General features: G+C 38.5%; 2 protein-coding genes and 1 pseudogene across 4 annotated transcripts; 1 reads left to right on the forward strand and 2 right to left on the reverse strand.

The window, feature by feature from the left end:
- Positions 1-3109: 3109 nt before the first annotated feature.
- Positions 3110-3871, reverse strand: LOC122011394. The gene has a single exon (XM_042567784.1). It carries the CDS (start codon positions 3725-3727, stop codon positions 3218-3220), a length of 510 nt encoding a protein of 169 aa, XP_042423718.1. The 5' UTR covers positions 3728-3871; the 3' UTR covers positions 3110-3217.
- Positions 3872-7761: 3890 nt separating this feature from the next.
- Positions 7762-11496, forward strand: LOC122010650 (annotated as a pseudogene).
- LOC122008242 (cytochrome b-c1 complex subunit 9, mitochondrial-like) lies at positions 10405-15323 on the reverse strand. 3 transcript variants are annotated; one of them, XR_006119237.1, is made up of 5 exons: positions 15150-15323; positions 14805-14852; positions 12915-13000; positions 10797-11063; positions 10405-10714 (listed from the first exon to the last, which is right to left on the reverse strand). XR_006119237.1 is itself a non-coding variant. In XM_042563904.1 (3 exons), the coding sequence occupies exons 1-3, from the start codon at positions 15282-15284 to the stop codon at positions 12953-12955; spliced, it is 231 nt and encodes a 76-aa protein (XP_042419838.1). In that variant the 5' UTR covers positions 15285-15323; the 3' UTR covers positions 12719-12952. The 3 variants fall into 3 exon arrangements, 1 of the variants encoding a protein (XP_042419838.1); XR_006119236.1 differs by having other exon boundaries at positions 10797-11066; XM_042563904.1 differs by lacking the exons at positions 10405-10714; positions 10797-11063 and having other exon boundaries at positions 12719-13000.
- Between the last annotated feature and the right edge of the window lie 56766 nt (positions 15324-72089).

The following is a 72089-nucleotide window of genomic DNA, read 5'->3' on the forward strand; positions in this document are numbered from 1 at the left end:
TACTGTATGTAAAATTTTATTTACTTTAACTCTCTTAAGCAAATATTATTACCTAATTATTCCTCAGATTTTTTTTATGTACAAAAAGTCCAAAAATGAGTATAATTATTCTTAAAATCAACATTTTATATTAGAATTGAGTATATTTTCTATTAAATTGAGTATGACTTTTTTCCTGTTTAATATAATTTCTCTTAAATTTAGCATCATTTAAAGAAAATATAATATATTTTCCATCCAATTGAGTATAATTTAAAGAAAATCATAATTGAGGTGGAAAAAGAATCGTGCTCAATTTAATAAAAAATATACTAAAACGAGCTCTTAAAGTCAGCACTTTATACTAGAATCAAATATATTTTCTATCAAAATGTCCCTCATATTTTTTAGGTACAAATAATCTAAAAACGAGTATAATTCCGGTTAAATTTAGCACTTTAAACTAGAATTTAGTATTTTTTTTTATTAAATTGAGCACGACTTTTTTTCTACTTAATATAATTCCTCCTAAATTCAGCACAATTTAAAGAAAATCTAATATATTTTTTTAGTCAATTGAGTATCATTTAAAGAAAATTTATTATATTTTCCATCCAATTGAGGTGGAAAAAAATCGTACTCAATTTGATAGAAAATATACTATATTCTAGTTTAATGTATTGAATTTAAGAGGAATTATACTCATTTTAAAAAATTTTATACATAAAAATATAAGAGACAATTAGATAAATATGTTTTACTAGGGAGTGGAAATAAAAATTTTTATCAATGGAAACTACATATAAATTTTTATTTACTAATGAGGATTGCATGCAATTTTTTTCTAAAAATAATAAAACTATTATTTTCTTTTAGGTACTTAAATCATCAACAATAAAAAATAATTCACTATTATTATTTTTACTAGATATTCATATCTTGCCATCTAAGTAATTTTGAGATAGACATGTCTAACATTATATTCCATCTATCAGATATTTTCAAGAAGTACTATAGCTCCTAACATAGTATTTTTCACTAGTAATTTAATTGTCACAAGTGTGTTATGCTTAGAAATTGAAACCTAATTATTTGAAAATGTATCTTGTCTCTTACCATCACCTCGAGGGTAAAAAAATCTCACTTTTTTAATTGATGTCAGGTATCAAAATTTTCAAACTGAATAATTACGGAGACTATCGATCCAGCCCACTAAAGTATCTCACTATTATTAAAAAAAATTAGGAGGCACTCTTGATAATATATGATCCGTTTTCTTAGATCCGCTACTAATTGAAAGGAAAATCTTATGTAGTAGTCCGGGTAAAAGAAATAATTATTAATCTATATATTATGCGATAGATTAAACAAATCGATCAACACTAAAAACTTTATTGACATAATTGAGTTACACAAACTATCTGACATAAAATGTGCTTCCTTTGTGGTACTTAGATGCAAGTTTATAGTCATACTTGGCGACCAAGCTACAAGACAAGATAGTTTATAAATTATTAAATTTTATAAATAATTATTTTTTTCAATGATTTTAACTCCATTGACGAATGAGTAATGGTTACTCCTAAATTCAGATAAAAGAAGAAGATTACGTTAGATTATTAGTCAGTCTTAAAATTATAATAAATATTTAATTAATGAATTCAATAAATTATTGTGTTAATGTTAGATTATTCCTTAAAAAAAATGCATATATTGCAGGGTATAATTGTAATGTCTCGACAAGGAATACTACATCTCCAAAACTCGGATGTAGTATTAAATATGCAAGAATTCGCGTTGTAGGGTCTCATTGTAATGTATCGACAAAAACCACTACATCTCTATATGAATTTGAGTATAGTGTTAAATAGGCAAAAGCGTTTACAACATAGGTTGGATAAAAAAAAATATGATAGAAAAACTAATAGTCTAAGATTTGGAACATAGGAGCTCTCACTGTAAATCAATGGAGGTAGTGAGATATAATGATTAGGAGAAAATTAATATTTTATGTATACAAAAGATAAAGTGGATAGGCAAGAAGGCAAAGATAATAAAAAACTTAGGTTTTAAGTTATGACATATAAGAAAGAGTAAAGCAATAAATGGAGTGAGTATTGTTGTAAATAATTTGTTAAAAGATGAAATTGTAGTAGTTAGAAAAGGAAATCGAATATAGCCCTTAAGATAATAGTGATGAAAAAAACTATGAACATAATTAACGTATATGCACCGCAAATAGGATTAGATGAAACTACGAAATCAATGTTTGGGAATGACTTAGATGAGGTGATTATAATATGAAATGATTTTAATATGAGGTGATCTAAATGGGCATGTCGGGGTGAAAATGAGAAATATGAAAGGGTACATAGGAGTTATGAGTTTGAAACAAAAAATGAAGAAAGGAAAACTATATTATATTTTACGATAGCATATGATCTTATATTAGTTAAAAAAGAGAAGAATACTTAATTATGTTTAAAATAGGAATAATAAATCATAAATTGCTTTCTTATAGTTAGGAATAAGGATAGAAAGATTTGTAAAAATGGTAAGATTATCTTTGAAAAAAGTTTAACGAGGTTAGTATAACATATATTAAATTAATTAAGGATATATACGAAAAAGTTCTATAAAATCGCAGTTAGACTTGCTATGTTATATGGAACTGAGTGTTGAACTATAACTTGAGCAGGTAAGTAAAAGATAAGAATTGAAAAAATGAAGATGTTAAAATGGATATGCGAACGTATGAGGATGGATAAAATAAAAAATAAAAATATTAGGGATACCTTAGAAGGGGATGATATAGTATTTTTCGATGATGTCTAAAGTTTCTTCCTTATTACATAGGTGTCGAGCTCTCGGTGGACAAGGCCTCGAGATGCCTCCTTGGTCGAAAGAGGCGCTTTTGTACATCCTTCTACGGCAAAAAAACTTAAACCTTAAGATTGTTGAAATTATAGTTGTCTATGAACTTATAAGAAAGAGCCTTCCTTCCTTCTCCAGCTAAAAAGGATATCTACTCATAGCAATGGATGATCCTGAAACGTTTCGTCGTTTCTTTAAAATTTAACATATCAAAAAAAAAAAAAAAAAAAAGGGAATTCATGATCTAAAATAGAACTTATCAAAAGATCAATTGATATGGATTAATCCTAGAATATAATTCAAAAAATAATGGTTCATAAAGAAAGTTCCAAGCTTTGCAGTAGAAGTAAACAACTGAGGAATACTAATAAACAGAAACTAAAACATCGTCGGCGGCGGTGGCGGCGCAATCGTGTCCGCAGCGGCAGGTAGGGCACTGCTCGAAGTTGGAAGAGGCGAAGGAAGCCGAGAGGGGGCCGACGTAGAAAAGGAGTTCATCTCCGCTGCTCACCACCTCGTTGATCCCCAACCAGAAGAAGAGAATCTTGACGCTGACCCCTCCGAGGCCTGTCAACGCCCCTGCGCGGACCGTGCCGGAGATCTTCTTGTTGTAATGCAACAGGTAGCCGCCGGAGACCTTGAACTCGCAGTCGCCGCTGAGGTAGACCTCAAAGCGCCCGTCTTGGTTCAAGGAGTAGCCCTGCGCGCCGCGGGGGAGGATCCCTGGCGGGAAGCCGTATTTCTCCAGCATCTCGTAGACCGTCGGTTCATCGGAAGCAAGGGAAGGGGAAAGGGAGAGGAAGAGTAGGAAAGCCAAGAAGGGAGCTTTGCGGATCGAAGAGCCAAAAAGGTGGGATTTTGAGGGTGAATCCATGGAAGGATAAGGATTTGTAGAGGGAGGAGACGGAAAAAAGGGATCTTGTTGATGATTTGTTTTCCAGATTTCGGAATTTGGATCAAGGAGGAGGAGTTCTTGCTTCTTTCTATTTGGCCCGTCTCTTCCTTGACTTTGTAGCCGTCGCAACTAGTCAGCCTACTTCGGCGAAGATTCGATTTTCTGAATTATTTGATTTTAAATGAAAATTTATTTTGACTGAAGTGACCGAGGAGAGAAAGAATAATATTGTAAAATATTATTTTTATTTATTTTAACCTAGCATGTCATACTTTATTCTAAAAAGGAAAAAATTAAGGGCGAAAAAAAAACATTCCTAATTATTCAAAAGTTTTTTAAAAAAAAATTATATATATATATATATATTTTATTTCAGCCTTATTGATATAATATGTTAAAATAAATTATTTTACTTTTTATTTTAATTTGATAAACAAAATTATATATAAAATACTTTATACATATATAATTTTCACCAATTTAATCAATTTTTGGTTTTAATTTAATTAAAATAATTTAATATAGGCATCATCATAGTAATTACTTTAAAATTTAATTTAAAATATTATTAAAATTATTGTACTAGTTAAATAATTTTTAGTAACAGATGTTTAATGGATAATAAATAGTTATTTCACAGTAGAGCTACTATAGTAATTTTAAAATGATTTTGATATATTAATTAAATTTAATAAATTGATCAATAATTTTTAAATATTAAAAATTAGTACTAAAAATTATTTTTTAGTACCTAGTTTTGATCGAGATCTCATATAATATTACTTCATGTCTCAAACATGCGTATCACCCTGAGAAGACGTTTTTACTATTGCTGCAGCATAACATTTCAATTTTACTCAATATAAAAGATTATATTATAGCAGTTGTAATTAATAACTATTATAAACACTTCCACTCTAACATTCTAATCAATATTAATAAATTATATTGTAGCAACTTCCATTTATCAATATTATATTATTTTAGCACTTCAATTCTCATAAACACTAATAATAACACTTCAATTTTTATCAGCATTAATAATACTATGTTGTAACTATAATTCATAATTTTTATAATATAGTTCAATATTATATTATAATAGTTACAAAATAAAAACTATTACAATTATAGTTATAGAATAATGAAATGCACAGGAAATAATTTTAAGAAAATATTCAGAGATAGACATATAAATTCATGATCCACTATAATTTTATTTTTTGGACTTTATCGTTTTATATGTCTATCCTTAAACATTTCTTCGAGATTATTTTTTTTACATATCATTTAAATAATAAGCATTTCAACCCACTTTTGAATTTTATTTATTTAAATTAAGTTGGATCCAGTTATTATAATATATTATAATAATTAATATATGATTTAATAGTGCTGAGTATAAATATTTTTTGAGTTTATTTTAAAGCATGTTGTTTATTATTATTATTTTTTAAAAAAATATTTTTATTATTATTATTATTTTTTAAATTATTAGTTGTCTATTAATCTTGAAATTGATCTGACTTATTAAAATTTTCCATTCACCATTAGAATATCAAAGATGCTAGTAATGATTTATTCAAATGATCTGCTATTTTTTGGACTACAATTCATTTGTAACTAAATTTAAAATTTAAAATTCTTTGAATTTATATTTAAAAATCTAACTACTACATAATCCGTGGATAAGCACGTTGCCTTTTAATGAAAGTGATAATTATATTGGTATTATAATTATAAAGGTATTTCGAAATAGTATAGCTTGTCTCAGGGTGCCATGATTAAATTTTCTAGTGATATACCAAATATTTGGAGTTCGAAACTTAACTAGGTGCGTGTCAATTCCCTCTCTAATCGATATTTCCCTTCACCCTGATTACCCCTCCAAAACCTACCCCACAAGCATTAGAAGGGAAATAAATCCTATGGATCATTTTAACCTAGCAAAGTCAAACCTACCTAACAAGCATTAGAAGGGAAATAAATCCTATGGATCATTTTAACCTAGCAAAGTCAAACCTACCTAACAAGCATTAGAAGGGAAATAAATCCTATGGATCATTTTAACCTAGCAAAGTCAAACCTACCCCACAAGCATTAGAAGGGAAATAAATGATATGGATCATCTTAACCTAACAAAATCACATATAAAATCCTTTTATATGGGGGACATATACACTAGCAATCATTCTCTCCTCTCTTATTACAAAAGACGTTCTTGGTCTCTTTTTCTTAATGTTGTAAACAAGCCGAATCGAGATTTGGGGTGTTCAAGCTTATTTCATAAGATAACTGAGCCGAGCCAAGTTTAAAATGAACCAAATTTTTGAAATGAGTGTTCAAGCTTGGCTTGGTTTATTTTTTATGAGCTTGAGTTTGTTTAAAACTTGACTTGAGCTTGGTTCGTTTAGATGTTATCAAGCTCTCAATTCAAGCTTGGTTTGAGCTTGGTTTAAGCTTGGCTTGAGTTTGGTTTGAGCTTGGTTCGTTTAGATGTTATCAAACTCTCAATTCAAGATTGTTTGATTGTTTGAAACTTTTAATTATTTGATTAGTTATTAAGATTGATAATTTAAATTTATTTATTTATTTATTTTATTTTATTATTTATTTAGCATATTGAAAAGAGATTTGTTATTGTTCACGAACATTGTTCACAAACGTTAACGAGCTGAACACATATATGTTCAAGCTTATTTATTTAGCTTAACGAGTTGTTCAAATTTGTTTGTTTAATTAATCTAATGTATATTGAACGAACATAAACAAGCTCTTACCAAGCCGAACATCAAACTTGTTCATGAACGTTTGGTTCATTTACAGCCCTACTTTTCCTCACTTTTTTTATTCTTCGGCAAGAAAAAAAAAGAGAAAATTTTCATTCATTATATTTTATATTAATTTTTTAAACATCAAGTTAATTTTTTATTATATAAATTTTAAAATGATTATCTTAGAATAGATTAAAAAATTTTGTAGTTAGGAATCTTGAAATTTTTAAAAATATCAAATATTCTTGATGGTTTAGATTTATTTTTTAAATCAAATATTTTTTAAAAAAATAATAAATTTGAAATTAAATACACTTACAGATATTAAATTTTATATAAAATAAATTTTAATTAAAATGAATAATGTTTAAAAATTAAATAATTGCAATTTTATTAATTTTAAAAAAATATGAATATATAATTTTATTAATAATTTACTTTTCAAAAAAGAATTTAAAAAATATATTTTTAAAATAAAATATTTTAAAAAAATTGTCAAAAACCTCTGAAAGAGTTGGAGACCGCCTGATCCGCCTCGATGACCTTCTAGGGAGATGAGCATATGAGAAATGGTAAGTTCGATGAATCAACAACACTAGGGCTGTAAACAAGTCGAGTTGAGTAGACCTAAGCTGAGATTAAAATGAATCAAATTTTTGAAATGATGGTTCAATTTTGACTTGGTTTATTTTCTTTTAGCTTGAATTTATTCAAATTTGAACTTGGTCCGAGCTTGGTTTGAGTTTGATTCATTTAGATGTTCTTGAACTCTCAATTTAAGCTTGTTTGATTGTTTGAAATTTTTATTTATTCGATTGATTATTTTATTATTTATTTAAGATATTGAAAAAAAATTTATTAATAAATATAGTTAGTAAATATTATTTATAAATGTTATTTATGAATATTATTTATAAATATTAATAAGTTGAATATATATATATTTTCAAATTTGTTTGTTTAATTTAATGAATTATTTAAATATATTTATTTAATTAATTATATATATATATATATATATATATATATATATATATATATATATATATATATATTAAATAAATAATTTTATTAAATCGAATATCAAATTTATTTACATAAGTTTAATAACTTATTGTCCATCTGGATAGAATATTTATATATATATATTTTAAAAAATTGATGATTTTTGTGGATGTGGATGTGGATGTGGATGTGGATAGGATCGAAGTCGAACTTATCCGAGAAACCCTCCACGGCTTCACTTCGCCGCCTCCGTTTGTTTCAAGGTCACATTTCCATTTTTAGCCATTGTATCAACAGAACTAATCCGATCATTGTCTCCGCCTTTCACTCTGCTCTATTCATCCCGGAATGAAGATTATCAGTCAACTGCGTTGGGGAAAGTTCCACCGCGAGACGAGCGAACGTCAAAGTATCTTTGACATCCCTGGTTTTTCCGTTTTGCTCCTCGTGATTCCCTTGTCTAGGTTGGATATTGGTTCGGCTCCCCCCTGACCCCCACGGTTGGCTCCCTCTGTGGTTTGACGAGCTAGGGTTCTGTTCTCGATCGCATTTTCTTCTGTGTTTGATCTCATAAAGGTAGTAGCGTTTTGCTAGGGCTTTCAAAACTGTCGAGATCATTGAATTTATTCTCCCCGGACGAGCATTCGTCCTCGATGTCAAGACATTCTTGATTGAAGAAACTTTTGGCGCTGCAAAAGTTCGATTTTTGGCGTATTCTTTGAGATTTGGGAGGAGTCGATTGTTTCTCCGTTTGTTGTTTCCCACTTTCTTCCAGACTAGAAGCTAGAAACCAAGTTTTAAGATCGAACTGCGTGACACCATACAGTGCATTATTAATTTTTTGGCAAATGGAAATAAGATAGAGATCCTCCTATTGTTTCTGCTTATGGGCTGCCTTTGTTCCAAGGGCGAGCTTGAAGATGAAGTTGTGGCTACAATCTTTACTTCAACACTTAATGGAAGCCATGGAAGTGTTAAATTGTTATCCAAGCAACATGAGAATTCGAACACCGGCTCCTCTGGCTCCTTGGAGAAAGAAGAAAAAAAGATTTCACAGTCGCCCAGAGTTTCAGCCATGTTGGAGAGCACAAGAGACGAGTCACTGCTGATGTTGGAGCACATAAAAAAGGACCAAACGCTAGAGGTTCTCACGATATGGCAGATGGTTTGGGAATCGGTAGTGTGCCCAATGGGCTTGCAGGGGAGCAAGTTGCGGCAGGATGGCCTTCTTGGCTTGCAGATGTTGCTGGGGAAGCAATAAATGGGTGGTTACCTAGGAGAGGTGAATCATTTGAGAAATTAGATAAGGTTCGAGTTATTTTTATCCACCTATACTTTTGAATTCCCATGTATTCCTTAGGTTGAATTTGTCTTTCTTTTTTCTTGTTTCTTTTTTTTTGTTATAATTTGTTTACTTATTTGTTTTTACTGCCAGCATATCTATCTAGCATTTAACTGTCGTTTCATCAATATGCGTCTCACATGGTTTAGCTCCTGCAGAATTAATGCCATTAATTGATAGTGTCATATTTTAGAAGGCGAAGATTGTACTATGTAGTTTGCTTTGCTCTTTCATGATGGTAATTGAAGTTCTTGGATGGTCATTGTTGAATTATTGTATGTCAGATTGGAGAAGGAACTTATAGTCATGTTTTTAGAGCCCGTGATCTTGAGACCAATAAAGTTGTTGTTATCAAGAATGAGATTTGCTAATATGGATCTTGAAAGTGTCCGCTTTATGGTGAGGGAAATCCATGTTCTACGCAGACTTGATCACCCAAATGTCATAAAACTTGAAGGAATAATTACGTCACGGAAGTCTTGCAACTTGTATCTCATATTTGAATATATGGAGCATGATCTAGCTGGACTTGCAGCAAGATCTAGTTTCAGATTCACTGAACCGCAGGTAGTTTGATATAGCAATTATATCTAGTCTTGGAATATTTCTCATATAATTCGTCTGATATCAACTTCAGATAAAGTGTTATGTGAAGCAGCTGCTGGAAGGTCTTCATCACTGTCATAGTCGTGGGATCTTGCATCGAGATATAAAAAGCTCAAATTTATTAGTCAACAACAATGGCATACTCAGAATAGCAGATTTTGGCCTGCAACATTATTCACTGGTGACCAAGGACAGCAGTTAACAAGTCGTGTGGTAACCTTGTGGTATAGGCCTCCTGAGCTTTGCTCGGTGCTACGGAGTATGGTGCTGCTGTTGATTTGTGGAGCTCTGGTTGCATCCTCGCAGAATTATTTGCTGGGAGGCCAATCATGCCTGGAAGAACTGAGGTATGCTTATTTTCTTCATTTGATTGATTGTTTGGCAAAAATTGGACAATATCAAATGCAGAAATCTACCTTGAAATATTAAACTTTCTATATAAAATCGCTTTTAGATAAATGCTTTGATTTGAATTGTTCATGGTTGAACCATTTAGGTGGAACAACTACATAAGATCTTCAAGCTCTGTGGTTCACCTTCAGAAGAGTACTGGGAGAAATCAAAGCTGCCCCATGCGACCATATTCAAACCTCAGCATCAGTACAGGCACTGCTTTGCTGATACCTTCAAAGATTTCCCGCCGTCGACTTTGTCTCTCCTTGGTTTCTTCTTGCTATTGAACCAGAGAAAAGGGGAACAGCTGCCACATCGCTCCAAAGTGAAGTGAGTTAGGACTCTTTATCTATAGTGAATTGTAAATGGATATTAAAACTTTCATATGCCTTGAATATTTTCATAACTTTTCAGTTCTTCTCAACAATGCCGATTGCCTGTGACCCTTCAAGTTTGCCTAAATATCCTCCAAGCAAAGAGTATGATGCAAAACTTCAAGATGAGGCTAGGAGGTATGCATTCTTACACACTACTCAGAATAGTTAAATCTCTTCTGTTTGTACTAAGTGAAAATACAAGCATGATTCATTTTTGAAGTTTTACAGACAGAGCAGCTGAACGATCATCTGAATCTGTCAGAACACACAACTGGGATTCAAGAGCAACGCCAGCCCCAGAAGTGCAGGTAATATCGCATTCACGCATTTGATGATCTACTTCTAACTCTTCTTTCTTTTACATCTTTCAGCATGATAAGGCTAACCAGGCACTAGTTAGGCTCCGGTTCACATTTTTTAGGCCTAAAGCTGACACTTCTCCTTCGTTCAAAATATTGTGTAGAACCCACTGGGAAATGCAAATCCAAAAAGCATCAGCGGGAAATACAATAAACAAGATGGCGAAGGTTCTGGGTTCCTAATGGAACTACCTGGAGGACCATTACACAATGTCTTCTCTCATGCTGGCATGCACCCTAATGCATTTGATTCTACATGGACGAAGAGGAGCCAAGAACCACTCAGTCATGCTTCGAGCCGGACATATAGCTCAATGAGGGTTTCAAACGACCCTCAGTTAAGGACACAGATGTTGTGTCGGCCTAACCAAAGTGGTGCTGATTTCTCTGGCATCTCAGACTCATTTGCAGCGAGAGGCAATGCTGGCTCCAAAGGAAATCGGCTTGATGGAGGTGAACCTGCTGAACATAAGAAAGAGGACATAGTCATAGCCAAGGAACAGGCACAAGTAAGTACTGAGCTTAAATTCCAAGTAAAATTAAGTCTTTGTTTCTTGGTTGATGATGGCTTTAGCTCTTTTGATGATGTTGAAATGGACGATGCAGGTATATGGAAATAGAATACCAAGAATTCATTACTCCGGTCCATTGATGCCGTCAGGTGGAAATGTCGAAGACATGCTTAAGGAACACGAGAGACATATCCAACAGGCTGTGCGCAAATCACGGAAGAACTTCTGAGGAGCTTCATGAAATGGCCTTGCTCCATTATAGACTAAAATATGGCAGTGTAGTAGATTTGTAATTTGTAGTTGTTGGTTTCAGAGCATGTGCATTCATCAGCTGAGAAGGAAGTCTTTTATTTATTTATATTTATAATTTAGATTTTTAATTCTTTGAATCAATTAATCTGGGAGGGACAAAGAAGGTCTTCTAATAATAAGCAATCGAGGAGCGAGATGTTTTAATTTTACAAAAATTAAAATATTTGAGAACCTCTATAATCCAAAAAAAATTCAATAAAACCATTTTTCAGAACGACCTTTACAAGAATTCACGTTCACGGAAGAAATTAAATAATTCAAACAAAAATTCCGAGTAAGATTGGAAGATCACGAACCCGAGCAAAAAATGATGGCTTCTTCGCAAAATTTTGGTCTATTTGGTTGGAACGAAACCGATGAAACTAAGGATTTTGTGGAGAATGCAGAACTTAGCTGAGTGAATAAATAATGAGTGAATTGAAGGAGTTATATAAACATAACTAAATTCTGTGGATTTGTTTAGACTTTGAAGGAGTTATATACAAGCCAAACATTCAGGTTCATCCGATCAGGCAAATTAGTTCGGGCACAGTAAATGAACTGGGTGAGTTAGGCAAACCATAACAACTGGACACTGAAATCAAACACAATGAACTATCCCAAGGTCAGTGTGGATTCCCTTTCCCCCTTTTATTTTTTAAGTAATTGAGGTATTTAGTTTTTATAATACTAGCCAATAGAGCCCCACGGAAATTTTCTATCTACTATGAAGATAAATTCAAATAATTCAAACTCCTCTAATATAATGTATTGAACCATCCTTGCCTAAAGAACCCGTCTCACCACTTAATCCTTCATTCCTTCCGGCCAGTCATAGCCTACCTGATTAAATTATTAGAGCAAAAAGCCCACTATTGCCAATCCCACAACAAAATATAAACAGATAAATTACAAGAGATATTTTGCCCTAATACTGTAACCTTTTACATAAAAAATCAGACACCCAACTAAACATTTTACACACTGAAAATTAATCCCAACATCTATTAGAGCAAAGATCCATGCAAATATCGCATGTCCATGGAAACTCCTTAAAAGCCAGTGATGAAACACTAAGGAGATGTTTGGTTGTTGGATTTGGGAATGAGGGAATGGAATAATAGTAAAAGATAGTGTTTGGATTGTGGGTTTGAGAATGACATTTTGAGAATGATTACTAGATTTATGGGAATCAACCAAACCCATATAACTTGATGGGTTTCATCACTTTCATTTCCATTCCTATTCCCATTCCACCCTACTATCAAACCCATACCCATAGTGAATCCCATCATTTAACCAAACACCCCCTAATTCTAATACCAATCACTTCATTTGAGGAACGTAACCGTCACTTTGTCAAACAAGAAAAACATGAAAAAAGGAAAAGAGGAAAAAAAAAAAAAAAGTAGATAAACTGTTTCAATAACAAAGTTATCCAGAGTATTCTGGAAATTGACTTATGCATACGAAGACAAGCTTATTTGAAAAAGGTTGGAATACAAACTTCTGCGTATTTGAAAAAGAATTGATTCAGTATGGATATCATTCTGACTGCCTTTGTCCCAATACTGGAATATCTTCGTATCTCTTCTGTATTAACAAATCGAAGATATAATCAGTAATTTTACAATTAGAATAAGTTTTCATGTTCTGATTCATAATATCAGTGTGATAATTGGAGAAATTTTGTGATCAAGTAGCAAACGTGCTTCCAGGACAGAAACCAATTCAATTGAATAGCCAATACTTCTAAAAGGTTGGAATATTTCATAAGGTAGCAAGCTAAGAATGATTTAACAGTTGCAAAAGAATGCACAGAAAAAATCAACACAGAGAATAAAAATTATGTCCTCTTGATCATGAACGGCCAAAATTACAACAGTAATTTGCTACTGTTTTAAATTCAAAGCTCGGGCACTCATTACTCAGAGTTGCTGATGGGTACAAAACATGTGTTTAATTCAAAGAATTATGCAAGAATGGATCCCCTCAAGTATTTCATTCAACATGAGTTAGTAAAACTATCAGGCTTACAAAAGAAATCAAACTATCTTTATATAAATTTGTAAATAATATAGTTCCTTGCAAATCATAGCAAGGTGGGGAAATCCAGATATCTATTCAGACTACTATTCTATCCAAAGGAAAGCATTCGACAGAATTTTATTAGAATTATGAATATTTTACCTAGTTACAACCTCATTTTTTGGTGAAAATGCATTCAAGGTGCTCTAAACATGCAACACCACAATGACATATGCAGAATTATATATCTGCATATAATCAACACAATAGAACAAGGACTTAACATGATTATAAGTTCACAAGTTTGAGATTTTATCTGATAGCATATCAGATTTTCTTTGAACAAGAGCATTACAAGAATCGATTCAGGTCCTTATGGACAAGCTCAAGTATTCTTCTTTTCATCCATGGCACTAAAAGGCAATGGGCAAATGTCTTTCAGGTTCATGAATAATTATATGCAGACCACTCTTAAAGCTAGGTTAAGCAATCTATTTGTGATGGTGCAAGCACTAATTTTTTAGTGTGATCCTCAAAATTTTACTATTCTCATTTCACCCTGGAGGAATTTCTAGCTTAAATTAAATACAATCTGAATCTCTTTTAAGTTGTTGAATTTGTTGACAATCGACTTTTCATTTGTCAGTTCACTCAAAGATCATTAATGTATATCCCTTTCATCCCCATTTAGTGTAGTAGGATTAATTCCTCACTCATCTAGCGTGCAGTTGCATTAATTCTTTACTTGTCTGGCACTATTGCATCTAAACGTGCATACACAACAACATCAATATTTATGTCGACCATCCCTGCCTACTGTGAATTGCTCAGTCGCTAGCATTATTTCATCAGCAGTGCATACATTTGTCACATTGGCACCCACATGCATCATAATCTTAGGAGCACCCAAGGTGGAAGACATTTTTGAACGTTCAGATTTATCTGGGAAAAAAAAACACCTTTTTGGTATAAAGTATCATGGGGGTGACTACCTATTAAGCCCTTTAGTCATGCTTGTGGTTTATATTCTGATACTAAATACCATTTCTTCTCTCATTGTAAATACAAACATTATAACATATTTGTTATATTACACAGATACAGATTTTTTTTCCTATCAAAATTGGAAGGCCAGTTGCTTGCATAGAAGAACAATAATTGTTATACAAACAAGATCCTTTTCTATTTGACTCCACAGCTTGTTCATTTTAGCTCCGCTAGAAATATAAAAATGAAGGGGTTCCGTTGTGACCATCGAGTTAGACTCAAAGCTTTATGACATTGGCAAATATGAATGATTCGCAAAGAGTACTCTAATACGTGCACACAACTAGCATACACAAGATAGAATCAAGTTGAGATACATTACCCCAACATTATTGTATTCCCAAAGCCTGTGAACACCATAGTCAACGACCTGCAATTGGAGTCAAGTTTACTAGATAAGTCTAACGAACTCATAAATTTCAAACTTCACAGCGAAAATCACCATGAAAAAACAATTATGCGAAAGACAATGTCTCTACCAAAATTTCTAAAGGTTTGTTCTTTCTCGATACGAGTTAACCTAATCAAAAAGTTGGACATTTATTCTCACCGAAATGACCAAGCATGACGATTGGACGACATAAACGCAAAATTCGATATCCATAGAAAAAACAAGATGTCAATAATCGCGGGAAGGATAGTGGAGAAGAAGAATGAGACACCGCACCCGTTCTCCGACAAAGGCTCCAGCGACAATGAACGTGACATAGACGGAATTGCGGCGCATCAGAACGCGATATAGCCCCTCCCACAACCCACCACCACCTCTCCTCGCTGCCGATGCCGTTGCCGCCGCCGCCATTAGTTGAGTAGATTTCTACGTTCTTCCAAACCTCGGGGAAGCTAGGGTTCGTGAAATAAGAACAGCCATCGACAGTAATATTGCCAAATCAAAGACTTATTGGGCCTAATGGACCATAGAAGCCCAATCTCGTAACGGATTAAGCCCAAAATTAATTGGTAAAAAAAATGGTGTTTTAAAAAGGAATTATGGATTAAAAATCAAATTTAATTTTAAATTAGACAAAGAAATAATTTCTAAATATTTGAATTGCAAGATTTCAATGAATAAAAAAAATAAGGGAAGAACAAGACAATTTAGGAATTCATACATCTCCAGGATATTATGGTGTTATCCACTTTAAACCTAAGATCTCATTATTTTATTTTTGGACTCTATTTAAAAAGCCTGATTCCAATAAAGATATTTTCATCCATTCTAAATCCATAATATTTTCTATGTCTTTCCAATATAGAACCTTAATTGTATTTCTGACAATCCTCTACTCAAATAAAGAATTACTATTACTCTGATGGTATGAGTCTCCTAACAAGCATTCGATTACTTTTGATGTACTCTAGGCTTTCTCATAAGCATCTGGTCATCTTGACTTGCATTGGGTCTTCCCGTAAGTATCTGGTTACTCTTGACCTGCTTCGGATTTCACTGCAAACATTCGGTCATCCTAACCTGATTTAGGTCTCCCTGTAAACATCTGGTCATCCTGACCTACTTCGGACCTCCTCTCAACTTCTTTCAAGGTCATCCCACATGACATCCGGTCTGGACCATAGCTTTGATACCATTTGTTGGGACCGAAAAGATTCACATATATCTACAGTAGTATGATATTGTCCACTTTGGGCATAAGTCTTTATGGTTTTATTTTTCAGCTTTACCCAAAAGACCTTATTTCAATAGAAATATCTTCATTATTTTAAATCCATGATGTTTTTCATGTCTTTTCAATGCGGACTTTAATTATATTCCCAACACCAACCATATACAACCTCAACATCTCTTTTTCAAAACACCACCATTAGGGAAGTAAAAAAAAAAATAGTAATAGAGAAGAACATACTTGGACTTCTTACAACCTTAGAAATTCACATGACTTAAAATAAGTGTAATACGAACTTTCTAGGTCGATCAATGAGTTTCAGTTAAAATCTACTAATGAATTTAGACATGTTTGATTAGATTTATTTTAGGTCCTATGGATTTCTGAGGTTGCAAGAGATCTAATGGTGTCCTTCATTGTTTATTTTAACTTATTCGAAAGTGCTAAAATGTAAAATATCAACTAAAATTTCATATTGAACCCGATATGATTCATATCGGGCCATGTGGACTAAGAAGATGAAAAAAATCAATTTTTTCAAAACCACTCCACCACCACTTGGGAAGCGAAAAATATTATTGGAAGGTATATTAATTTGGACTTTTCACAATCTCATAAATTTGCATAATCATAATTCTCTCTAGGTCAATCAATCAATGAATTTCAATCAAAATCTATTTATTGACTTAGAGATAAGATTGTGTCCATTTTAGATTTTGTGGGTTTATGATGTTATCAAAAGTTAAAATATATTTTCCATTATTATTTTGCTCTTTCCTGGAGGTTTAAAAAAATATATTTGAGTTAATAAAAATTAATAGATGAGAAATAGAGGAAGAAAGATTGTGGCGTAAAAGAGTTAACAATTGAGGAAGAAAGATTTACTTTTTGTGAACAGAGAGAGAGAGAGAAAGTGGTAAAAGGTGATATCGTTCGTCTCCAGTGCCCCCATCGTACCATGCTCAAGGTCTTCACGAGGGAGGTAAATCACGGTAACTGGAGAAGTTAGTGCACAGTGGGAAGAGGTGTACAGGGATCAAGAAATTACACTCTGACTATCCCGCGGTTTAAATCCACGCTCTCAAGTGGTAAGTTTCTACGTACTAACTGTTCCAGATAGTTTCATGGGGCAAAACAAAATCAGAGAGAGAGAGAAAGAGAGAGAGATATGTTGAGATTGCATGTGATTTATAGGAGGAATAAAATGGAAAGACTAAATAAATTAATATAATAATTACAAAAGTGTGATATAACTTTCTAATCGATTAAAAAAGTTAAGTGGCCATTTGATAAATTGTCGGAAGAACCATGTTTATATAAAATATTTGTTTTTTCATATTTTTTGTTTGCTAGGCTACTCCTATCATGCGTGAAAAATCATCACCTTAACTAGTCCATTTAATTAAGATCTAGTGCATTGAATCTGCATGTCTGTCCACGCCTAAGCTACTCCTATCACACGTGAATAAGCGTCACTGGTGGAGTCTTATCATCTGTTACCGATAAAAGAATCTCTTGATCGATCTAGGATATTTAAGCGATGATATATATGAGTCTATTTAATTTATGGACATATATATAAGTTTTAAAAATAATTATATTTTAAATAGTACATAATATCCACGAAACCATAACTATTATCCCATATGAATATTTTAATTTTGATCGACACTAATAATAGTATATTGTAATAGTTTTAATTCATAATTATTATAATATGTACATCTCATCTTTGATTAATATTGTATTGTAATATGTTTAGGGTTGACGTAGTTGGTACTTTGAGTATTTACTCTAATAGATCTTAGAGTCAATTCCTAGCTCTTTCATATAAAGGATCACTGTGTTAGAATAAAATATCTCCCGTGATTATTTATATGCATTTTATCGGGGGTTGATGGTACTGAATCATTTAGGGTGAAGAATATCATGCTTTATTCTAATATTAAGTCGTAATATTAATTATGAGTGGTAACTGTTATAATATAGATAATTTATTTTTATCAATATTAATTAATATTATATTTTAATAATTATAATCATACCCGCTACATTGTTGTTGATACGGTATGTTGTGAACGATCTCAAAAATAATGTGGGATTAATAATCAAAATAATGTAGCATTCAGGGTCATCTCAAGGTTCTATGAGGCCCTAGGCCAAAAAAATTTAGATCTTTCATAATGTTTTTTTTTTTAAATTTCTCACATTTTTTTATTCGGACTTGGGACCGACAACGGTGAGTTTAAATTTGTTTTTTCTAAAATAAAATATTAATTTAAAAATAGATTTTTATATAAAATTTAGTTTCTAACTTTTTTTTAATGTAAAATTATTAATTAAATCTTTATATTCAAGTTTTGATAATAACTTTTTTTAATTGATAAAATTGCTAGATTATTTAATCTTTTTTGAGACAAATATAAATAAGATTTTATAATTTTAATTTTAAAAAACTTCTTTCGGCTGAAGTTACACTATAATTAATAATATTATATAAGTTATCCATGTATTAGGAAAAAAATTTAATTTTTTTATAAAGTTCAATACCTCAGGTGAGGGTTTTAATTATGGATTTATTATTTCTTTTAAAACTTTTAATTCTAAAAATAAATCTAAACTATAAATACCAAAAAACATGTCACGTGTTAAAAAGTTTTCAAGATTTAAACATTTTATTTTTTAAAAAATCATCATCAAGTAATTTTAACTTTTCTACGTCATATAAAAAATTAAAATTATCTTCATATAATTTAAATTATTCAACTCTACTTTATTATTCAAATCTACTTTGAAGTGAAGAAATAACATGGTCAATAATATAAATAAAGTAATTAATTTTAAAAAATTCTTCAGGTGAACGCTTCACCTCATTAATTTTATTCTCATTAAATCATTTATTTCTTTTAATTACACATTTTTCATGAAATTTTGGTTCTATCTTTATTTTATTTGCAATCTCTTTGGCAGAAATCACAGCAGATATGAATCCATTTTCTCTATAATCATTAAAAAAAGAAACAAGATATTTTAACTGATCTAATAAAATAATAATGTCCATATCTTTATATTGTAAAAATTTACTAACAGTACTGCAAATAATATATATGCCAAACAACTATACCTAATAAAAATTCAAAATTTTCAAACTCATATGTTGTTAAAGAATTTGCTTCACTTTTTATTTTAGGATCATCACTAGTTTATGCAAGTTTATATAAATCTTCTCTTATCTGTGGAGTTTGATATTTTATTGCTTTAACGCTTTCAAGATGACTTTCCCAATGTGTTTGTGATAATGGTTTAAGAGTTAAATTAAAAACATAGTCTTATAAAATTTTCCATCTTTTTGTAGAAGAAGAAAATAATGAGTAAATACGTTGTATCAACAACAACAACCAAGCATTTTCCCACTAGGTGGGGTCGGCTGTATGAATCCTTTTACGTCATTGAGCTCTATCTCCTATTATATTATCATCTATATTCAAATAAATTTTATCTTGTTTTATTGTTGCTAACCAAGTTTTTTTTTGTCTTCCTCTTCCTCGTTTGATATGTATGTTTATCATAGTTTCACATCGCCTAACTGGAGCATTTATTGGTCGTCTAAGTACATGTTCGTACCATCTTAAACGTGTCTCTCGGAGTTTTTCCTCAATAGATGCAACTTCGACTTTCTCTCTAATGCTCTCATTTCTTATTTTGTCCATCCTCGTATGCCCACACATCCACCTTAACATCCTCATCTCTGCAAGTCTCATCTTCTGCTCATGTGCTCGAGTCATATGCCAACATTCAGCTCCATATAACATAGCAGATCTAACTGTGGTTTTATAGAACTTACCTTTAAGTTTAAGAGGTACTTTACGGTCACATAAAACACTCGACGCTCCCCTCCATTTCACCCATCCTTCTTGTATTCTATATAAGACATCTCTCTCAATCCCTTCATCATTTTGCAAAAATGATCCTAAATATTTAAATCTCTCGGAGTAAATACGTTGTATCCCACCAAAAAATGTTATAGCGCTAGGATAAGAATTAGCCATATCACATAGTACTAAATTAAGACTGTGATAATCACATGGTGTATAAAAAGCTCTAGAATTTATATCTAACAATCTCTTTTGTACGTCTTATTGTTACCTTTCATATTAGCCTCATTATCATATCCTTGTCCTCTTATGTTATTTACATCCAGTTCAATTTTCTTTATTATATTAATAAGTGTATCAAAAAGACCTTTTCTTGATGTACCATCTATTTTGATTGGACTTGTTAAAATATTTACACATCTTAATATAAGATAAATTTATTCTTGACGACTTACAATGGGAGTACAATAAGTATAATTGAAAAGTATTTTACTTCTTTTATTTTTTAATTATAATATTGTTTACTTCTTTTCCTAATATATTTATTAACTCATTTTGTATATTATGACCAAGATAATGATTATGAATTTTACCATTTTGAATACATTTATGATGTTCTTGCAGATCAAATTCTGCAATCATTTCAATTAAACCTAAAAAATTTCCATTGTTATCTTGATAAAATTTCTCATTTGTACCATGAAATGTCAAATTATTTTTTACAAGATTTTCAACTATAGATAATTCTTATTAATACATTCTTCCAATGTTCTTTTTCATTATTTATTTTTTTTTGTAAATTTTGATCAATGGTTTTATTTTTAAGCAATCTCATTTCAATATCAAACCAAATATTCATATTTATAATATGTTCACTATTTGTTTCATAACTTTTAAGCTTGACACTAAGATTTTTTCAATCTTAATATCCTTTGTTTGCTAATTGAATTATAATTGATTTTTGACTAAATAATTTATAATAAAAAAATATTTTGTCTAATTCTTTTGAATATATTAACCATTTTCTATCATGTTTTCCATTTAGCAATTTTTGATAATGAATTATAGAAAAATGTCTAGAATTTTCATCATTTTGAAAAGAAATATTGATTTATCTAATTGGACCCTATTCAACTAATAAATCTATTAAATTCGTATTTATATTTTTTCATTGTGCTAGATCATATATATATTTTGAATAATAGTTTCATCAATATTATTAAAAAAATTATCTTCATGATCTATTAAGCTGTCTTTTTTTCTTCTGAATTACAATTATTTTCTTCATTAATATTAATTTTTGATGAATTTGATTTGTGATCATTAGAAAGTTCTTGATAGATTTCTTTTTTTCCTAAAATATTATCTTTAGATAAAAATTCTATTAGTTTTTCATTTAAATTTTTAATTGTATTATTTTCTAAGTTTTGATTTTGATTATTAATAATAAATCTATCATATGCACCTTTCTAAGATTGAATAAATTCTTCTATATCCAAAATCATATTTTTTTCACAGACATATTTATATTAAAATAATAATAAAAAAGAAAATATAAGTGTTGGAACAATCTAGTGTGACCCTAGGTTTTGATGTTTAGGCAAATATTTAAGTTATGTTTATTGTTGTATTTGATATGTATTGTGAGTGTGCAGGATACAGGTACAATAAGGAGAGTCCAAGTGTAATGTTGACAAAGGAGGAAAGTCACAGGGTGAGTCTTGGCAATGTAAGTCCAAGTATGACTTGGCAATGGATAAAGTCTCAGAGGCACGACCTCTTGGCAAAGGAAGACGCGACAACAATGATAAGGCCGATGGAAATTCCAGAAGGTAAGACGTGAAGGATGGGGAGACATCCGAGGGACATGAGGCTGATGGAGGAGGCTAGAAGGCTAGGTCTAGGTTGTACGAGAAAGGATGAGTGCATGAGAGACTACACTCATGGTAAAATTCTAGTGTTACTATAGCAATACTGTAGCAGTCGACTGGTATTTTCATCAGTCGACTGGTAGCTGACCGTTGGCTTATAACGGTCGAATTTCACTTAGGACCGGTCAATTGGTGGCTGTACCAGTCGACTAGTGGCAGGAAACATAGCTAGGTGTTTCCTCTCGAGCTCTATTAAAGAGAGCTCGGGGTGCTTGTGTTGGAATGTATACTAAAATCCTAACTTTTGTATAAACATTTACTTAGAAATAAGAATCATATTGGTCAAATATCTACATTTATAAGTTAAGTATAGTTGTTGGATTAATTTATATTGTAGATAACATGGTGTGTGGTGTCACACACGGAAGATCATGTTATCAATTCCTTATAAATTATAAACAGTAGCTCACGACTAAGATGGAAAGGAACAAACCATTGGAATAGTCGTAGTGTAATTAGGTATTAGTTTATCTTGACTGATAAATTACACTAGTACACTCTGAGTATATTGAGCAGGACTATTTAAGGTAAGTTCTTTTTATACTGACTTAATAAAAGAACAAGACCTTAGTTATTATAGAAGTGTGTTCTCTTAATCCTAATATAATAACAAACACATATATTTAGTATTTATTTCTTTGACTTATCAAAGGGTGAGATTTAGCTCGATGAATCAATAGGCCCAATAAGTTGGGAAATGATATTACTTATAGTGTGTGTTGTTGATTATAGAAGGAAACTGTGTCATAGTAATCTAGGTTGATAATGTCCCCAAGAGGAGCTCATAAGGATTGTCATGTTAAACCCTGCAGGTGGACTTAGTCCAACACGACAATAAGGTTGAGTGGTACTACTCTTGGACTAAGATATTAATTAAAGTGAGTTGTCAGTAACTCAATTAATTAGTGGACATCCAACATCTTAAACACAAGGAGATTAACACACTCATAATAAGAAGGAGCCCAAAATGTAATTTGAGATTAGTGCGGTAGTTCAATAATAATTCTTTAGTGGAATGAATTATTATTGATGAAATTAAGTTGGGTGTTCGGGGCAAACACGGGAAGCTTAATTTCATCGGGAGACCAAAACCAATTCCTCCTCTCGGTCACTATCGTAGTATCTTATTAATAAAGTATTATACTCACCTATACTCACCTTTATACCCATCTTAAGGTGGCCGGCCAAGCAAGCTTGAAACCTAAGCTTGGGCTGGCCAAGCAAATAGGATGAGCCAAGTTGTGTGGTCGGCCCTAGCTTGAATCCAAGCTTAGTGTGGCCGACCACATTAAATTAAAAAGGATTTTATTTTTTAAATCTTTCTTATGTGGATATCATGATTTTAAAAGAGAGTTTAAAATTTAAATCTTTCCTTTTATAGCTTTCTACAAAAGATTAAGTGAAAGATTTGATATCTTTCCTTATTTGTAGATTGAAAGGAATATTTTAATTTTTGATAAAATTTTTCTTTTATGAAACTATTTTCATGATTTTAAAAGAGAGTTTTAAAATTAAAATTTTCCTATTATAGTTTCTACAAAAGATTAATAAAAGATTTGATATCTTTCCTTATTTGTAGATTGAGAGGAAGATTTTAATTTTAAAGATAACTTTCCTTTTTGGAAATCATTCACATGTTTTAATAGAGAGATTTTAATTTATAAAATTTCCTTTTATAACCAACCATGAAAGGAAAAATTAATAGAGAAATTTTTATTTAAAAAATTTCCGGAAACAAATTAGGAAGTTTTAATTCTTGTGATTAAAACTTTCCTAACTTGGAGAATTAGAGGTGGCCGACCACTTTAATAAAAGAAAAGGAAATTATTTTTTATCAATTAAATTTTCCTTTTCATGGCAAAGAAAATAAGGAAGTTTTTATTAAAACTTTCTTTATTTGCTAAGACCAAGGATTATAAAAGAGAGGGAGGGGGTGCCTTAACAAAAGGAACTCTCTTCTATTCCTCTCCTCTCTTCCTTGGTATGGCCGACCCTCTTATTCTCCCTTTTCCTTTTTCTTTCTTCTCCTTGGCCAAACCTCATCATCTCTTGGAGCTTGGAAGGTGACCGGATTTTGCTAGGAGAAGAAGGAGGGAAAGGAGGCTTTGTTTCTAGCATCCCTTGGAGCTTAGTGGTGGTGGCCGAAACTTGCTATATCTTGGAGAAATTTGCTTGGTCGAAACTTGGAAGAAGGAAGAAGAAGGGCTTGGGTAGTTCTCATCTTGGAAGATCGTCGCCCATACGACGTCCGAGATAAGAATAGGAATACGGTAGAAGATCAAGAGGTTGTTGCATACAAAGAAAGGTATAACTAGTAATTATTTTTCGCATCATACTAGTTTTTCTTTGTATGAATTCCAAACACAAGAGACTAGAGATTCTAGATGTTCAGATTTGTTTCGAATTTGTGTTTCTTTTATTTTTCGATCTTGTGATTTGATTGTTATTTTTGGTTAAACCTAGAGTTATATAAGGAAATTAAATATTGAATTTTGTTAAGAGGCTTTGTCGAGGCAGTGGTGGATGTTCCCATACCTAAGAAGGCCAAGTGTCTCGCCATGTTTGACCTGGGAGTTGATTTCCGAAATAAATATTTAATTGAATTTGTAACATAGGTGGATTTGGATCTATAATGTTAAGTATCATTTACGATCCAAGTCTAAACCTCTAAGAATAGATAAGTTAAATTTGGAATCAATAATGTTAAGTTCTGTTTGCGATTCTGAATTTAATTTCTAAAAAACACAATAGGTTGTTATGAAAGGTTTAGGACTTGTACAAAATTTTTGTACAGGGGAACCAGTATGATATTCCTAGGACCAACCAACAGCTTGGCCATGGTTGACGAAAATAGAGGTGGTTAACCCCCTATAAGAGTCTCCAAGGTCTTCTTGAGTGATCAAGAGCTTGTGCGAGTTTGTGGTGAGGTTTTTCCACCCACAAGGAGCTACTTGAGCTAGCCGGAAGTTTTCTAGGGAGTCATCCACCGACGGATCGGGATCGTCCACCTTACGGATAGCTGTGGAGTAGGAGCATCATCTCTGAACCACATTAACCAACGTGTTAGATTTGCCTTCTTTTGTTAGTGTTTGTCTTACATTTCCGCTGTACGTATTAACCATTCTAGGAAGCGACGTTTTGGGTGAGACGCTATTCACCCCCCTCTAGCGGCATCAAGGTCCCAACAATTGGTATCCGAGCAAGGTGAGATCTTCATTAGACTAATCACCAAAGGAGCAACTGCTAAATATAGACAAAATAGAGTCAAAAGGTCCACTAGGATGGGACATCCGGATCTCACCTCTATACGAGTGCGAGGACTTCGACTATTAGAGGAAGCGCTTGGAGACTTGGGTCCAAATGGATTGGAACCAATGGATTGTGTTCGAGGAACCGTTTGAAGCTCTAACTGATAAGAAGGGAAAGCACCTCCAGCCTCGGTATTGGTTCAAAGAGCAAAGGGAGCAATCGGAGGTGGACAAGGAGGTAACTAGGATTTTGATTAATTTATTACCTCTTAATTTGGTATTGAATGTAGGTGAATACAAGAATGCAAGTGACCTTTGGAAAAAGATAATTGCATTTCATGAGAGTCCTACACAAGTCCAAGAAGTGGAGGAGCCCAAGGAGAAGGGCTCATTAGTCCAAGAGGAGAAGAACCAATTGGATGTTGACATGTGCTCAACATCCGAGGAGGAGAAGGAAGATGAGGAGGTATCATCCACATCTTCAAGGGAGGAAGAAGTGGAACCGTCCACATCATCAAGTGAAGAGGAAGAAGAGCAATCTAAGGAAGATGAAATCTTGGAAGCTCAACTCTCCATCTCAACTACCAAGAAGAGCACAAAGGACCACATCAAATGCTTTGAGTGTGGTAAGATGGAGTATTACAAGAGTAGGTGTCCTTCACTCAAGAAGATAAAGGAAGTAAACCCGAAACTCACTAAAGTTAATTTAGAAACTAATATGAGTTGTAGGAAGAAGAAAGAGAAGAAACACATTAGGTGCTTTACATGTAGTGAGTGGGGTCATTACCACACAAAGTGCCCAAGGAGAGGAGAGCTCAAGAAATTGGCTCACTTGAAGAAATGGGAAAATAAGAGGAGCTCAAGTCAAGGAGGAGCTTCAAAGGTAAAAGGGAAGGTAATCCCTATTTTAAAGTTTAATCCAAGCTCTAACTCTTATATGCTTGTTAGAAATAATGTAGATTATGTAACCAAGCGCAATCATGGTAAACTCACTAAAGTTAATTTAGAAACTAATGTGAGTTGTAGGAAGAAGAAAGAGAAGAAGCACATTAGGTGCTTTATATGTAGTGAGTGGGGTCACTACCACACAAAGTGCCCAAGGAGAGGAGAGCTCAAGAAATTGGCTCACTTGAAGAAATGGGAAAAGAAGAGGAGCTCAAGTCAAGAAGGAGTTTCAAAGGTAAAAAGGAAGGTAATCCCTATTTTAAAGTTTAATCCAAGCTCTAACTCTTATATGCTTGTTAGAAATAATGTAGATTTTGTAACCAAGTGCAATCATGGATTTAGGTACAATGATAGGAATAAGATTAATGTAGGTGATAACCCTAGGAGACATATTCATGCTAAATCTAGTAAGGGTGGACCTAATAAGACCCAAACCATTTTGCTTAAGGGAAGGAAAGTGGGTGAAAACTAAGCATAAATCCTAAGAAGGGAGACATATTGTTGGTGCAATATCCCTCAGGTCAAGGTTGACCTGGGTAACCAAGCTGAGTCTTGGTTTGGGTTTAGATGTTTGACAATAAGATATTGATTGAAGAAAAGTCAAGTAGGTCAAGGTTGACTGGATACTTGACTGGGAAGTCCTAACTGGGATGTTAGGCAAAATGAAAGTCCTGGTAAGTGAAGCCAGGCAGAAGAAAAGTCCTGGTGAGTGAAGCCAGGCAGAAGAAAAGTCCTGGTGAGTGAAGCCAGGCAGAAGGAAGTCCTAGTGAGTGAAGCTAGGCAGATGGAAATCCTGGTGAGTGAAGCCAGGTGAAAGTCCTAGTGAGTGAAGCTAGGCAGATGGAAATCCTGGTGAATGAAGCCAGGTGAAAGTCCTAGTGAGTGAAGCTAGGCAGATGGAAATCCTGGTGAGTGAAGCCAGGTGAAAGTCCTAGTGAGTGAAGCTAGGCAGATGGAAAATCCTAGTGAGTGAAGCTAGGTGAAAGTCCTGGTGAGTGAAGCCAGGCAAAGGAAAATCCAGATGGATCAAGGATGATCGGACATCTGGTGCTGAAAAGTCCAAGTAGGTCAAAGGGATTGACCGGATACTTGGCATGAAAGAAAAGTCCAAGTAGGTCAAAGGATTGACCGGATACTTGGCACAGAGAAAAGTCCAAGTGGGTCAAAGGGATTGACCGGACACTTGGTAAGGGAGTCCTAGCAGGTCAAGGGAGTGACTAGATGCTAGACATGACATATCAACAGTCAAGGTTGACCGGATGTTGGTTTGGGAGGTTTAGGACTTGGTTTTGGACAAAACCATCTTTGGATCGATCCGTGGATCGATTCAGATCTGATCGATCGGTGGATCGATCCGGCCATTCCGAACCACGGATCGATCCGTGGATCGATCGAGGTCCCAATCGATCGCTGGATCGATTGGGAGGCAGTCGAATAGCCGGATCGATCCGTGGATCGATCCAGGCGCGTTTCCAGAGCACAGAGGCGCTCTGGATCGATCCGTGGATCGATCCAAAGCCTCCCCGATCGATTGGGAACATTCGAATCGATCGGGATCCGACTGTTGGCGTCGTTTATAGCTGCAGGCGTGCGATGGCTTCGGCATCTCTTTACGAACTCTTCTCAGATTCATTCCAGCTCCTCCACAGCTCTCTACAAGCACGTGATCGCCAGTTCTTGAAGGTTCTTGGAGGCTTTCCAAGTCAAGAGGCGGATCTATTGCAAGAGGAAGAAGTTAGGGTTAGGGTTTTTACGGCACATCTTGTAAGCTTTTGCTTAACTTGTATTTCCCTTTCTTCTTCTTGTATTGAGAGTGTTGTAGGGCTTCTCCGCCTTTGGTAGTTACCATAAAGGAGTGTTATTCATAGTGGAGGGTGTGTGCGTTGGTGTGGATCCTTGGATTAGTCACCTCTTGTGAGGTGGATACCAAGTAAAATCCTAGTGTTAGCGTGTTTGTGTTTGTTTCTGTATTTTCCGCTGCACATCCAAGAAGAAACAAGCAATGAAGAGCACCGAGCGAACGCGACGAGCTATTCACCCCCCCCTCTAGCTACTTTTGGTCCTAACAAGTGGTATCAGAGCGAGGTTGCTCTTCACCGGAATCATCGCCGGAAGGGTCAAGCATATCAAGAAAAGCTAGAGGGTGAAGAAGTTGGAGCAAATTCATCAAAGTCAAAGAATTCAAGAAGCTCAACTTCAAGATGCAATTCCAAGATGGACTTGGATTTGATACAAGGGTGGCTCCACCATACACTTCTACAAGTTTCGATTCTTGGAAATCAAGAATCGAAAATTTTCTTATGATGGAGATAGAGCAATGGTTTGCTCTAATGGAAGGCTTCAAAGCTCCAACAAACTCCAAGGGCAAGCTTCTAAAGAAAAGCAGATGGAGCTCAGAGCAAATTTAAAGGGGCGAGGCAAATGACAAAGTGACCAAGCTTCTGGTCAACTTATTGCCTAGCCACATCTTGGCTCGAGTTGGAGAGTTCGAAGATGCCAAGGAGCTTTGGAGCAAATTGGCCAAGCTTCATAAAGAGATCCCCTCCACTGTACAAGATAATGAAGAATCCAAAGAGGGTGACTCTTTGGAGCAAGACCAAGAGGAGGACCCCGAGGTTGAGAGATACTCAACCTCCGAAGAAGAGGAAATCCAAGAAGCTTCATCCTCAAGGGAATGCACCGAAGGGAACAAGGAGGGAGCATACTCCTTGTTTCACATTCAAGATGATGAAGCCTCCACCTCTAGGATTGAGGGGGAGCAATCCTTGGTGACACCGGATCAAGAAGAAGAAGAAGCTTCTACATCCGGGTTAAGAGATCAAGAGGAGGAAGAAGCTTCTACCTCCACAAGTCAAGAAAAATCAAAGGGAGGAGAATCAAGGTCCGATCAAGAGGAAGCTTCTACCTCCGGATCCAAAGAAAAAGATGCCACCCCTACAAGCAAAGGTATAAATATTTCAATTAATAATAAAAATCATATAATATGTTTTGAGTGTAGGGAACATGGGCACTATAAGAGCAAGTGTCCCAGCTTGGCCAAGAAGAAGGGCCAAGTGGCACAAAAGGGCAAGGAGAAGCCCAAGGTGACCACCCCCGGGACAAAGAAGAGCAAGGAGCACATTGTGTGCTTCTTGTGTCAACAAAAAGGGCATTATCGAAGTCAATGCCCCAAGGGGAAGAAAGTGGTCAAGGCTCAAGGAGGCACTAGTCAAGGGGGAGCCTCCAAGGTAAAAAGGAAGGTAACTTTCATTGAGCCTATTCCCTTGCAAAATGGTAAAAAGCATGCTAGGTCAAATTTTTATCATTTTAATGCGATTTACCATAAGAATAGGAAGCATGAGGGCTTTAAGGAAAAGCATGTGGCCCTACATGCCAAAACTACTATCCCTAAGGCTAGGAATGTAGGTAAAAGTCTAGGCAAGAACTCTAAGGATTGTAGCTACAAGCCTAGAAACAAAAATGCTCATGAACTTAATGGAAAACCAAAAACTAAGGACTTAGTGATGGAAAATCAAGTCTTGAGGTCAAGACTTGATAAAATGGAAAAGACCCTAAAAAGGATGGAAAATATCCTATTAGGGCAAAATGAGCATAACCTAGGTTTAGGGGTACAAAAGCCATCCAATGGCCATAGAGGGTTGGGATACAAACCAAAGGCTAAGAAGGATGTGCCCTCTTATCATAGAGTTCCATATAGTTATGGAACAAACCCTAGGTCTAGTGGTCAAGCCAAGAATACTAGGGAAGTCATCCCTAAGAGTATTTTTGCAATAAATGTGACTAAGACTTCTAAGAAGTCTAAGAAAGTCACAAACAAGGTCACAAGGGAGGTTATCCCTAGAGTTGACCTAGAAAATGTGACCAAGGCTTCTAAGAGGCCCAACAAGGTCACTAGGAAGGTATCTAGGGAAGTTATCCCTAGTAAGTACCTAGAGCATCCAAGGAGCACCAATAGGTGTTGGGTTCCTAGGAGCATCTTCTCTACCCCATAGATGGGTTAGAGAGTGTCAACTCCGATTAGAAGGGTGGTTAACCCAACTTTGAGGAAATTGACACTCAAGGAGCATTTTCAAGGTTTTTGTTAACCTTTGAAAATGAAATGGAATTATTATTTACTCCTTGAAAGAGTAAAATGTGCCTAATGGTGGAAGATTTGATTTTAATCTTAAATGGCACATATTGGAAAATTAATAAGAACTATCAAGTTGGGTTTTTGGTATGTTCTTAGGCAATTTAAGGCAATCCGGGCCTTAAATTTAAAAGTGCTACTCTTGAGGAAAAATGGAATATGCCAACATTTGAGGACATGTTTATTTTAATTGGCATAAATTAATCAAGGGAATAAGAAATGCAAACTTAGGTTTTGGCACTTTCTTGAAGCGTTTTGGGCAATCTAGGGTTTAAGTTTTAGGATTAGCTAAGATTAATGATACTTAGATAGGTAATCTAGGTATATTTTATTTATGCTAAACCATGCCATGATTGTTTGCTCATAATATGCCATGACATCATATTTTATCTTATTTGTATTTTGCATTCATGACTTATCATGAAAAATACAAAAATACCATGTCATGCCATACATACATCATGTAGTTATAGGAATCTTTCTTTTGAAAGCTATTTTATTTTGATGTATGCCACAACATTATCATGCATTATGTTTATTTCCTTAAAAATTAAGGACATATGGCATTAGTTAAACAAGTGGCATTTGTTTACAACAAGTGGAATAAACAAGTGACATTTGTTTAACAAGTAAATCAACAAGTAACATCCTTTGTGGATGTCTACCTCTCAAAATGCCTAGATAGATATGCATGATCCCTAGAATAGGGCAAAACCAAAATCTTACATCTCACAAAGACCTATAAGATGACTTGTATGTGTTTCAGTGCACATTATATACAAGTGAGATGTTAGGATGATGAACAAAGCTCAAGATGTTGATTTAGTGCATTCCTTTGAGTTTTAAATTCATCAAAACACATAGTTATGTGTATTCCCATCATTGGGAAAGCTAATGTACAAGTCATGTGCATTATGCCCAAGGAACATGATGGGATATTGGTTTTGAAAATGGTTTTAAAATGTTTTTGGAAAACCTTGGTGAAGGCTATCTTTTGATAGTAATCACCATTGAATAGTTAGACACAAACTTGGAGAAAAACACTAAAGTTTTTTGCAAGTTTTCAAGTTTGTGTCAATCTTTGAAAATATGATATATTTTCATAGAAAACTATTTTTCCATGATTAAGTATGCCCTAAATGATGTCTACACGAAATTTCATAATTTTTGGATTTTTGTAGAATTTTCTAGGGGTTTCGGAAGTGGTGAAAAGGAATTTCAGCAACTATCGAGTCTCGATCGATCCATGGATCGATTGGAGTTCCATGAATCGATCCATGGATCGATTCAAACGGCAATTCCCGCGAGCAGAAGCTCGCTGGATCGATCAGCCGATCGATCCAGGGAGTCTGAATCGATCCGTGGATCGATTCAGAAAGGTTCAATCGATTGGAACCCAACTCCAATCGATCCAAGTTGCTGATTTTGGCTGGGAAGGCCTGATTTCAGCATCTTTGAACCTCTTTGAGTCTAGGTAACCATTCCAAACCCCTTAAATACATTTGTATACATACAAAGGGTGTTTTCATGTTGAAAACAAGGATGGATTGGTTAACGAAGACTAAGTAGAAGTTTAGGTTGAGGTTGTTTCAAATTTTGAATATTTGAACCTCAAAACTTCCAAATTTGGGTTTCCTAATATTTTAGGGATTCCAAGTCATTGTTGGTGTAATGACAGAAGTTACCACCATGTCTTTAGGGGGAGGGACTCTTTAAAGACATGAAAATTATTTTTCATGAACCTTGGAAGGTGGTTAACCTTCTGTTGTGAACTTGCTCAAGGTTGAGCATTTAAACTTGAAATGGGGAGTGGATATCCTCATTATTTCAAGTGGACACTCAAGTGGTAGATAATGCTCAAGGTTGAGTAGTTGTCTACATTGAGGGAGAAGTTAAGGATAAATGAAGGGTATGGGACCTTCATTATCGTGTTGATCACAACGAGTGATGTTGTGAACAACGATGAGCAACTCTTCAGGGGGAGAGTCTTCAACAAATGGATTTGTTGAAGAGTGCCCAGAATTGGAGCATACGTTGATGTGTGTCCAACGATGGGTTGATGTGTGCCAATAGGGGGAGAATGTATGGTTAAGCTTAGTCCTTCATTACCTATGGGAAGGTCATAAGGGGAGAATGAAAGGACTCATGAAAGGGAGTAAGTTAGGCTTTCATTACCTAGAGGGAATTTGCCCTCTTAGGAGGAGAATGAAGAGCTTAATTTATGCTTTCATTACCTAGTGGCATGAAGAAGGAGGCTATGGGATTAGCCTAACTTACATATGGGATTGTAAGTGTTATTGTGGTATTGTCAAACATCAAAAAGGGGGAGATTGTTGGTGCAATATCCCTCAGGTCAAGGTTGACCTGGGTAACCAAGCTGAGTCTTGGTTTGGGTTTAGATGTTTGACAATAAGATATTGATTGAAGAAAAGTCAAGTAGGTCAAGGTTGACTGGATACTTGATGGAAGTCCTAACTGGGATGTTAGGCAAATGAAAGTCCTGGTAAGTGAGGCAGAAGAAAAGTCCCGTGAGTGAAGCCAGGAAGAAAAGTCCCGTGAGTGAAGCCAGGCGGAAGGAAGTCCTAGTGAGTGAAGCTAGGCGGATGGAAATCCGGTGAGTGAAGCCGGTGAAAGTCCTAGTGGTGAAGCTAGGCGGATGGAAATCCTGGGTGAAGCGGTGAAAGTCCTAGTGAGTGAAGCTAGGCGGATGGACCTGGTGAGTGAAGCCGGTGAAAGTCCTAGTGAGTAAAGCTAGGCGGATGGAAAATCCTAGTGAGTGAAGCTAGGTGAAAGTCCCGTGAGTGAAGCCGGGCAAGGGAAAATCCGGATGGATCAAGGATGATCGGACATCCGGTGTTGGGAAGTCCAAGTAGGTCAAAGGATCGACTGGATACTTGGCATGAAAGAAAAGTCCAAGTAGGTCAAAGGGATTGACCGGATACTTGACACAGAGAAAAGTCCAAGTGGGTCAAAGGGATTGACCGGACACTTGGTAAGGGAGTCCTAGCAGGTCGAGGGTGACTAGATGCTAGGCATGACATACCAACAGGTCAAGGTTGACCGGATGTTGGTTTGGGAGGTTTAGGACTTGGTTTTGGACAAAACCAAGTCTTGGATCGATCCGTGGATCGATTCCAGATCCTGATCGATCGGTGGATCGATCCGACTGCCCCAATGACGAAGCACGGATCGATCCGTGGATCGATCAGAGGTCCCAATCGATCGCTGGATCGATTGGGACGTCGCGCGATAAGCGCCGGATCGATCCAGGCGTTTCAGATCAGACGCTCGGATCGATCCGTGGATCGATCAAAGCCTCCCGATCGATTGGGAACATTCGAATCGATCGGATCCGGCCGTTGGCGTCGTTTAGCGAGCGTGGTCTTCTGCATCTCTTTACGAGCTCTTCTCGATTCATTCCGGCTCCTCCACAGCTCTCTACAAGCACGTGATCGCCAGTTCTTGAAGGTTCTTGGAGGCTTTCCAAGTCAAGAGGCGGATCTATTGCAAGAGGAAGAAGTTAGGGTTAGGGTTTTTACGGCACATCTTGTAAGCTTTTGCTTAACTTGTATTTCCCTTTCTTCTTCTTGTATTGAGAGTGTTGTAGGGCTTCTCCGCCTTTGGTAGTTACCATAAAGGAGTGTTATTCATAGTGGAGGGTGTGTGCGTTGGTGTGGATCCTTGGATTAGTCACCTCTTGTGAGGTGGATACCAAGTAAAATCCTAGTGTTAGCGTGTTTGTGTTTGTTTCTGTATTTTCCGCTGCACATCCAAGAAGAAACAAGCAACGAAGAGCACCGAGCGAACGCGACGAGCTATTCACCCCCCCCCTCTAGCTACTTTTGGTCCTAACACATATGTCTAGAAAGGTCGGTAGGTCTAGGGATGTCCAAGGTGGACATGTTGATTCAAGGGTTAGAACCCTAGAATTAGAAAATCAAGCCTTGAAGGTAAGGCTTGAAGAAATGGAGAAAGTCCTAAATAGGTTCATTATTGGACCTAGAGAACTTGACATGTGTTTGAGTGGTCAAAGATCCAAAAGTGTCAAATTGGGTTCCTCCCATGCCAAGTGGAGGTCAAGTGCTAAAGTGACACGACATTGGTAAGGGAGGTGTGACAAAGGAAAAGGGAGAGTCATCCAAGGTCAATAAGAAGGAATATTCTATGGTGGCATATAATTATAGCAAGGATGAGGTGTCCAAGGTGAAAGACAAGAAGAAATTAACCAAAAATAAGGTGTCTAAGGTTAAGAAAGTCAAGTTTGTAGGCCAAGTGTCACCTATGGTACACCATGTGGGTGTAGCCATAGTGGACGAGTCACCCAGGGAGGTGACTAAGATTAAGATTTCTAAGGTTAGGAAGAGCCTCTGAGACCCACGGTAGATGGGTTATCAAATGTGCCAAGTGGTTAGGAGATGGACTTAAGTCTCTAACCTAGTGGGTTGACACAATTGGGATGTGTTTCATGCATGGAAATGTGAATTGATTTCATATTGTATGAAAATTAGTTTTTGATGTATAGATACCATATAAACTAATGCTAGGGATGCATTATGATTTAGTATGGGCAGCTACATCAAGAGGAAGCCAAAACTAGGTCTTTAGTTCAAGGTTCAATTGAATCATTTAGCTAGTTTAGAATTTTGTGTCAATCTTGGGATCTGTGATAAATATATTTATATATATATTTTTCCAAGTAGATGGATAAAATAGACCTCTCCACAAAATTTGAAATTTTTTGGAGGTCTGTGGAATTTTTGGCGCATTTCTAAAAGTAGATCAGAAAGGTTGATTTTTGCCAAAATAGATTACCAATCGACTGGTAACAGTAATTTTGAGCACAGAATGTCTCCGTAAGCTCATTTTGATGATGACAGTCGATTGCAACTTATAGCAGTCGACTGATACGGTTTGAAAATATTTTTCAGCAATAGAAATGTTAGAACTTTCGAGCCGCAAAAACTGCTTTTGCGTTGCGAAAACATCGAAGCTAGCCACGAATCCGTGCGAAGATAGATAAATAAAATATTCATGTACATGTTTGTCTACACTAGATCTACCTTAGATCTACATGAAAAGGAAGTATTACCCTTGTAGCGATGCCCTTCGCTTATCCCGCTCGTCCAAATGGTTGTCAGATCTCGTAGAGTGTCAAGTGTACACTCCTCTACACGTATCCACACGGACAAAAGGTGGAGAGAACCACTTAGAGTGTACTAGCACTCTTGAGAGGTTTCGGCAATGCAAGAGAAGGAGAGAAAAGAAGAGAGGAAGAAGAAGAGACCTTGAATAAGTTTTTCTCTCTATCTTGGCCGACCACTTATTAGAGTGTTTTAACCTCCATGAAATACCAAGAGTCATGACTCTTGGTCTTCCTCATGAGGTGGCACACAATAATGTAGCCTTTGTTGGAGCAATCCCAATGGTTCGTGGGACCATGTGTTTTGGTGTTTGGGCAAAGGGTTTAAGTTAGGTTTACCCTTGTTATTTGATATGTGTACTTGAGTTGTGTAGGACTGCAGGTGACACATGTGACTCAGGTTGACGGCTTCGGGTCCGGTGAAGGATGGAGCATCCGAGGGACCGTGGACAAGGCAGCGAGGACAAGGGCCAAGGGAAGCGACTTTGAGGCATACGCGAAGGATGGCATTGGGGACGAGCCGCGGGCTTGGATGCATCCGAGGGACGAGAGCCAAAGGAAGTAGGCTTGAAGGCAAGAGGTCAAGGCTGCAAAGAAGAGTCAAATGAGTCGTGAGGGTACGAGTGCATGAGAGATTGTACTCGGAGTAAAATCCTAGTTTTAGGATTTTACTGTAGCGGGACTGTAGCAGTTACTGTAGCATCGTTGGAGAGTCATTGGGCTGGCACCAGTCGACTGGTGCCGATACCAGTCGACTGGTAACGGGTAAATCAGGTTCTGATTTGTTCCAAGCTCTATAAGAAGGAGCTTGGTATGGCCGGCCAAGGCGACGAAATTAGACTTGGTTAAAGCCTAATTAGTAATCACCAAAGTGCTCAAGGTTTCCTTGTGTCCAAGTGTTGTTGGTGAGTGTTGTGGTGAGGTTTCTCCACCCACAAGGAGGTTGAGCTAGCCGGAGTTTCCGGGGACTAATCCACCGACGGATTGAGGGCTCGTCCACCTTACGGACACGTCGTGGAGTAGGAGCATCATCTCCGAACCACGTTACATCAAACGTGTTAGCGGTTTGGTTTGCATTTCCTTTCTTTGTCTTGTATTTAGTTTAGCTTGTTTGTTTTTATTTGTATTCCGCTGCGCAAGCTAACATCATAGGAAGCAAGGATTTGGGGGTGCCGTCTATCCAACCCCCCTTCAAGCCGGCCACCGATCCTCCAACAGCCTTGATGATGTGGAACATCATCATTGGCCGACCCATGCCAAGTCACAATGAGGTGACATTTAGTTAAGTCAAACTTGGCCCTTCATCTTCCCTCTCAAGTCAAGTCAAACTTGACCTCTTATCTCCCATGGTTGATCAAATCTACCCTTTGACTCAAATCAATTTAATCTAATGAATCTCTATTCATTGGTTTAAATTGACTCAATGAATCATAGTCTAAATTAGACTCATTCGACACATGAATCAAATTGAGTCCAACTCAATTAGTCTAATTTGGGTTACTCTTAATCCAATTTGGTTCATCACATGAATCTAATCCTCTAGGTCCATCATATGAACCTAATCTCCATCTAACTACCCTTTGTGTGTGACCCTATAGGTTTTTGTAACGTTGGTAATGCTCCTAAACCCATTTAGAAACATAAGCAATGAGCGGTATCTAGCAACACATCATTACTACCCAAGTTACAAGAATGTTGAGATCCAACATCACCATTGTGACTACTAATTGTGACTCTCACAATATGTGACAATGTCCTTCTATCATTGACATCTAAATTGACCAATTGAGACATAGACCGTGTTATCCTCTAATAAATTTATGTCTTGAACTCCAAGCAGACTCACTCTAATCAAATGAGCTCAATATCTCATATTGACTCATTTGGGCATGACCATGCACTTAGTGGTCTCACTCTATCAAGAATCATGATGTCACTCCCGTTATATAGGAGGGATAGATCCCATCTACATCACTCACATCCCTCCGCATAATTTGTTACATACCCAGTAGTTGCCTTTATAGTCCACCCATTTACGGGTGACGTTTGACGAAGCCAAAGTATGCAACTCCTTATGCAGGGAACCATGGTGACTTCAGGTCCAAGAACTGATAGTCATACTAATAGTCACATGAGAAAGTATATGACACTCATATAACGATCCATGATACTTTCTCATGGCGGGTTATTCAGTATACATTCTCTAATGCATACCCATGTATCAACTTGATATCTCTATATCCATGACTTGTGAGACCAAGTCATCGAGTTGACCTACATGCTAGTCTCATCGTATTAGCATTGTCCCTGAATGTTAATACTTGACTAGGAATGATTAAGAATAGTATTCTCTATATCATCTCATTATCGATTCAACAAATCGATTGATATAGATAAGCACCTTCTACTCAAGAACGTTATTATATTTAGTTATTTGACACCAATACAAGTAAGTATAATAGCCATAAAGAAATACCTTTATAAATATATAGGAATATGATACATCGAGTCCATACAACAATTATCACATGATTGGCTATAGGACTCTCACTAACAAGAAAATGATCAAAAGAGTGGCGAACATGTATGTAATCTTATGGGGGATTAATACATGATGTTTATAGTCATTAGAGGTCAAAGAGTCCAATAATTGGGATATTGTTGGAGCTCTTTTTGATGTATGGAAAATGGGGAGAAGTTTAGATTTAAGTGGGAGACCTACACACCTTTGCACGAAATCCTAGCTCAAGGGGGAGCTTAGGTGAAGGGGGAGCGATTGGTCATTTATTTTCAAAGGGGAAGAAGTTTACCTTTGCGAGGGAGCTTAGGTGAAGGGGGATCCTAGGATTAGGTTCCATGATTTATGCATGAGTAGATATGCATTTTTATTTGCATTGTTATTGCATTTATGTTTCCCTAACTTAAACGGGTTGTCAAATATCAAAAAGAGGGAGATTGTTAGAGCAATCTAATGTGACCCTAGGTTTTGATGTTTGGGCAAACGTTTAAGTTAAGTTTATTGTTGAATTTGATATGCATTATGAGTGTGTAGGATGTAGATACAATAAGGAGAGTCCAAGTGTGATCTTGACAAAGGAGGAAAGTCCAAGGGTGAGTCTTGGCAACATAAGTCCAAGTGTGACTTGGCAATGGATGAAGTCCCAGAGGCACGACCTCTTGGCAAAGGAAGACATGACAACATGATAAGGCCGATGGAAGCTCTAGAAGGCAAGGCGTGAAGGATGAGGAGACATCTGAGGGACACGAGGTTGATAGAGGAGGCTAGAAGGCTAGGTCTAGGTTGTGCGGGCGAGGACGAGTGCATGAGAGACTACACTCATGGTAAAATTCATGTGTTACTGTAGTGTTACTATAGCAGTACTGTAGTAGTCAACTGGTGTTCCCATTAGTCGACTGGTAGCTAATCGTTGGATTGTAATGGTCGAATTTCACTTAGGACCAGTCGACTAGTGGTTGTACCAGTCGACTGGTGGCGGGAAATACAACTAGGTGTTTCCTCCTGAGCTCTATTAAAGAGAGCTCAGGGTGCTTGGCCATGATTGACGAAAATAGAGGTGGCTAACCTCTATTAGAGTCTCTAAGGTCTTCTTAAGTGATCAAGATCTTGTGCGAGTTTGTGGCGAAGTTTCTCCATCCACAATGAGCTACTTGAGTTAGCTGGAGATTTTTCGGGGAGTCATCCACTGACGGATCGAGATTTTCCACCTTACGGACAACCGTGGAGTAGGAGCTTCATCTCCGAACCACGTTAAACAACGTGTTAGGTTTGCCTTCTTTTGTTAGTATTTGTCTTGTATTTCCGCTGTGCACACTAACCATTGTAGGAAGTGACGTTTTGGATGAGACGCTATTCACCTCCCCCCTCTAGCAACGTCAAGGTCCCAACAATAAGTCCCTACTATTTTATCAAAATAAAATTACTTAGAATTAAATCAACAACAAAACCTGATTTTAATTTACGCCATGCAATTTTAATTTGATGATATTTCAAACTTTGACCATTACATACACAAATATAATTAGAAAAATACAAACTATTAAATTTGATTTGAATCAATTAATTAGGTAGTTTATAATAAATTGTACTTAACGGTGTAGTTTATAATAAACTGCACTTAACAGGTATATAATAAATCAGATAAGTACATTTACAGAGTATTAAAAATCTATGAATTATATTTTATGATTTTTTAAGTGCATAAATTAGATTTGTGATGGTAGTGATTTGCTTGCATCGAAAAAGAAAAAATGGGGAAAAAATTCATATAATTACTAATAATCTATTTTTTCAATGATATTTGATTTTATTTCATCCATGATTTATTATTTATACTGAACAATAAAGAACATTTTAAGAAAGAAGAAAAGATAAAAAAATATTACTAGGCACTCGAGGAAGGTGAAAGACATCTTTAGAGACGGAAAGAATCACTGACGAGGTAACGAGGAACAAAAACTACAAAGAATGAGACTTGAGAGAATAAGTGAGAATATGAGAATAAGAATGTGATTAAGAAAAATGAAATTCTGGTAGCTTTAATAGAATGGTAGGAGAATATAATAATTATAATTAATATATAATTAATTAAAGTTTCTGTGGCCATTAGAATAGATTGTTGACTGTTGTGCATGGAAATCGAAGAGTTATCCTTAAAAGTTAAAATCGAAGCGTCAATATATTTAACAATTTAAATGTTGTGGCCGTTGGAATAGTTGTTCCTGTTCAGAATAATTAAATTTAGTTATTAAATATATTTTTTAAAAATTAATACTAATGGGTCCCAATTTTATTAGGGTCCTAGGCGTATGCCTTAATGGCCTATGCCTTAAGCTGGGCTTGGTAGCAGTCAAAGTAAAGGTGAGGTAGTAGTCTCATGGGCAAGACTCCCATTTTACAGTAGGTCGACCATAGAGCTGGTCGGGCATACGAGGCTTAGCTCCTTACTTCTTATAGGCATTGCTCCCAGCTTATAGTCGGTAGAACACAGAGTCGGTCGAACATATGAGGCTCAGTTCCCTACTTTCCATGGGTAACACTCCTAGTATAAATCTGGTCGGCCTTAGAATCGATCGAATATACGAGACTCAACTTCTCACTTCTCATGGATACTACTCCCAGCTTACAGTCGGCCAACCGCAGAGTTGGTCAGACTTACGGGGCTTAGCTCCCCATTTCTCATGGGCAAGACTTCCAGCATAAACTCAGGTAGCCCTAGAGCCTGCCGGACATACGGGGCTCAACTCCCCATTTCTCACAGGCACTGCTCCTAGCTTATAGTGAGTCGGCAACATAGTTGGTCGAATTTACGGGGTTTGGCTCCCCACCCTACAAAGATAAGGCTCCCAACATACATCCGCTCGACCCAAAGTCGATCAGACATTAAGGGTTCAGTTCTTCATTCCTCGGGGGCATGGCATTGAGATACATCCACCCGCCCCAAAGTCGGTTAGATCTCTAGAACTCAGCTCCTCACTTCTCCGGGATGGAGCTCCCAGCATATATCCGCTAGGCCCCAGAACCAGTCGGATCTCCAAAGCTCAGTTCCTTACTTCTCTTGGACATGGCTCCCAGCCTATATTAACTTACATCCGTCCAACCCCAAAGCTAGTTGGATCTCTCCTAGGTGACAACATTGTTAGAGAATCGTAACAATTTATCAGAGAATAACATCTATTCATCAAAGAATATTCTCTTATCCTAACATATACACATAATGGAACATTCTTCTACATAGAGGAGGGTTTCTGTACATCCTCCATCATTCGACATATTCTAACACTAGACATTCTTTGTCACCTCATTATTATGAAGGTTATGAGAGGCGATATAAAAAAGGGGTCCTCTCCGTTGGCCATGTATACTTCAAGACATATACACGCACACATACACATCTATATTATCGTTCTACTATTCATCTTCTTTGAGACTTTTCACCGGTTTTGCTGTTTTGATTTGAGCGTTAGAGTGCCTGCGCCAGGGACCCCCTCCCTGATCCATTAACCAACGCTTTCTTCTCCCAGTCCTGTTTTTGCCATGCAGGTTCGTCTGCATCATCAGGGTAGTCGTCTCCTCACGGTCAATAGTGAAGCCATCTAGCCAACGCACCATCTTTCTCACTTTCAGAAAGGATCAAATTTGATGCCGTCTATGAGAATCTTGCCTGATTCCTAAACAAGAAGATGGATGAAGCTGGACAGTTCACAATAGCCACTTTATCGCAAGAGGACTTGGAGCTACTTATAGCTACCCGAGCATAAAGATTGGTACAACAATAGCAAGTAGTAGTAGAACGCCCTTTACTGAATGACTCGATCTTATCAGTGATAGACTCCCATACCGAGCAAAGGATACAGATAGAAGGGCCAACTGGGATTCCACCGGCTCCTCCTCCTCTAATCGGCTTCATGCAAGCGCCCTCACAACTGATCAGTTTGCCGCTTGTGCTCCTGTCTCCCTTGACATATCACCAGGCCCTGTTTCGTATGCCCTTCGAGGGTGCGGGTCAAGTGGAGAGACCCCAAGGGTCGTCTTTCAAGAATGCACTCGCTCAGGACATTCAAATGGGGAAAGCTCTGATGGTTAGTAGCTCCCTCGAGCAGGTCAATATATCGTTTTCCTAAGAAATATTGGAGGACAAGTTACCGAACCATTTCCGACCTTTGACGATCGGAGAATACGGAGGAGCGACTGACCTAGAAGACCATCTCCTTAAATTTAAAAATACAGCTATTCTCCATCAATACACTGATGAAGTTAAGTGTCAAGTATTCCTCATCACTCTTTCTGACTCGCCTCAGAGATAGTTCAACTGACTTTTAGTCGAGTCCATTTGTTGTTTCAATGACTTCCGCAAGACATTCCTCCAACACTTCGCCAGTAGTTGTCGCTACTACAAGACTACATTGAGCCTCTTTTTCCTTAAGTAGGGGCCTAAGGAGGTGTTAATAACTTATATTAAAAGATTCAACCAAGTAGTCATGGAGGCCCCCTCGGCCATCCAAGAAATCTTAGTGAGTACCTTCTACCAAGGGCCCATTAATGGAGATTTATTTTCCAATCTTTGATCAAGAAGCCTCTGAGAGACTTCGACCATCTACTCAAAAGTAGGGGTGGGCATCAGCCGGTTTGGTCCGATTTTACTCTACTATGGTTTAGCTTTTTTGGTTTTGGTTTTAAAAATCTATAATCCAAAACCAAACCATTTTATTACAGTTTGCTCCAGTTTTGAGTGTAATACGGTTCAATTTGTACGGTCAGTTATATACGATTTATATAATAAATTAAATTAATTTGGTAGGACTATGAATATTAGTTTAGAGACAAAGAAAAAATATTAATTTATTAAAATAATTATCTGATTGATTATCAATCCGATTGATAACCAGCAGCCACAAGCAACCAAGCAAGAAACATAAGCCACATTTTACAATCTACAACATGAACTTGTTATTTGTGAATGATCCAATCCAATGAATCCATGTCACCACCACAAATATCAAATTAGCATTGGAAACTGCAAACCTCAAGTTTCGATTTTTACTCCGTCAATACAATCCTGATAATCTTTCAATATACAATTATACACATTTCTAAACTTCAAAATTAGTTGAAACTTGAAAGTTTTCAACTCAGCAAAAAAAAACATTACAATTAGAAAGTGATTATGAATATAATAAATTAAATATGTAAACTTACTATAACTAATTGATAATATCTTTCTCATCCTCATCTTCAAATATCCTATTGAAGAAAAACAATAAATCCATTATAAGGTTACAACTACCAAGGATAAGTCACAATCTTGTAACAATAAGTAAATATATAAACTTAACTTACAACATTTCATTGGAATGATTATATTTCAAACTTTTCAGTTATGCAGGAACCCAATCCAACACTATTTAAATCTAAAAAAAATTAAGAAAATTATTACAAAATATTGAATAACAAAATAATTGTAACATAAATAAAATAGAAAAAAGAGACAAAATTCTTACCAAATTCAATCTCTTCAAGATGATTCAAGTCTTCTTGTACTTTAATGGGTGAAGTTCTTTTCGAAACCAATCCTGAAGACAAATAAGAGCTTGCACTAATCGAGGAGTTAATGAACTTCTAAATGAATCAAGAACACGCCCCTTGTGCTAAAAGCACTTTTTGATGCCACAGTAGAAATATGAATCGCTAACACATCATGAGCCATCTCAGCTAAAGTAGGAAATTTGGAAGAGTTAACTTTCCACCAAAGCAAAATATCAAAATGTTGCAACCTCAACATCTTCACCAAGATATCTATCTAACTTAGTCTTAGCATCCATATTTCCACTTTCAGCCTTATGCCTTGAGTATTCATGTTGTATTAGTGTTCTTTTGTTAAGACTTTCAATGCTTATAACTGATGGCTCAACTCTGCTAGTGGATGAACCTTGAGACATTTTTGAAGTGACCTTCTTATAGTCTTCAAATAAAGTAGTCATATACAACTTTACTTCATCTCTTATTTTCTCTCCTTTCTCTTGTCCATACATCCTCAAAAGCACAAAAGCCACATAATCAAATTTGAAATGAGGATCAAGCACACAAGCAATAAAAATCATCTTATTCATTTTTTCTGGAGCACCCCAATATTTATCAAATTTAGCTTACATCCTTTTTATCATCATAGCCAAAGAAATGTCATCACTATCTGCCAACAACTTTAAAACACAAGCAAGCTCACCTATTTCATGAAAGTGGACATTTAAAGTGACATATAGTGAACCTGGAACTCTTAAGATAAGATTATAAAAAGCTTCAAGAAACTTCTCCATTTTTCTCACATTTTCCCAATCACCACTAGTCAATGTTGGTGCAACATTCCTCAGGTCAAGGTTGACCTGGTTGACCAAGCTTGAGTCTTGGTTTGGATTTCGATGTTTGACAATGCAAGGTTGATTGAAGAAGAGTCAAGTAGGTCAAGGATGACCGGATACTTGACTGGGAAGTCCTAACTGGGATGTTAGGCAGGAGGAAAATCTTGGTGAGTGAAGCCAGGTGAAAAACCTAGTGAGTGAAGCTAGGCAATTGGGAAGTCCTAGTGAGTGAAGCTAGGCAGGAGAAAAATCCTGGTGAGTGAAGCCAGGTGAAAGACCTAGTGAGTGAAGCTAGGCAATTGGGAAAGTCCTGGTGAGTGAAGCCAGGCAAGAGAAATCCAGATGGGTCAAGGTTGACCAGACATCTGATGAGAGTTCAAGTAGGTCAAAGGGATTGACCGGATACTTGGCACGAGAAAGAAAAGTCCAAGTAAGTCTTAGGGAGTGACCGAATACTTGGCAAGAAGAGAAAAGTCCAAGTGGGTCAAAGGGATTGACCAGACACTTGGTGAGAGAGTCCTAGCTGGTCAAGGGTGACCGGATGCTAGGTCTTATGTACCAACAAGTCATGGTTGACTAGATATTGGTTTAGGGGGCTTTGGGTTTGGTTTTGGGCAAAAACCAAGATCTGGATTGATCCGTGGATTGATCTAGCAGGTTTGGATCGATCCGTGGATCGATCCAGCAGATCTGGATCGATCCACCGATCGATCCGGTGAGTCCCCGCGAACAGAACCCCTTTGGATCGATCCGTGGATCGATCCAGAGGTCCCAATCGATCAGTGGATCGATTGGGACGCTGCTGCTTCGCGCGATAAGTGCTGGATCGATCCGTCAATCGATCCAGAAGTTTTTCCAGAGCACAGAGGCGCTCTGGATCGATCCGTGGATCGATCCAAAGCCTCCCCGATTGATTGGGAGCATTCCAATCGATCGGGATTCGACCGTTAGCGTCGATTTAAGCCGCAGGCGTTCATTTCCTTCGGTAGAACTTTACAGATTCGTTTTAGATCTTCACCAGCTCCTCCACAACTCTTCTCAAGCTCGAGATCGCCAGTTCTTGAAGGTTCTTGGAGGCTTTTCCAAGTCAAGAGGCGGATCAAAGCAAGAAGAAGAAACTAGGGTTAGGGTTTGTGCACTCATTGTAAGCTTGTATTTCTTTACTACCCTTTCTTCTTCTTGTATTGAGTCTTGTAGGGCTTCTCCGCCCTTGGTAGTTACCATAAAGGAGAGTTTCATTAGTGGAGGGTGCGTGCGTTGTGTGGATCCTTGGATTAGTCACCTCCCTTGGAGGTGGATACCAAGTAAAATCCAAGTGTTAGCGTGTTTGTATTTGTTTCTTTGTATTTCCGCTGCGCATCCTTGAAGAAACAAGCAACGCCGAGCAACGAGCACGCGAAGAGCTATTCACCCCCCCTCTAGCTACTTTTCGATCCTAACAGTCAATGCACCTACATCCTTTCCATCTTCACAAACATGGGTAAGAAGATGATCCAACAATTCAGGATCATGAATACCATAACTTACAAAGCATTTTCAATTCCAAAGCAGTTCTCAACATCAAGTAGGTAGAATTCCACCTAGTAACAATATCCAAACACAAAGACTTTTTACTTGTTATCTTTTCAATTTCACAATAGACTTTGAATTTTTTAAGCCTTGTAGGAGATTGTCTAATATATCTTATAGCTTGTCTAACTCATCTCATAGAATCTCCAACTTCTTTCAAGGCATCTTGAACAATGAGATTGATTATATGAGCCATACACCTCACATGAAGGTGTTGACCATCCATCAAATTAGTTCCCCATTTACTAAATTACTTTGACATCTCTTTCAATGTAGCATCATTAGAACTAGCATTACCGACAGTGATAGTGAATAGTTTATCCAAACCCCAATCAAGCAAACATTTAGTGATCATAATTGCCATATCATTACCTTTATGGCTATGTATTGGAGAAAATTTCAATATTCTCTTTTGCAAATTCCAATTTTTGTCAATAAAATGAGCAGTAAGACACATATAATTAATTCTCTGTATTGAAGTCCATGTGTCTGTTGTGAGACAAACTCTTTGACATGTCTCCTTGAAGAAAAGCCTAAGATTTTTCTTTTCTTCCAAAAAAAGTTCAAAGCAATCTCTCGTAATTGTCCTACAAAATGGAATTCTAAATAATGGTTGTGTCACATTTATAAAATGTCTAAACCCTTCCATTTCCACAAACCTAAAAGGTAATTCATCAACAATTATCATCTTGGCCAAAGCTTTCCTGCTAGCTTCTTGATCAAATCTCCAAGTATTGATTGCTATTTGATCTTTTGAAATGTTTTGAAAGGATATTTTACCTTGTTTAGTTTCCACATTACACATATATTTTTTACACCTTTTCAAATGAGCACCCAAAGATGAAGTACAAGTTAAATTGGAATCAGCAGCATAACTTGCACCACAATAATTACATTTTGCTCTAGGTGCCCCATTAGAATCATCAAATTTCTCAAATGCTCCCAGACCGAAGATCTAGTTCTTATAGATTTTCATTTTTTTTCCAGCAAAAATTGAATCCGCAGATGAAGAATTAAGTGTGTTATCATTTGAACCCTTGCTTTCATCAATCATACCCTCTTTTTGGTGCCATCTATTATAAATTAAGAACTTTTTGGTATAAATCAAAAGAAAAAAAAAATAAAACAATAGAATAAAACAAAACAACAAGTTAACAATGAAAGAAACAAAGTGCTACTTATTGAAATTTGAAATACCTAGACAGATGCGGCAATGATCAGTCAAGCAGAGAATGGAGAAGCGGAGAACTCTAAGTATCTAACGAAAGAAATCAAGCTGCCTACTGGTAAGTGGTAAGGAAGAAAGCAACGGGCGATGCCTACTAGTAAGGAAGAAAGCGACGAGCGACATCTATTGGTAAGGAATAAGGAAGAAAGCGAAGGGTGACGGACAACAACTTGGCAATCAAACTGAGTTGAGTTCCATAAAACTCTAATACCCTATTTTAATTAAGTAGTCTACTGTACCACAAAACTCTAATACCCTATTTTAATTAAGTAGTCTATTGTACCACTGGTCCAGTGGCCCATTGATAAAAAAAGGTCCAAAATCGACCCGTTCAATTTACTTGGTTTTTTGGGAAACAAAATAGTAAACTGAACCGAATAATCGAATTACAAACAAATTAAACCGAAATCGGTCGAAACATCGAAAAAACCAAAAAAATCAACCCAAAAAAATTGATATTTTTTGGTATGATCGGTTTTAACCAAATTATGGCCACCTCTACTCGAAAGGGTAACCAAGTACATCAACGTAGAGGAGACACAATCCACCTGGAAGAAGAAGGTGACTATTCTAGCTTCGGCCGACTTAGCCCATCGGAAACCACCACCACCTCCAATACGCCCCCAAGATCCTTGGTTGAATCCTCCACTAGTCCGAGAAGCGAGAGCAGTGTAGGAAGTGGAAGACACACTAGAATCAACTAGCATACCAAACCAATCACTTCTTGAAAAGTACTGACGTTTTTATGATTATCATCAATCCCTTCATCATACTACTAGTGAATGTCATCAGTATGCTAAGAGGCTCCATTGAATGACAGAGTCAGGAGAAGCAAATAGAGGATTATCCTCACTCCTCTCTCAAGGATAACCTTAAAAAATATAGGGGTACGAGACTGGCTAACACTCAAACCCAATAATTGATTGACATCTACACATAAAGTCTGATTGGCATCTCCAAGTGAAAGTCAATTAGCAAAAATCAAAATGGATAACGTCCAATTGACAGGGCAAGCCTAATCGGTAAAAGTCAAAATGAGCATTCGATCGGAAGAAAATTCCAAAGGACTAAAATTTCAATTTGATCGACAGATTCCTCTAGTTGCAGGAATTGTAAATTGTGGTAATTTCATTTAGCAAGTCCGTTCAGCGTCTTCATTCAGGATAAGTTTCAATTTGTAATCCGATCAGTGACCCTGACCGGTAGCTCAGCCATACCAAGCAGTTCACTCATCCCTATTTAGCAACCTGAGATTATCCACTCGGGTCAGCTCGATAAATAAATCTAAAATTCAAGTTTTATATCTTAAAATTCAAAACATATCCCTATTTTTGGCAAAGCAGAGAATTAAAAAGGCAAAGGCATTCAGGTCATACAATATTCCTCCAACCTCCAAGACATTCAGGTCACACACCGTGCTTGTAACCTCCAAGACATTCGGATCACACACCGTGCCTCTAACCTCCAAGGCATTCGGGTTACACACCGTGCCTCTAAACTCTAAGGCATTCGGGTCATACATCATGCCTCCAAACTCCAATGTATTCGGGTTATACATGGTGTCTCCAAGCTACAAGACCTTCGGGTTATACACCGTATCTCCAACGCCTTGCCTCCAACCTCCAAGGCATTCGAGTCACACATCATGCCTCCAAATTCCAAGGCATTTAGGTCACACACCATGCCTCCAAACTGTTGGACCCCATGGTTGTTTTGATGTGATCAACCAAGTTAGGTTAAGTCTTGTTTGGTTTTGATCCCTGTGTCTAAGTGTGCAGGAGCTTAGGAGCGCAGGAAGTCGAGCGGAAGACGCAGCTAGCGAGAAGAATGACACGGGAAGGGAGCCGACGGGCTCGGTGCGCCCGAAGGACGAAAGAGCTGCGGAAGAGTACACCGATGAACGAGAAGAATGTGCACGACGTTCAAGGGACGAGAAGTCGTGACGGAAGTCTGCTCGAGGCAAAAGCCGGAAATTGGGTTCGATTGAGCCCTATTTCGGTTGGCCGCAATCACCCAAGGAATCAAAACTTTGAAAGCTGAAAAGAAGATAAAGAAGTGCTGAAAAAGCAGTTGGAGGCGCTCTCAACAACTGTTGAGGTACCTCCACCCTCACCAGATTGAGGGCGCCCTCAACAACATTGAGGGAACCCTCAATGCCTTTGAGGGTGCCTTCAATCTATCAATTTGACCGTTTGTATGCGGATAAAGTTTTATCTGCTTATCCCCTTGGAGGCACCCTCAATGATTGAGATAGGATTTTCAGGAGCTATATAAAGATCCCTTGGAGCTAGGAAATTAGTCAATCAACTCGGTATTCAATTCCTAGCAACATCTGAGCTTCCTTAGTGTGTAAAAAGACTTCTCCGCCTATAGTGAAGGAAACATTTCTAGTAGAGCTGTTCAATCGCCTTAGATTAATAACCACATAGGTTAACTCCAAGGAATTCAGATCATACATTGTGCCCTCAACCTCCAAGGCATTCGGGTTACACATCGTGTCACTATGCCTCCAACCTTCAAGGTATTTGGGTCATACACTGTGACTCCAAACTCTAAGGCATTCGGGTCATATACCGTGCCTCCAAACTCTAAGACATTCGGGTCATATACCACTCCTCCAAGCTCCAAGACATTCAATTCATACACCGTGACTCAAACATCATGCCTCTAATCTCTGAGTTATAAGAGAGCTTGATCTCGCTTCTGTCCCAGACTCTTGTGCGACTCGGTCGAGTTATAAGTGAGCTTGTTCGCTCCTATCCCTGACTCTCGTGCCGCCCACTGAATTATAAGCAAGTTTACTCTCGTGCCTATGCCCCAGACTCTCATGCTGCCTAGCTGAGTTATAAGCGAGCTTGCTCTCATGCCTATATCCTAGACTCTTGTGTCGTCAGTCGAGTTATAAGTGAGTTTGCTCTTGCACCTATATTCTAGACTCTCGAGTTGTTCGATCGAGTTATAAGTGAGCTTGCTCCCGCGCCTATTTCCTAGACTCTCGTGTCGTTCGATTAAGTTATCAGAGAGCTTGCTCTTCCACCTATATTCCAGACTCTCATATCGATTGATTAAGTTATAAACGAGTTTGCTCTCACGCATATATCCTAGACTCTCGAGCCGTTCAGTCGAATTATAAGCTAGCTTACTCTTGTGTCTATATTCTAGATTTTTGAGCTATTTGGCCGAGTTATAAGCGAACTTGCTCTTGCGCCTATATTCTAGACTCTCGAGCCGTTTGGCTGAATTATAAGCAATCTTACTCTCACGCCACATTCTAGACTCTCGTGCTGATCGACCAAGTTATAAGCGAGCAAGACTCTCACATTCAACGACCATCCGATCGGCTGTTCCATACTCTCACCTCAGTTGTGAGTTATAAGCGAGCATGGTTCTAAGGCTCAACGACCATCCAGTCGACTACCTTAGATTCTCGCCTCAGTTGCGAGTGATAAGCGAGCATGGTTCTCGCATCCAACGACCACCCGGTCGGCTATCCCAGAGTCTTGTCTCAACTGTGAGTTATAAGTGAGCATGACTCTCACATCAAATGACCATCCTATCAGCTTTCCTAAACTCTTGCATAGTTGTGAGTTATAAGTGAGCATGCCCCTCGTGTCCAACGATCATCTAGCAGGATGCCCTAAACTCTTGCCCAACCGCGAGTTATAAGCGAGCATGACTCTCGCACCCAATGACCATCCGACCGTTGTTCCCTACTCTTGCCACTCATTCAGGATGCATGACTCCCAATACTCATTCATTTCGACATGGCTACCAGCACCAATTCCCTTGGGCATGACTCTCAACACCTATTCGCTTGGGCATAGCTCCCAGTACTAATTCAAATGGGTATGACACCCACCCGATCGACACTGCTCCTCATTGTCGCTCGTTTAGCACCCTTCATAAATCGTTACTCGCTCGACACTACTCATAAATTATCGCACACCCGACATTCACATATCACCACCTGTTTGGCATTACTTACATATCGTCGCTCGCTCGGTATTGCCATAGCTATTTGTTTGATGTTCTACAATTGGCCTAATAATCCAGCTTTGCAGTTGGGAGCTATTCAACCTTTATGATAGGTTGTCTAGTCAGTTATACTCGTCCCTTCTTCGACTACATTTGAAGGGGATGTTTGTGATACAGCGCGTTGTGAGTTGCCCCAAAGGTAATGTGGGGTTGACAGTCAAGATGATGTTGTTGTCCAAGTCAATCAAGGTGAGGTGATAGTCTCATGTGCAAGGATCCCATCTAACAGAGCCAACCATACATATGAGGCTTAGTTCCCCACTTCTCATAGGCACCACTCCCAGCTTACAGCTGGTCGATCACAGATCCGGTCAGACTTACGGGGCTCAGCTCCCCACTTCTCATGGGCAAGACTCCTAGCATAAACTTGGACTACCCTAGAGCCGACTAGATATACGGGGCCCAGCTCTCCACTTCTCATGAGCACCGCTCCCAGCTTACAACTGGTCGGCTACAGAGTCGGTCGGACTTATTGGGCTCAGCTTCTCACTTCTCATAGATAAGACTCCAAGCATAAATTCAGACAACCCTAGAGCAGACCAGACATACGGGGCTCAGCTCTCCACTTCTCACAGGCAATGCTCCCAGATTATAGCAGGTCGACCATAGAGCCAGACAGATTTACGAGGTTTGGCTCCCCACCATGTAAAGACAAGGCTCTCAGCATACATCCACTCAACCCAAAGTCGGTCGGATATCAAGGGTTCAATTCTTCATTTCTCATGAGCATGGTGCTCAGATGCATCCATCCATCCCAAAGTCAGTTGGACCTCTAGAATTCAACTACAAAATCATAGATGTTACAGAATTATAATAGTTATTTTTGAATCAACATTGATTAATATTATATTATAGCAACTATGAATTAATATAAATAATTTATTTCTAATTAATAGTGATCATATTGTACTAACAAAAAAATGTGGAACCGTCACATCAGCGGCCCCCCTAGAGCCGGTCCCACGGATATGGAGGGAGGTAAATGCAGGTACACAGGTGGAAAGTGCATGGTGGAGACGTTAACCCCAGGCAGTGACACCCTGGGGATCGACCCCTGGACCTTTCAACTACAGAACCATGCACTCCCCATCTGTGCTATGCCCTGGGGACATGATCATATTGTACTAACGATAGGATCACAAGTGTTATAATTATATAGTTGCATCAATTATAGTATTATAATTACTATAACTATATAGTATTTACATATAATACCTGTTACAATTATGTAATATTTCCTCAGTCTAAGGTAAGGTGCTTTCATAGTCTTCTAAATATTTATGGTTTAATTTTTAACTATGATACACTATTACATTTTTCTTCAATTGGATAATAAAATTGGATAATAAATTTAAGATGTTAGACTATAAATATTTATGGTTGGATTTTTCACTATGACACACTGTATTACATTTTTCTTTAATTGGATAATAAATTTAAGATGTTGGGTTATTGGGCAGATGGAAATTTTTTCTAACTAGACCGGTTGAAAATATATAACTAAAGATGGGATAGAATATTGTTTCAAAAATAATAATAGCCGTTTTTTTATTTCAATAAAAAAGAGCAATTTTTTTAATTCTTTTTGTACTAATTTATTTATTTACTATTAGTTTTTTAGTTCGATATAATTTTTTCTGCATGACCTATTGATCCTATCCGAACGCTGACTCAACGGACACTGGGCACGTGGCGCTCTCCGAACGAATGATGTGGATCTCCGGCCGGTCATAGGGATCTCCGGCGAACCTGCAAAGAAGTCAGGCCGGGAAGGGGTTCCCGGCGACGACCCTCCGACGCTCAAGTCAGGCAAGAGGAAAATGAGTGGCTCTGAGTATGCGAGAATGCGTAATCGCGTGAATGCGTACCTCCGGTGAAGAATGAGGACCCTTATATAGAGCTAGGAAGAGGCTTATGCACACATACCGGGGTGTACACGTGTCCTTTCCCATACCGTAGTATGGGCTTGCCAGAGAAGCATGCCTGATACCATACTGCTACAGTCTCAGCGCCTCTTTGATGGGACAACAGAACATTCCGTCGTACGATTCTACGTATGGCCTGGTCGTCGAATATGCCTGCTGTCAGAAGATGTTTCCCCACGTCCCCTGGTCCTTGTCTCCTTTTCACCGAGCTGAGCGTCCGTCCGCTCGGCAAGCATCGACCCGACCGGGCGTAGGTATCGGTCCGACCGGGAAGCTTCTCCCGTCCACGTGCTCGGATGAGACTGTTCATAGTATTGCTGCTTTATGCCTTCGTCCGAGCGGGCTATCCGCTCGGCCAGTCGACCCTGTTCAACATGAGCGTCGGAACCCTGACTCCCCGTCGGGGTGTCTTTGTTTCCGCTCGGGCCCATTCAGCCGGTCGCCCCAACTGCTCTCCGCTCGGCCGAACCTTATGCTGCCCTTGGTACTTTTGACCTCTACGTGGCGTTGACTCTTCCCAAAGGGGGTCCCCCATCCTTACTGCCGGATCACTTGCCTCCCCCTCAAGTCCAGTCGAAGGAGGCGATTAGTCCGACTGACTGGACCGCCAGTCGCTCCGAGCGGCGTTTCCATGCAACTATCCTCCGCTCGGCTACGCGGGGGTAGCCGTAACGTCGGTCAACACTGCCATTCCTCGGATCTTCTGGAAATCTGTGCCAATCTTTGACATTAAGGTCGAGCACGCGCTTATTAAATGTGGCCCATGTCGTGGCGCCACGTGGCACCCCTGGTGCCGTCAGCGTACGGTGGCGGCGTTACCTTCGATGGGACCGCCTTAGTTTGAAATGGACGGCCAGATGCAGGCTTCGATTCTCGTGACCTACAATCGACGGCTGAGGCCGCTCGGGCTTATCCCTATATGCCTTCGTCCTCTTCCACCGCCACACCTTTGCTCTCGCGTGCTCCGCAATTCTTCTCTCTCAGTGCTCCGGCGATCCTGCTCTTCTGTCCTCCGACGATCTCCGGCGTCCTTCTTTCTGTCACGCCCCAGGTAGTCCCTATCCGAAGAAATTTCGGCATCATCTCCCCTGTACGGCGGACAATATGAAGCTCAGTATACATATATCTCTATACCTCGGCCACACACGGCCAGAATAATACAATACAATTAAGAAACAAACCACGCAGTTTATATCAACATTCCACACAGATATAATATATGATTAATCCACGCAGTTTAATAAGGAAAGACGATATAGAACCCCGAAGATATATGTAAACAGCCTACTCCACTACAACGAAGAAAACAAATCCACGAAGTAATGAAAATACAACCGCAGCGGAAAACAAAAGTAGCAAACCCGAATGTTCAATGTAAAGTCCACAATACAAACCCACAATACAAGTATACGTATAAAAGAGAATACAGAAAACGATATCTAGAAATCCTCGCGGCAAAGGGGCTAGCGACTGGAATATCTCCCGACGGCCTCAACCTGAAAAATAGTAACAACGGGGTGAGTTCAAAGAACTCAGCGGGTAATCCAATAGATATGTACAGCAATATATAACTACTAGCAACATCCTATGGTACAGTACACTAAACCATAGAGCCTACAGTACAGTCTCCTAACAGTACAACCTACGGTACGGTCTCCTAACAGTATAACAGATATGCATAGCTGAAATAAACTGTAATAACCAGCAAAAGGCATAAAGTACAGTCTATAGCAAGAATAATAAGAAAATGCATAACTGAAATAAACTGGGCTCACCTGCGAGGCTTGGGCAACTGACTGTCAACATACAAAATAGCATGTATCCTGTATGCATGTCAATCATATGCAATCACCAAAATGCATCAATCATAACGAATGCAATCCGTGCATATGATGCAATATGACATGGTCACCCCTGTCAACCAGTCAGCCATCTCACACACAATGGTGAGACCGAGTGGGTAGGGCTGTGACACCGTGCACTCTGCCATCACTGCCCCTGAAGAGTGACCGAGTGGACGGGATGCTGTCGGAGTACACCTATCCTCCTACCTCAAACATAGTGAGGGAGCGCAATGCTCTCAACTCCCGGTACGCGATGACGGGGAGGGATCCCTGCCTGCTACCACGCTGCAGTCGCACTACCCATGAGCGGACCAGCGGAGCACTACAGAGCTAACTACCATACACACCCTAGTGCTGTGCCACTACCCATGAGTGGACACGCTGTGTGCAGGCCCATGTAGCCGGCATAATGGAGTCGTCAATCGCCCAGCATGCAATCATGTGATATGGTGCATGCGGCTACAATATGACATACCTGAACAAAGCCTCCTCCATATAAGTGCGTGCCAAAAAGGTAAACACATATAACTATAACCATGATATAAACAGCATAAATCCAAAGACATCACACATAACAATGATGTAAGTATCATGAATCCAAGAGCATGTATCACACATGTAAAGCAACTAATCCAGTAGAGTAGAGCACTATAAATATACATCTCTATGAACATATATACACATGGCAAGAGCTAAAATATCTAATCTTGAAGTAAAGCAACTAGCAGATGAAGCATGTGATAGGTATCAACTAGCTAAGACCAGGGAAGAAATAGTCTACTATCTACCACTAGTAAATATATATAAGCTACACATATCATAGGACATTATCAAAAGATAAGTCAAAGGGTACCCGCCTCAAATAGAAGGTACAATCAAGCAAATCCAAAGTCAACGTCGAGACGCCCGTCTCGAATCAAAGTCCTGTGTCAAACAATATATATATTTTATTTAGCTAAATCCAAATGAATAGCTAAATAAAAATCCCTAAAAATAAATTAGGGCAAAACCCTAATCAACCCAATCACATCCTACCTGAATAAATCTAACAGTCAATTAGGGTTAGTTACAATAATCCCTAATCGCCAATTAGATTAGAAATCCCATCTTAGATTAAATCCAATAGTTGACTAAGGTTAATTATCTTAACCCTAATCATTCCATTAATTTAATCTAAGCAATTAAATCTAATCACAATCAACATAACCCTAATTCAAATCTACACATCATGTATCAACTAATCATGGATTAATCCAATGTATTACTAATCCAAAACATGAATCTAATTCATCAACACATGAAACAATTACCCTACACCTTACCTCGAACTCAGTCATTGTTGATTGCTGGAACCAAAACAACTCCACAAATAAGATCCTCACTGCTGAATTAGGTGCCTGCCGAAACTAAAGACACCACAGCAAGAACTGGAATTCCTCGTCACTGAACCAGATTAAGACCTCATCAACAGGAAGATCACTGATCCAATCAAGAATAGAGATCAAGATTGGAGATCACGGATCAAACAATGCCTCACCTTCAAGCCTCTGCTTGACAACTCAATTGATCCCATCATCTTCAACTGAGACCCCCACACAGCCGCAAGTAGAGGAGGACCAAGCTTTGATCAAGGAAGAACAACAATAGAATGATCCGAGATTTTTCCCTAAACCTGACAAGAAGAATCAACACAGAAATAGGCTCCTAACCTCTAAGATCAACAACAACCCGAGAGAAAAAGAAAGAAATCAATCGCTTACCCTTGAAGCCCTAAATGCCCTTCCACACCGGCGATCGAGTGGCACGGCTCCGCAAGGTAGATGGCGAAGGCTAGGGTTCGGATCTCCTTTCAACTCTACCGAGAGGTTGCCCGCGCAGAGGCGATGATCCGAAAGGAAACGCGACCTCCAAACTAGCTGGATCGATGGAGGAGATGGGGTGCTCAGCTGCCGGCAATCACTTCCCCTGATGACGTCGTCGGCGTCGGAGAAGAGAAAGGCTAGGGCAGAGGAAAGGGGCGCGTGATCAAAGGGGATCGGGGAAGAAGAGAGGGTCGGGCTCGGGTGGAGAGGGCAGAATGGAATCAGCGATGGGGTTTGGGGGAGAAATAAGAAAAAGAATTTATAATTAAAACTTTTCCTCACTTAAATGGGAATTCCAAACAGGCTTTATCCGAACCCATAATTTTATCCCCGCAAAACTCGTCGTACGAGCTCCGAAAAATTCCCAGAAAATTTCTAAAAATTTCGAAAAAATTCTATAAGGCTATTTTCCAAATAACCCTATTAATTAAATTTTTCGAGATCTCACATCCTCCCCTACTAATAAAAAATTTGGTCCCCAAATTTCGCTATAACTAACAGCAAACACTAAAATATAACCAAACAGTATAAATGCTGAAAGGAACTCTAACCCACATACCTCAAGTAAAAAGATGAGGGTATCGAGCTCGGATCGTATCCTCCAGCTCCCAAGTAGCCTCCTCGTCAGAATGATGCTGCCATCCGACTTTAACCAACCGGACAATCTTGTTCCGTAGCTGACGCTCTCTGTGGTCCAGAATCCGCACCGGAACCTCCTCGTAAGTAACATCAGGCTGAATAGGAACAGATATATCTGACAGAACATGTGCCGGATCGGATACGTATCTCCTTAGCATAGATACATGGAATACATCGTGAATGCCAGCTAGAGATGGTGGTAGCGCCAGACGGTAAGCTACTACTCCAATCCTCTCCAAGATCTGGAATGGTCCAATATATCGGGGAGCTAGCTTACCTCGGAGACCAAATCTCTTCACCCCCTTCGTGGGTGAAACTCTCAGAAATATATGATCACCAATGGAGAACTCCAGGGGTCTCCGTCTCTGATCAACATAACTCTTCTGACGGTCCTGAGCCTCTGACATCCTCCGTCTGATAGTGCGAACTAACTCTGCATCCTGCTGGGCTCTCTGAGGTCCTACCAACTGAGCCTCCCCAACCTCTTCCCAAAGGATGAGTGTCCGACAAGGCCTACCATACAACGCCTCAAACGGTGCCATCTGGATAGCCGAATGATAGCTGTTGTTGTAGGCGAACTCCACTAATGACAGGTGGTCCTCCCAACTGCCTCCGAAGTCCATGACACAAGACCTCAGCAAGTCCTCCAATGTCTGAATAGTCGCTCATTGCCCATCATGCTGCGGATGGAATGCCGATCTTGAAAGCAGTTGTGCCCAAGGCTGCTGCGAGACTACTGCAAAATCGGGACATGAACCGTGGGTCTCTATCGGATATAATGCTCAGCGGAACTCCATGCAATCGATAATCTCTCGACAGATAACTACGCTAATCGATCCGGAGAATCGGTCTTCGGATCGCTATAAAATGTCTGATTTGGTTAATCGGTCAACGATTACCCAAATCGCATCATAACCTCGACGAGTCCTAGGCAAACCAACCACGAAATCCATAGTAATGTGCTCCCACTTCCACTGGAATAGGGATCCTCGAAGTAATCCAGCGGGTCTCGGTGCTCGGCCTTCACTGGCATGACAAGACATCGGCTACAAACTCGTGATGTCTTTCTTACCGTTCCACCAATAGGAACGCCTCAAATCACGATACATAGGGTCCCACCGGTGGATAGCAAATCTAGAACGATGAGCCTCTAAGTAACTCCTCCATGACCGGGTGAGACGAGGTACACATAATCTACCTCGGAAATAAACAATACCCTCGTCATCTCGTAAACTCGGTCTGCTGTCAGGAAGCTATCTGACTGCTAATGAATTGTAAGTGTTGATCTCCGACCTGGGCCTCTCGATCCTCATCCTCGACGATTGAGCAACCATAGTAACAAGAATACCTGCTCTCTCTGCTCCTCGAGGCCCAACTCGGAGAATCCACAAATCAAGTCCGTGACTAACACTCGGTGACAAGCTAAAGTCCCTCTGGACTTTGCTAAGTGCATCGGCAACCACATTAGCTTTCCGGGATGGTAGCTAATAGTACAATCATAATCCTTCGGAACTCCATCCATCTCCTCCGTCGGAGGTTGAGTTCCTTCCGTGTGAAAATATATTTGAGACTCTTATGATCGGTAAGAATCTCAAAGTAATACCATAAAGATGATGTCGCCAAATCTTCAAAGCAAAGATAATAGCGGCTAGCTCTAAATCATGTCTTGGGTAGTTCTTCTCATGCTCCTTGATGGCGAGAAGCATAGGAGACTACCCTGTCTTGACATCAAAACAGCGCCCAAGCCCTGAAGAGATGCGTCCGTGTAGAGAACGTCATCACGGAAGGTAAAACCAAAACTGGTGCTGATACTAATCTCCGCTTCAGCTCCTAGAAGCTGGTCTCGCAAGCCTCTAACCACGTGAACTTCACGCCTTTCCTGGTCAGACGTGTCAACGACATAACAATACTGGAGAAACCCTCAACGAATCGTCGGTAATATCCAGCCAGTCCCAAGAAACTGCGGATCTCTTGGACTGACTTCGGCTGCTCCCAGCTAGTGATAGCCTCGATCTTCTGAGGATCTACTGAAATACTCGGCTGGACACCACGTGTCCCAGAAAACCAAATAAATTATCATCAATAAACCCAATAACAAACTGATCTAGGTACTCCAGAAAGATACGGTTCATCAGATTCATAAATACTGCAGGAGCATTGGTAAGCTCAAATGACATTACCAAAAACTCGTGATGTCCGTATCTGGTGCGAAATGCTGTCTTCTGAATGTCAGAACCTCTGACTCTCAGCTGATGATATCCAGACCGCAGATCAATCTTGGAATACACTGATGTATCTCTAAGCTGATCAAATAAATCCTCAATCCGTGGCAAGGGGTACTTATTTCTGATAGTCACTGCATTCAGCTGCCTATAATCGATGCACAACCTCAGAGTACCATCCTTCTTCTTGACGAATAATACTGGAGAACACTAAGGTGGAATACCGTGGGGTTCTCCACAAGGACACCGGAATGCTCCTGCCCGTGCATGCTATATACAACTGCTGCAAGGGGAGTTGTCCTCTGCTGACGATGCGAAGATTGGGCTTTCGGCCCGCCTCGCTGAGTCCCGGACTGACCAAATTGTCCTCCCGGAACATAAATCCCGGAAGCTACATGCTGAGTCTTCAGCGAACAGTCTCGACTCAAATGTCCTGGCAGTTTGCAATAATAGCAAACTGACTATCCCAGAGTACATGCAGAGATGATGTGATCTCGAGACCCGCATCGAGTGCAGTGAGAGTCACCGGTGGACTGTTTCCGGTTCTGCTGAGAAGACCGGGAACGTCCTGATGCAGAGCGTCTTGACTTCTGGGGTCGGCCAGATGACCCAGAAGTACTCTGACCCGTCTGAATGCGACTGCTCTGCTGCTGCCCAGTAGTCTGTGGCTACTGGATCTGTCCGGAAGTCCGATCAGTCTGCTTCCTCTTCTTGTCCGCATTCACTCTCTGATGAGCTAACTCAATCATAAGAGTTCTACCAGTGCCTCTATGTATGATGAACTACCAAAACCGGCAATCTTCACCTGAAGATGCCCGTCTAGTCCCTGGACAAACTGAAGCATACGAGATCTATCCTTGACAACTAACTCAGGACAGAATCTGGCCAACCGATTAAATTCGGCATTATACTCCATCACTGAGCAATTATTCTGCCGAAGACTCAGAAAATCCTACCGTCGTGTCATCTGATACGCCCGGGGAAAACACTGACTCTCGAATGCCTCTCTAAATCTCGTATATATAACATGCTGCTCGCCTATAATCGAGCGCTGTGTGTCCCACCAGATCTCTGCCCCGTCTCGTAAGTGGTAAGCAGCCAGCTCAGCCTTCTCCCACTCGGAGCAGGCCATGTAAAAGAATGTCCGCTCTATAGACTCAATCCAGGACTGAGCTATGCTCGGATCAGTCTCCCCGCGGAATAATGTGAATCGACTCTTCCTCGACTCGGCTAAGGCTGGGATCCGTGCTCGTGCCGCAACTATACTAGTAAGGATCGCTGCGGAACTAGGTAGAGCCACTGGAGCTGATCCTATGGGTGGTACTGAGGGGTAGGCCGGAAGAGATACCACTGGTGCCGCCGTATAAACTGGAGTGGGTACTGCTGGTGGAAATGCTGAGTAGGCATAAGTAGGGGCGACTAAAGGTACGATGGGCGGTACCGGGTAAGATGTAACCGGTACTGCTGGTGCAGGTACTGAGTGTTGGTGCGGGAAGCATCCGACGATCGAACTCGTGTTTTGATAACGGTAAAGAATTCTAAGTTAAGAATGTTTTTTAGTCTAACAAGTCTACTTGAGGATTTCAGGAAAGTCCTAGCTGCAGTTAGGCAAAGGGAAAACCCTAGGGGGCGGTAACCCTAGGTCATAGGAGGTGGTAACCCTATGCGGAAAGTCTTGGCAGGTCGATGGCTTCAGGCAAAAGTCCTAGGGGGTGGTAACCCTAGGTGAAAAGTCCTGGTGTCGCGAACCAGGTGAAAGACTGGACTAGCCGGGGAAGCGGATGTCCAGCAGAAAGTCCGGAAGCATCGAGTGCTGAGCGAAAGTCCAGTCGATCTGGAGGATCGACTGGCAACAGGTAAATCTCCTGAGTGGAGTAGGTGAGGACGCGTTCCCCGCAGAGGGAACAGTAGGCGTCGGGTCGACCTAGGGTTTCCGGTTGGAATTCCAAAGTCAGACTCGGACAGTCCGAATACTGTCAATTATTACTCATTATGTTTTATCAGATTCTAACACTGTCTTGCAGGGTATTTTGCTCGGACTAACCTTTGTTTGCAGGTGAGGAGCCTGCTGGAAAAAGGCTGTCCGGGCGCCCGGGACCAAACTTTATCCCTGCCGCGACTTCGCCACGTGGATCATCCCGGTTGGTTGGCCACGTCACACTCCAGGCGCCCGGAAGGGATCCAGGCGCCCGGAACCGCATATAAAAGGAGGGTTGAGGTGCAGCTTCAAAAAAAAACAACAATCATCTAAGCAATCTCCTTGCGACAAGCTGCTAACAACTCAATCCAGAAGTGCTGCAACGACACCCCGACAACCCGGAGCTTCGGATTTAATCTTTTTGTTGTCGGTATAATCCTTTTACAGCTTTGAATTATAATTAGTTTGTAATACTCTTAACGAACTTATAGTTGTTGCCCACCGGAAGCGATCAAGGATCGCGGGCCTTCGAGTAGGAGTCGTCACAGGCTCCGAACGAAGTAAATCCACTGTATTCATCTGCTTGTGTTTCTTTCATTTCCGCTGCGTTTTTTACTCGAGTGTTTTACGATTTCGATAATCGAACGAAATAGCCACGAGCGCTATTCACCCCCCCCTCTAGCGCTTCTCGATCCAACAATTGGTATCAGAGCGGGGTAGTCTTGAATCAGTGCAACCACTATTCAAGACAAGTTTTTCGTGGTTTTGTTCGGAGTCGATTAGAATTTAGCCTCATAGCTATATTCTAATCTCTTTTTATGAATCGATTTTTTGCTCAAAGCTGGTCAATACCACTTGAGCCTATTATTTTTTCCTTCCTCCCGCACTACTAATCCAAGACTTAGTCTTGGAATAGATCTTGTTGTTTTTGTTTTTTTAGATCTAAATGGCCCAACAAGAAGGATTTAGCACCGTTCGTCCCCCATTATTTTCCGGAGAAGACTTCGGATATTGGAAGGGGCGAATGGAAATTTATCTAAAGATCCAGTTCGACACCTGGATGATCGTGAAAACAGGATTGCAACTACCAACTGGTACAGACGGCAAGCCTACATCCTGTGAAAACTGGGAGCCAGCATTTATCAAAAAGGTGGAAGCCGACGTCAAAGCCACCTGCACAATCCAGTGCGGCCTTACCAAAGAAGAGCTCAACAGAGTCGGTCCATTCTCCTCCTCAAAGGAACTATGGGAGAAACTGATCAAACTACACGAGGGCACCTCAGAAACCAAGGTGAGTAAACGTGATTTGTTACTAAATAAACTATATAATTTGAAAATGCAGGAAGGCGAGACGGCAAGTTCTTTGCACGCCCGAATTCAAGATATTCTGAATTCTCTACATGGAATCGGACAGAAGGTAGAAAACAGAGATATAATAAGGTATGCCCTTAACTCATTCCCTAGGAGTACACTATGGGCATCAATGGTAGATGCCTATAAAGTCTCTAAGGATTTGTCCTCCTTGAAATTAGACGAATTATTTAGCGAATTCGAACTCCATGAACAAACTAATGCACAGCCATCCGAGAAAGGGATTGCTTTGGTTGCAGGAACGAATCGGACACGGGAATCAAGAGGACGACGAAAAATTGAATCGGAATCAGAAGATGAACCTGACTCAGAAGATTCAGAAGATGAACTGACCAGCGAACTTGTGAATCTGGTAAAGAAGCTCTACAAGAAGAAGAATGGCTTCAACAAGAAAGATCTAAAGAAGGCAGTCCAATCCAGGGAGGCCCAACAAAACTCAAAGGTGAAGTTCGAAGTCACATGTTACGGGTGCAATCAGAAAGGGCATATCAAGGCCAACTGTCCCAACCAAAATGAGGCCAAAAAGCAAAGAAGAAAGAAGGCCCTAAAGGCAACCTGGGACGAATCTTAGGAGGAAGACGACGAACTCGACCAAACGAGTTTACTCGCATTGATGGCCCGGACCGGATCATCGAGAGGTCAGAGGCCGACTTCGAGCAAAGCCACGGATCCGCATCCGCTTCAGAAGGGCGACTCCTGTAAGTATTCCTAGGCTTAATAATTTAGTCAATTATTTACTTCGCAAATTAGCCAAGTCAAATTTGAAAATTAAGTCACTTTTAAAAGAAGTAACCATTCTTAAAGGAGCAACTAACTCAAAATCTTTAACTGAAGATTCAACTCAAGTAAAACAACTTGAGAAAGAAAATTCAAATCTGAAAAATCAGTTAAATGATTTAAAAATTACCTTAGAAAAGTTCTCTCTGGGTTCCAAGAATTTGGATCTAATTCTTGGGACACAAAGAGCCGTCTACAATAAGACTGGGCTAGGATATAAAAATAAAAAGAAATATAAATCGTATTTATCCTTAATAAACAAACAAAGTAGTAAATCAGTCCAAGCATGGGTCCCCAAGTCCAAATTGATAAATCAAAGTGGACTTGGCCAATACTGGATTCCGAAGGATCAAATATATTTCCTCGACAGACCATATCGAGGCCGTGATCCAGGGAAAGCTAAAATGAAAACAATTAAAATTCGAAATTAAATTAAAAATCTAAAATCAAATTCAAAATTCGAAATTAAATTAAAAATTAAAATTTAAAATTTGAAATTAAATTAAAAATTACAATTCAAAATTTGAAATTAAATTAAAAATCTAAAATCAAATTCTAAATTCAAAATTCAAAATTAAACAAATCAAAATTATAAATGAAAAATAGAAGGAGGGTCCAAACTAGCTGGCACCTCCAACTGAACTACCCGACAGGGTAACTGAACCTAATTTACCCGGAATGGGTAAAACAAGAATGGATTACCTGGCAGGGTATTTAAGGTTAGATTAAAAAGGGATAAGTTTAACTTGAACCACAGTACTGGTGAAGTTTTTTGATGATAGTACGTTAGGGAAACTTAGGCATCGCATGTCTAGGAAGATATGGCTTCGACCTGGTGCATTTGGCCAAGTGGAACTGACCGAAGCTACCCTTAAATGGATCCTAACTAGTTAGACCAAGTTTTAGTATTAAGTTCAATGGGTAGGACTATTTGGAAGACCTCGAAGGCATGGTTACTTTAATGAGCTCCTTGTGACTCACCATAGCCCAGAAGTTTATCCAAAGAATGCTTACTTGTTGAATCCAAAGCTAAACCTGAATCTAACACAAGACTAAACAAAACCCTTAAATTGAACCTCAATTCATCTCACAAAAACTATAGGATTCCCTGATTGAGAAATTAGATCGGGTGAGATGACTAAGTAATTTCAAAATCTTTTCAAAAATCAATTTCAAAATTATTTAAAAATCTTTTCAAAAATCAATTTCAAAATTATTTAAAAATCTTTTCAAAATCTTTTCAAAAATCAATTTCAAAATTGTTTAAAAATCTTTTCAAAATCTTTTCAAAAATCAATTTCAAAATTATTTAAAAATCTTTTCAAAATCTTTTCAAAAATCAATTTCAAAATTGTTTAAAAATCTTTTCAAAATCTTTTCAAAAATCAATTTCAAAATTATTTAAAAATCTTTTCAAAATCTTTACAAAAATCAATTTAAAAATTATTGTTATCTTGAATACAATAGAATAGAAAATTTAAGGAGACAATAAACATAGTGTCTGCTTCAATCACGCTATCTTTAAATCCATTAAAAAGAAACCAATTCAACTACTTCATGTGTAGGAATTGGATCAATGGATGTTGGATAGTGGATGCTCCAGACATATGACTGGAGACTGTTAGGACCAAAAGTAGCTAGAGGGGGGGGGGGTGAATAGCTCGTCGCGTGCTCGTTGCTCGGTGTTGCTTATTTCTTCAAGAATGCGCAGCGGAAAATACATAAACACACACAAACACGCTAACACTAGGAGTTTACTTGGTATCCATCTCCAACGGAGATGACTAATCCAAGGATCCACACCACGCACGCACCCTCCACTATGAAAACACTCCTTTTCGGTAACTACCGAGGGCGGAGAAGCCCTACAAGACTCTCAGTACAAGAAGAAGTAAGGGTAGTAAAGAATAAGCAAAAGCTTACAAGAAATGCAGTAAAAACCCTAGCTTCTTCTTCTTCTCGTTGCAACTCGCCTCTTGACTTGGATGAGCCTCCAAGAACCTTCAAGAACTGGCGGTGAGGAGCTTAGAGAGTGCTGGGGAGGAGCTGTGTTGAATCTGGAATGAATTGGTGAAGTTCCGAAGGAATCGCACGCCTGCAACCGAGCATCTGCGGTCGAATCCCAATCGATTGGATTGCTCCCAATCGATCGGGAGGCTTTGGATCGATCCACGGATCGATCCGGCGCTTCTCGGAAACATGCCCGGATCGATCCACGGATCGATCCGGCGCTTATCGCGGCAGCTCCCAATCGATCGCGATCGATTGGGACCTCTGAATCGATCCACGGATCGATCCGGAGGGGTTCTGCGAGGACTCACCGGATCGATCGGCGGATCGATCCAAATCTTCTGGATCGATCCACCGATCGATCAGATCGGATCGATCCACGGATCGATCCAAACCTGTTGGATCAATCCACCGATCATCCAAGCTTTGGATCAATCCACGGATCAATCCAAACCTGCTGGATCAATCCACGGATCAATTCAAACCTTGGTTTTTGCCCAAAACCAAGTCCAAAGCCCCCTAAACCAACATCTAGTCAACCATGACTTGTTGGTACATAAGACCTAGCATCCGGTCACCCTTGACCAACTAGGACTCTCTCACCAAGTGTCTGGTCAATCCCTTTGACCCACTTGGACTTTTCTCTTCTTGCCAAGTATCCGGTCAGTCCCTCTGACCTACTTGGACTTTTCTTTCTCTTGCCAAGTATCCGGTCAATCCCTTTGACCTACTTGGACTCTCACCAGATGTCTGATCAACCTTGACCCATCTGGATTTCTCTTGCCTGGCTTCACTCACCAGGACTTTTCCAATTGCCTAGCTTCACTCACTAGGTCTTTCACCTGGCTTCACTCACCAGGATTTTCCTCCTGCCTAGCTTCACTCACTAGGACTTCCCAATTGCCTAGCTTCACTCACTAGGTCTTTCACCTGGCTTCACTCACCAGGATTTTCCTCCTGCCTAGCTTCACTCACTAGGACTTCCCAGTCAAGTATCCGGTCATCCTTGACCTACTTGACTCTTCTTCAATCAACCTTGCATTGTCAAACATCGAAACCCAAACCAAGACTCAAGCTTGGTCAACCAGGTCAACCTTGACCTGAGGGATGTTGCACCAACAGAGACAAGTTGAAGTTTACCAAACTCAAGTACAAGAGTCTAGGATCAGTTGCATTCGGCAACAACGGTAAACTTAAAGTAATCGGAAAAGGTAATATTGAACTTAGTTCCGATTTCGTTATTCGAAATGTTTTATTGGTTGACAATTTTAACTTTAATTTACTAAGTATAAGTCAATTGTGTGACAGCGGATATATAGTTAATTTCGATAAATCCGGATGTCTAGTTAAAAATATTGAAAATCCAGAAATTAAACTTAAGGGTCTTAGGAAAAATAACATCTACACGATAAATTTATCAATATCCTCTATAAAGTGTCTTCTGACACAACAAGAGGAAACCCAACTGTGGCACAGAAGGCTGGGTCACACACACACAAGACTTATTTCAAGAATAAGTCAAAATGGTCTAGTTAGAGGTTTGCCCAAATTAAAATTTATTGAAAACTCAATCTGTGATGCATGTCAAAAAGGAAAACAAACCAAGTCAACCCATAAGTCAACTAACTTAGAGAGATCCAACACCATACTTGAGCTCCTTCACCTTGATCTATTTGATTCACATGGAGCCAAATCACTAAACAAGAACCAATATTGCTTAGTAATAATTGATGACTACTCCAGGTACACTTGGGTAAAATTTCTAAAAACAAAAGATGAAACCTATGAAATATTTAGTAATTTTTGCAACTTAACGGAAAATGAAAAAGATACTAAAATTAAAAGAATAAGAAGTGATCATGGAGGGGAATTTGAAAATCATAAGTTCACCCAATTTTGTAAAATAAATGGATACCAACATGAATTCTCATGTCCTAGAACCCCTCAACAAAATGGACTAGTAGAACGTAAAAATAGGACACTACAAGAGGCCGCTAGGACAATGTTAAACGAATATGAGTTAAGTCACCAATTTTGGGCTGAAGCAATAAATACGGCAAATTATATTCAAAACAGAATTTTGATAAACAAATATCACAACAAAACCCCGTATGAACTCTACTATCATAAAATTCCAAATCTAAATTATTTAAAAGTATTTGGTTGTAAAGTTCACATTTTAAATACTAAAGATTACTTAGGAAAATTTACACCCAAATCTAACCAAGGAATCTTCTTAGGATACTCCTCTACCAGTAGAGCCTTTAGAGTATATAATCAAAATACATTGAAAGTTGAAGAAACAACTAATGTAATATTTGATGAAGAAAATAACTTACCTAATATAAATGCAAATATTAACACTAATCCAAGAGATGTAGACGATGATGAAATCCAAACTAATCTTAATGAGTTTGAAGAACCAGTTTCTGACTCCCAAATAAGACCAACTAGAACAAGCACCTCTCACCCACCTGACCAAATTTTGGGTGACCCAAACCTAGGAGTCAGAACTAGATCATCCTATAGAAACCTCAATCAGATTGCTCTAATTTCTAAAATTGAACCTAAAACTATAGAAGAAGCCCTGCCTGATCCAGACTGGATCATTGCAATGCAGGAAGAATTAGCCCAATTTGAGAGAAACCAAGTCTGGGACCTTGTACCTAAACCCATAGATAAATCAATAATAGATACTAAATGGGTTTTTAGGAATAAGTTAGATGATCACGGTGATATAGTAAGAAACAAGGCAAGATTAGTAGCAAAAGAGTTTTGTCAAGTTGAAGGCCTAGATTATGATGAAACCTATGCTCCAGTAGCTAGACTCGAGTCCATTAGGATGTTATTAGCTTATGCAACCAATAAAGGATTCAAATTGTACCAAATGGACGTTAAGTCAGCCTTTTTAAATGGTTTTATCAAGGAAGAAGTCTACGTAAGCCAACCTCCAGGGTTTGAAGACATAAACTATCCCAATCACGTTTTTAAATTAAAAAAGGCACTATATGGACTCAAACAAGCTCCTAGAGCATGGTATGAAAGATTATCTAATTACTTAATATCCAAAGAATTTAACCAAGGACAAATCGATCCTACTTTGTTCGTGAAAACTATAGGAAAAGACATCTTTATAGCCCAAATCTATGTTGATGACATAATTTTTGGCTCAACTAACTCAAAATTTCTAAAAGAATTTATTAAGTTAATGGAAAATGAATTTGAAATGAGCATGGTTGGGGAACTCAACTTTTTCTTGGGCTTACAAATAAAACAAACCAAAGATGGAATCTACATTTATCAAACTAAGTATGCTAAGGAGTTAATCAAAAAATTCAGCATGGAAAACTCAAAAATTATAAATACTCCAATGACAACCAACATAAACATTGACTCTGACCCTGAAGGAAAATCTGTAGACCCAAAATACTATAGGAGTGCTATAGGGAGTTTACTTTATCTAACTGCAAGTCGACGACATTCTTTTTGCGGTAGGTATGTGTGCAAGATACCAATCGTGCAAAGAGTCACACCTAACATATGTTAAAGAATATTGAGGTATATTAAAGGAACTCTAAATGTAGGACTTTGGTATCCAAGAACTTACACTTTTGACCTTTATGGCTATTCGATTCAGATTATGGTGCAAGCTAGAGAGAAAAAGTACAAGTGGTAGTTGCTCTAGGTCAGTGCCTAGTAAGTTGGTCAAGCAGAAAGCAACATTGTGTTGCTCTATCCACTACAGAAGCTGAATACATAGCTCTAGGAGAATGTGCATCTCAATTGTTATGGATGATGCATACACTAAAAGACTATCAACTAGACTATAAAAATACTAAAATCTTTATTGATAATATCAGTTCAATTAATCTGACCAAAAATCCCATACACCACTCTAGGACCAAACACATAGAGGTAAAACATCACTTTGTAAGGGATCATGTAGCTAAAGGTGAAATTGCACTCAACCACGTTGAGTCCAAATCAAACCTAGCTGACATTTTTACTAAACCCTTACCTGAACTTGAGTTCAGTGGACTTAGAAGGCAAATAGGAATGTGTTGGGTAGAATAGATACCTTACTACTATTTTGTTGTTAACTTCTAAGCAAAACATTTTTCAAAACTCCAATTTTACTAGACTTTCAAAAGTTAGGTTTAGTTTAGGATTTCCCCTAGATATCATGTTCCCCTAGAATTAAGCCAGAGCATCTCACAAAACACCTAGGTTTACCTTGATTGTGATTGAAAAACATAGAATGGTGTGAGATGCATAGGGTAGAGCCTGGACTCAAGAATGCTTATATCTGTGCATCAATATGAGTCTAGGCGTTAAATATGCAATAAACATTAATCAAGTTAAAGTTCTCCAGCTCTAGTCAAGTCTATCTGGACCTAAATAACTTAACTTGACTAACCTGGTAAAAGCTATTGTCCTATAGACAATCAGCGAGTAGCTAAAGGTTAGACAGTTGGCAAAGGATACTCTTTTTTTTTGTTTTTCTATGGCTCTGATACCTAATATATAAACATAACTTGTGCTTGGACTTAAGGACCAACTGAACTTAAAAGAATAATCTTGGTCTAAAAACTTAAATTCCAATTGAACTTGAACTTCCAAACTCTGTTGAATATTGCTAACTTTAATCATGCACAAATCTTTACACATTGCCCATTTTTTAATTATGGCAAAGGGGGAGAGTAGCAAAAGAAAAGCAAAGAAAAGCAAACATAAAAAATTTTTCAAATTAAGGGGGAGCAAAAATTAAGGGGGAGCCAAAGTTAAGGGGGAGTATATAGGGCAAAATTTACTTTAGTCACCTTGTTCATCTATACTTAGCAAATTTTGCCTGTGTTTAAAATGACTATCTATTCGCTTGTTTTCTTAACTTCGAATTCGTGTTGCCATAATCAAAAAGGGGGAGATTGTTGGTGCGGGAAGCATCCGACGATCGAACTCGTGTTTTGATAACGGCAAAGAATTCTAAGTTAAGAATGTTTTTTAGTCTAACAAGTCTACTTGAGGATTTCAGGAAAGTCCTAGCTGTAGTTAGGCAAAGGGAAAACCCTAGGGGGCGGTAACCCTAGGTCATAGGGGGTGGTAACCCTATGCGGAAAGTCTTGGCAGGTCGAGGGCTTCAGGCAAAAGTCCTAGGGGGTGGTAACCCTAGGTGAAAAGTCCTGGTGTCGTGAACCAGGTGAAAGACTGGACTAGCTGGGGAAGCGGATGTCCAGCAGAAAGTCCGGAAGCATCGAGTGCTGAGCGAAAGTCCAGTCGATCTGGAGGATCGACTGGCAACAGGTAAATCTCCTGAGTGGAGTAGGTGAGGACGCGTTCCCCGCAGAGGGAACAGTAGGCGTCGGGTCGACCTAGGGTTTCCGGTTGGAATTCCAAAGTCAGACTCGGACAGTCCGAATACTGTCAATTATTACTCATTATGTTTTATTAGATTCTAATACTGTCTTGCAGGGTATTTTGCTCGGACTAACCTTTGTTTGCAGGTGAGGAGCCTGCTGGAAAAAGGCTGTCCGGGCGCCCGGGATGGATCCGGGCGCTCGGAACAGGTCCGGGCGCCCGGGACCAAACTTTATCCTTGCCACGACTTCGCCACGTGGATCATCCCGGTTGGTTGGCCACGTCACACTCCAGGCGCCCGGAACCGCATATAAAAGGAGGGTTGAGATGCAGCTTCAAAAAAAAACAACAATCATCTAAGCAATCTCCTTGCGACAAGCTGCTAACAACTCAATCCAGAAGTGCTGCAACGACACCCCGACAACCCGGAGCTTCGGATTTAATCTTTTTATTGTCGGTATAATCCTTTTACAGCTTTGAATTGTAATTAGTTTGTAATACTCTTAACGAACTTATAGTTGTTGCCCACCGGAAGCGATCAAGGATCGCGGGCCTTCGAGTAGGAGTCGTCACAGGTTCCGAACGAAGTAAATCCACTGTGTTCATCTGCTTGTGTTTCTTTCATTTCCGCTGCGTTTTTTACTCGAGTGTTTTACGATTTCGATAATTGAACGAAATAGCCACGAGCGCTATTCACCCCCCCCTCTAGCGCTTCTCGATCCAACACCGAGTATGTAGTAACCAGCACAGATGTCTGTGGTGGTACCGAGTACGCAGTAGGCACGGCTAGAGAAGGTGCCGAGTACCCTGTAGGTACTACTGGCGGTACAGGCGAGGTAGGTCCCTCTGAAGTCAGAACCGTCAGGATCTGACAGTCTAACGTGGTCACAATACCCTGAGGAGTCTATCCCTGACGGACAGGCTCAACCCTAACAGAACTCTCTGGAGACTCTGTCTCTAGAGAATCGATCGCCCTCATACATGTGCGACCACGTTTAAGTACTAGAACACGTATCATATATGTAAAAAAATGTTATCCAGATATCACTACAGGTATGAAAACTATAAAATTACCTGATTTACCTATT

Source organism: Zingiber officinale, chromosome 8A (genome assembly GCF_018446385.1).
Source record: "Zingiber officinale cultivar Zhangliang chromosome 8A, Zo_v1.1, whole genome shotgun sequence".
NCBI classification, from domain to species: Eukaryota; Viridiplantae; Streptophyta; class Magnoliopsida; order Zingiberales; family Zingiberaceae; genus Zingiber; species Zingiber officinale.

What these genes read in the sequence shown, in the direction of transcription:
- LOC122011394 (XM_042567784.1), bottom strand. Translation starts at nt 3,727, where the DNA reads ATGGATTCACCCTCAAAATCCCACCTTTTTGGCTCTTCGATCCGCAAA.
- LOC122008242 (XM_042563904.1), bottom strand. Translation starts at nt 15,284, where the DNA reads ATGGCGGCGGCGGCAACGGCATCGGCAGCGAGGAGAGGTGGTGGTGGG. An exon ending in GAGCCTTTGTCGGAGAACGG is followed by an intron (nt 14,853 to 15,149) that starts GTGCGGTGTCTC and finishes CTCCAATTGCAG; the next exon opens with GTCGTTGACTATGGTGTTCA. An exon ending in GGGAATACAATAATGTTGGG is followed by an intron (nt 13,001 to 14,804) that starts GTAATGTATCTC and finishes TTGTTAATACAG; the next exon opens with AAGAGATACGAAGATATTCC.